Source organism: Spinacia oleracea, chromosome 3 (genome assembly GCF_020520425.1).
Source record: "Spinacia oleracea cultivar Varoflay chromosome 3, BTI_SOV_V1, whole genome shotgun sequence".
NCBI classification, from domain to species: Eukaryota; Viridiplantae; Streptophyta; class Magnoliopsida; order Caryophyllales; family Amaranthaceae; genus Spinacia; species Spinacia oleracea.
Genome location: NC_079489.1, coordinates 117,121,079 through 117,192,658, shown reverse-complemented (window position 1 = coordinate 117,192,658; position 71,580 = coordinate 117,121,079). Strand labels below are relative to the sequence as shown.

The 71,580-nt window shown below is 36.2% G+C and overlaps 4 protein-coding genes and 2 long non-coding RNA genes across 10 annotated transcripts; 2 read left to right on the top strand and 4 right to left on the bottom strand.

Annotated features, from left to right (window-relative positions):
- Nucleotides 1-10,420: 10,420 nt before the first annotated feature.
- Nucleotides 10,421-11,999, bottom strand: LOC130469316 (uncharacterized). Its single transcript, XR_008929773.1, has 3 exons — nt 11,837-11,999; nt 11,404-11,467; nt 10,421-10,694 (listed from the first exon to the last, which is right to left on the bottom strand). It is a non-coding gene; the product is annotated as an uncharacterized lncRNA (long non-coding RNA).
- A 4,293-nt stretch (nt 12,000-16,292) lies between these two features.
- On the bottom strand, nt 16,293-17,643 carry LOC130470016 (uncharacterized). The gene is made up of 2 exons (XM_056839569.1): nt 17,211-17,643; nt 16,293-16,321 (listed from the first exon to the last, which is right to left on the bottom strand). Exons 1-2 carry the CDS (start codon nt 17,641-17,643, stop codon nt 16,293-16,295), a joined length of 462 nt encoding a protein of 153 aa, XP_056695547.1.
- Nucleotides 17,644-18,002: 359 nt separating this feature from the next.
- LOC130469315 (uncharacterized) lies at nt 18,003-19,964 on the bottom strand. Its single transcript, XR_008929772.1, has 3 exons — nt 19,310-19,964; nt 18,877-18,940; nt 18,003-18,167 (listed from the first exon to the last, which is right to left on the bottom strand). It is a non-coding gene; the product is annotated as an uncharacterized lncRNA (long non-coding RNA).
- A 17,806-nt stretch (nt 19,965-37,770) lies between these two features.
- LOC110779945 (peroxisomal nicotinamide adenine dinucleotide carrier) lies at nt 37,771-47,657 on the top strand. Of its 3 annotated transcripts, none has more exons than XM_056840698.1 (12): nt 37,771-37,927; nt 38,894-39,049; nt 39,154-39,267; nt 39,543-39,617; nt 42,229-42,359; nt 42,587-42,641; nt 43,179-43,331; nt 44,069-44,137; nt 44,219-44,326; nt 45,781-45,849; nt 46,757-46,811; nt 47,228-47,657. In XM_056840698.1, the coding sequence occupies exons 2-12, from the start codon at nt 38,969-38,971 to the stop codon at nt 47,416-47,418; spliced, it is 1,101 nt and encodes a 366-aa protein (XP_056696676.1). In that variant the 5' UTR covers nt 37,771-37,927; nt 38,894-38,968; the 3' UTR covers nt 47,419-47,657. The 3 variants fall into 3 exon arrangements, with proteins under 3 accessions (XP_056696676.1, XP_056696677.1, XP_056696678.1); XM_056840699.1 differs by having other exon boundaries at nt 37,780-37,927; nt 38,934-39,049; XM_056840700.1 differs by lacking the exon at nt 37,771-37,927 and having other exon boundaries at nt 38,932-39,049; nt 39,128-39,267.
- A 6,770-nt stretch (nt 47,658-54,427) lies between these two features.
- Nucleotides 54,428-59,016, top strand: LOC110778445 (probable inactive ATP-dependent zinc metalloprotease FTSHI 4, chloroplastic). Its single transcript, XM_021983002.2, has 3 exons — nt 54,428-54,854; nt 55,953-56,208; nt 56,571-59,016. Exons 1-3 carry the CDS (start codon nt 54,549-54,551, stop codon nt 58,613-58,615), a joined length of 2,607 nt encoding a protein of 868 aa, XP_021838694.2. The 5' UTR covers nt 54,428-54,548; the 3' UTR covers nt 58,616-59,016.
- Nucleotides 58,997-63,818, bottom strand: LOC110778446 (pentatricopeptide repeat-containing protein At5g24830). 3 transcript variants are annotated; one of them, XR_008930920.1, is made up of 5 exons: nt 63,553-63,818; nt 63,416-63,470; nt 62,694-62,885; nt 60,268-62,055; nt 58,997-59,470 (listed from the first exon to the last, which is right to left on the bottom strand). XR_008930920.1 is itself a non-coding variant. In XM_056840697.1 (4 exons), exons 1-4 carry the CDS (start codon nt 63,581-63,583, stop codon nt 60,639-60,641), a joined length of 1,695 nt encoding a protein of 564 aa, XP_056696675.1. In that variant the 5' UTR covers nt 63,584-63,818; the 3' UTR covers nt 58,997-60,638. The 3 variants fall into 3 exon arrangements, 1 of the variants encoding a protein (XP_056696675.1); XR_008930921.1 differs by having other exon boundaries at nt 62,694-62,829; XM_056840697.1 differs by having other exon boundaries at nt 58,997-62,055.
- Nucleotides 63,819-71,580: the final 7,762 nt, after the last annotated feature.

The following is a 71,580-nucleotide window of genomic DNA, read 5'->3' as shown; positions in this document are numbered from 1 at the left end:
AAACGAAGAATCTTCTCGGCGTCTTCTTCGACTCGGAAGGTGAGCTTGCCAACTTCACTCCCAATCTTCTCCGCCATGGCCCGAGCCTCACGACTGTACTTGAGGTACAGCTTCTTGACACCCTCAAGTTCGGAAAGCAGCTGCCCGGCCTAATGGTCAAGGATAGGAATATCACGAGCATAAGCTTCTCGGAGCTTCTTCAGTTTCTTCTCCTCGACCAAACTGCATTCCGCAGCAAATGAGGACCAAAAATTGGCCTGAAGATGGAAGGAATGAATAAAGACTCAGTAACAAACGAAGAAGAAGCATAAACGAAGGAAAGGACAAGTACGATACTTACCTCGTTCAAATAGTACTGGGCCATCATGGTGGGATTCCTCTCCTCAGCTCTAGGAACGCGCCACTGAGGGTTGGCCCGAAGCATGTTCTCCCTTGCAGCTTCGGGACCCACCACAGAGACCGCATGAGCCGAAGGGTCCTCCCCCATAACAGAAGGTTTGGCGTACCGAGCCATCGTCACTCGGACCTCCTCAAGGACCCTCTTCAAGGGAACTTCCGAGCAAGGATCAGCGTGAATCAACCTATCCAGAGCCGAAGTGGAAGTGGAGCCCAATGTCTCGCGACGTCTCTTCGTCCCCTTGCCCTGCTCAGACTGGTTCCCCACGAGATCCGTGGAAAGGATATCAGCCTGCTCAACGAACGTAGGATCAGGTACAGCTGCATCAGAACCCGTAAGATCCACCGTTACCTTAGGAGGAGTCTTCGACTCCTCGTGAGGAACATCAACAACTTTCTCCTCCTCGGGAACGATGGGGTCAGTGAAGCCCAAAATAGAGTCGGTCTCAAACCCCTCCATCTCCTTCGTGATATCTTGATCACTGCCCCCGAAGGAGTGGGCGCCTTCAATGGAGAAGGCACAACAGTCTCCTCGGCAAAAGGCTGATCCACGGGTGGCGGCTCCGAAACCACCACACTCTTCAGCTTCTGCCCTGGCAAAGGCATCAGATCCAAAAGACTCTTCGGGGGAGGCATCTCCTTCGAAGCCGCTTCCTACAAAAAGCAAATCATCAGAGGTTAACTTCGGAGAAACAAAAAACGGAAAAAGAAAATCAAACAAGAGACCAGAACCATACCTTCCCCGAAGTTTGAGAAGTCTTTTGTTTCTTCGGATGCAGAGAAGACTTCAGCAAAGTGCTACCCTTTCTCTTCTTCTGCTCCTAAAAAAGAAAAACGAGCATCAGCACCCAAAGGAGAGCAAAGAAGGGAAAGAATAAAACAAAAAAGTAAAGTACCCGGTTCCTAGATAAAGAGATATCTAGCCGAGCCGGGGACGAAACTGAAGGAACGGCACGCGGCGCAACGTCAGTCCCAGAACCCTAAAAAAATGGGCCAGGTCCAAGACGTTAGCCGACGGCCAACCAAAACACAAGCTAAAAGGATGAATGAAACTAAAAAGTAAGAATTCATAACAAATCCGAGGTTGTCTGAAAGGGAGAAGCACAGCCTTCACAGGAACAGCTTCGGGAGACGACGCAGAATCAAACGGATCAGCTCGAACTTCGGCAATCCGACAAACAGCGGCAGGTCACAACACGTAATCCTTCAGGCGAGGATTACGAGGGTTCCCTTTCCCAAACTTATACTCAGGAGCCGAGTCGTGAATGGTCCGCAAATCCATAGAGATACCCAGGACCTCAGGATCGATACCATCAAAACCGTACTCAACAAATGAAATTGTAACCAAGTCAATAAAATAAACAGAAAGAAGAGGAGGCCAAACTCACTGAAACAAGGTCCCAGCCGAAGGAAACCTACCCCTGTCGTATATCCTACTGAGACCGGCTGCAGCAAGAATGTCCTCCCGAAAAATGTAGTTGAGGTTCGGAAGCCAGTTAGCCGGAAGCTTGTAATTGTCTTCCCGGGCCAGAAACCACTGAAGGAGATCGACATAATGCTGATTCCTCCGGTCAGGAGGAGCCACCCCAGTCATATCAGGATCAGGCTTCACGAACCACTTCGGTGGACGATAGAAGTTTGGATGCTTCGGATCCGTGGGGACACGAACAAAGAGCCACTCCGTCTTCTAATTATGGTCGGAGCTGAGGTAAGGATAAGCAGTGATGTAGTTAGGCTCGCCTTTCCTCCGAGACTTCTTGTTCACAATGGTCCACCAACCATACCCATCATCCTGGGAAGCATGGTTGAAAGACAGGTCATGGAGATCCCTAAAAACAGCAATGGAGCAGGGGAAGTTAACAAAGTCGCACACCCATCGGAACCCAATGATATGCCTCATAGATTTGGGAGTAAGTTGGGCCATACTGATGTTGTACGACACCAACAGCTCGGAAATGAATGGATCCAAGGGAAAGCGGAGACCATTCTCCAAATGATGGGTATACACAGCAATGTGACCCTTCGGCGGGTGAGTCACCCGAGGACGCTCCTGATCGGGAAGTTCACACCAATACCCCAAAGCATGCTTGATTCCGTATAGCTCCTCGGCTTTCCGATGATAAGCACCCAGCTTCGCTTCCACCAACCAATCACCGCTCACCGACTTGTCCAACGGGCCGTCGAGTTAAGAGCGCTCATGCAAGATCGGAGCAAGCTTGCCCTCCGGATCCGCCTCAGTCCAATGAACCGGAAACTAGGGATAACACCGACGTTGACGCTCTCCCGAGAAGCCAGCCTTCTTGCCAGAGGCAACACGGTCCGACCTATCAGATCCGCCAGCAGCACCGTCTTTGGAAGAATCCCAACCCTGCGAAGTCTTCTTCACCCTTTCCGAAGGAACACCCCAACTCTTCGAGGGCTTCTTCACCCTTTCCGAAGGGACATCCTCCCTCTCACTGGAAGAACCAACAACGAACTTACTCTTACCCTTGTTCTTTGCCATGGCCGCAAAACCTAAATCTAGGGTTCAGATTAAGGGGTAGAAGAAAGAACGCGAAAAAGAATGAAATTCACAAGAAAGGTACCTTCTTTCGAAGCGGAATTCGCTGACAAAACAAACAAAACAAGTTCCCGTAGATCTGAAAGAGTCGAAAGCTAGAACCGCTGGGAAAGAGAGAGAATTTCTGCAAAAGAAAAAGGAAGTGAAATAAAGTTTGAAGGAAGATGCGCGCCCAATATTTATAGAAAGAAAAAGGGCGCTCGAACTTCCTTCAACCCACGATCTCCACTACTCAAAAACAAGTTCCAACACTTATCATCAATTCGTGAATTCAAACGCCTCCTTTTTTAAAAAGGAGAGGGAACTTTTAGACTTCTGACATTGGAAACCCACCCATTTAATTCTAAATGGACTGGGTATGGGGGGCATGTTGTTTGGCTCCCAATTGAATATCAATTGGGCCACTAAGTCCAAAGCCCAATGGCTCAACACAACAACACCAAACCCACTGTCCACTCAACATGGCTTGTCAGCCACCAACAAGGCCCAAGGCCCAACAGTACTAAATGACCTATGAGCACATTTATTACACAAACACTATAAATAGGCCGCCAAGGCACACACCTCAAGGTACGTCCAATTTATCGCCTTAAGACTACTCTCTAGAGAACTTCTCTCTAGAATCCGAGCATCATTCTTACTTAGGCATCGGAGGGGCTTTCCTCGGAAACACCCCTGAGGCTAGTAACTTTGCTATTGTGCAGGTGAATTCGGACACAACTCATTCAAGCTAGCAAGATCTTCAACACACTCGAAAGGGCCTTCAAGCGAAGCCCATTGTTTTCACTGTTTCAACACCGGAACAACTAGCATCGGTGTTGCTGCTTATTGCTGAAAGGAGGGAAGAAGGTGGTTGCCATGGTGTGGTGTAGGAAAAGAGAAATGGTGGTGCGGGATAAGATGGATAGTAGCTGGCAGCATGACTGAAGGTTCGAGGGTCATAAAAAAACAAAGCCCACATTTTCTTCCTTTCATTTCTTGACAAGTCAACGCAGTTGCTCGATTGTTGAACTTGTGCCCGAAGCTTAAAACACCCGACCACCTACACACATAAAAGCAAAGACAAGGGGAGAATTGAAAATTTTATATAAAGAAAATAAAATAAAACAAAATTAAATAATAATAATAATAATAATAATAATAATAATAATAATAATAAGAATAATAATAATAATAAGAATAATAAGAATAATAAGAATAATAATAATAATAATAATAATAATAATAATAATAATAATAATAATGGAAATAAAAATAAAAAATAGAAAATTAATAACGAAAACTAAAATAATTAAACTATAAAATTATCGAAACAAGAAAATAAATAAATTAGGAAAATAATACTTAAAATTTAACAAAAATAGCTAAAAACGCTAAACTAAGCTATAAATAATCAAAATAAGAAATCAAGTAAAATAAAGACAAAAAATATTAAAAATAGAATAAAACGACTCAAATAATGCCTAAATTACTACCCTATGAGGACATAGATGTCACTCATCAAATGCCCCCAAACATGACCTTTTGCTCGTCCACGAGCAAAACAATGAAACACAAAGGGAAATAGGATAGAAAATTTGAGGAAAAATGAGTTATTAAAAAGCTAATCAAAATAGAAATTAGAAATCAAGAAAGAATATACACTATCTAACTCACTGTCGTAGGAATCACGGTTGCATTTAAGCACATGCAACAAGCCCTTTAAACCCCAAGATCGCCCAAGAGGGCGAGTGAGATTTCGCAAGGGTTTCCAACAAGATTAACTCGTAACTCTTATTAAGCACAATTAATACAATCCGCCCAAAGTCATCTCATCAAGCACGGTTCACCAAACATGGTCAATTCAAACAAACTTTCAAAGCATAGCCATCGTCAAGATGCATCCATGAATTAGGAATATAAGGGATAGACTAATCTAAGGTGCAAGAGAAACACGATCAAAGCATCAAATCATCAATTAGGTTCACTAAGGCATCCAAAAGTAAAAAATTGTTGTCGAATGGATAGATTTGATCACAACCACCTAAATTGCACATTGACTCCCCCAAAATTGACTTTTGCTAAGAGAATCTTGGATTGTAAGATTAAGAGATTTGATTAATGGGTCTAGAGTTTCGATTCTTGAGCCGCAATGACATTCATCATCACTAGGGAAAACTTTACTTAATAAATCTTCAAACTCCCACTCAATCATCTAAACTAACCCACTTTCTCAAGGACTTGTGGTATTTACCACTTATTGACTCTTTTTTTCTCGTTTTGTAAATTTTAATATGCTTACTATGCCTCGTGGGCTCATTGGCGCCACTTATTGACTCGGACTTGACACTTAGGCTTTCGCCTTGTGCGCTCAAGTGCACCACTTATTGGACTCGAAACATTAATAACAATCTTTTTATTTACAATCCGATTAACTCTTAGCATTGGTCTTACCTGGCTAAGGGAATGGAGTGTGCACCAGGGAATTAAAGTAGAAAAGAGCTTCCAAAAGAGAACAAAATAAACTTTTTTCAAACCAAAGCTCACCATTTAGAATTATCGAAAAAATTTTCAAGTAGAAACTCAAGCAACAAAGATTAAGCTATCCTTAATCGCCCTAACTCATGTTAGGTTATGATACATATGACAATACATAAATCATGCGGAAAATCCATAAAGCCAGGAAAGCATATTCTTTACACATAATCATTTAGAATAGTTTAGATGCATACACTTTGTTGCCTGCCCTCCCTAGCCGCGCCCGAACCGAACAAGAACACGTCTTTAGGACTCCAAGTGTCGTCCCTCCGTAGATAGTCCACAGTACGTCCGGATCCGCCTCAAGTTAGACCAACTAGAATCGCCCTTAAGGTAGTATAGATTTTCGGCTAGGTTAGTGCAAGTGTATGGCTGAATTTTTCTTTTAAAAACTTATCCTTTAGAATACTTCAATCGTGTCTGTAAATAATGACCCTAGGCACTTATTTATAGAGGTATGGAAAAGGAACTGGAATCCTATTAGGATACTAATTAATTTAATTAGAATCCTGCTAGGACTCTATTAAATAAACTTTATCTAATAGGTTTAGGATTTAATCTTTTATCGAATCCCGATAGCTTTAGGATTTGCACACGAGCATCGCACGAGCACCGTACACCCGCGCAGGCCTTGCGGCCCACGCTGAGCGCACAGCGCTCGGCCCATGCTGATGTCCGCGCGCGCCCATGGCTTCGGCTGGGCCTGGCTTGCGCTGGGCCTGATCGAGGCTTGGCGTGTGTTGGTGATGCGTGTGGCTTGCTGGGCGATGGCCTGGCTTCGTGCTGGGCCTTCGTCTAGCGAGCCTCGTCCGACGCTAATTCGTACGATACGCTTCTGATTAAATTCCCGATTTCGGAATTCATTTCCGATACGAACAATATTTAATATTTCCGATTCCGGAATTAATTTCCGTTTCGAACAAATATTTAATATTTCCGTTTCCGGAATTATTTTCCGATTCCGATAATAATTTCCGATTCTGACAATATTTCCGTTTCCGGCAATATTCCCGATTCCGGCAATATTTCCATTTCCGATAATATTTTCCGATACGTACCATGTTTCCGTTTCCGGCAACATCTACGACTTGGATAATATTTATATTTCCGATACGATCCATATTTCCGTTTCCAGCAATATCATCGTTTCCGGAGTATTCACTTGCTTGTGACGATCTCAGCTCCCACTGAAACCAAGATCCGTTGATTCCGAATATCCATAGATAGAGTATTTAATGCCATTAAATACTTGATCCGTTTACGTACTATTTGTGTGACCCTACGGGTTCAGTCAAGAGTAAGTTGTGGATTAATATCATTAATTCCACTTGAATTGAAGCGGCCTCTAGCTAGGCATTCAGCTCACTTGATCTCACTGAATTATTAACTTGTTAATTAATACTGAACCGCATTTATTAGACTTAACATTGAATGCATACTTGGACCAAGGGCATTATTTCCTTTAGTCTCCCACTTGTCCTTAGGGACAAGTGTGCATTTCCTAATTCCTTTGTCACTCGATGCTTGCTCTTGAACATAAGGTAAGAGTTGTCATCCTTATTATGTCCAGAGGTGTTTCTCGGTTTCAGAGTTCAACTGATCAAATACTCAGATAATCATAGCCTATGATTCATCCGAGCATAGCCATGCATTTCACAGTTTCTAGCTCTCCGAGTGGCCTTGTACAACTTTTAAGCATCTCATCCCGATTTATGAGAGGACAATCCCAATCTTGCGATCTTGAGATTAGACTTCGTTTGATAGGTGATTACCTGAGCGTTGCCTTTATAGCCTCCTTTTACGGTGCGACGGTTGGTCAACGTCAAAGTAACCAGTTCTCAAACAAGTAATCTCAAATCACTCAAGTATTGAGGATTTAGTGTCTAATAATTTTAATGAAATTTACTTATGACAGATTTTCATCTCTTACAGTAAAGTTTCATAGGTCTGTCCGATACTAGTCTTCCCAAAGTAAGTATCTATGCAAATGATTATGACATTGCCATGTTCACATAGTTCAAGAAACAGAACTACTAGTCATCTTGCATTCTAGTCGTCTAACGTTTTCTATGCGTCCAATTTTATAGAAAACTCCGACCAGGTTTCATCTCTTACAGTAAAGTTTCATAGGTCTGTCCGATACTAGTCTTCCCAAAGTAAGTATCTATGCAAATGATTATGACATTGCCATGTTCACATAGTTCAAGAAACAGAACTACTAGTCATCTCGCATTCTAGTCGTCTAACGTTATCTATGCGTCCAATTTTATAGAAAACTCCGACCAGGGACCATTTTCAACTTTTGACATTCAAGTTCACTTGATAGACATTTCTTAGTCACAGGACTGGTCCTGACAGTCTATCTTGAATATATCGTCAAATTTGAAGGGACTCATCATTTAATACTAAACCAAGATTAAATGGAATATGAAAATACATTTCATATATGATAAATGTTCAACCCTAATGTTTTAGAACCATGGGCCTCAAACCCATCTTTAAAACAGTTCATGGAATTCAAAGCTATGCTTGATTTCCAGTGCTACAATGTGAGTGTTGCTTCTCACTTGTTGCATAGGTTTAGTTATCATGCTTTGCCAATCTTAATATCCTTTTCATCGAATAATATTTGAGATATGATGATAAGATCTTTTGAGTTTGTTTATTATGTGATCTAGTCTTTCTTACTTTGATAGTGGTTCTACGCATTTTGCAATGAAGAACCATTAAGTTAGCAGACATGTGATCCACACAAGTTCAGTGAAGAACTCTTTAACTTAAACAACCCTGTTTCATTGCTTCTTAGGCAATAATTACTTTTACTTCAACTATTTAGGTTGCTAGTGATGCTTTGTTTGGATTTACTTATCCAAGCAGTTCACAGATATGTGGAAGGCTTTCCATATGTATCTCAGAACATAGAAATTAATATTTAATTTCCCACGCAACAACTCATGGTCTCCAATCCATGTTGCCATTTCAAAACACAATGCTCTATAGCTCGTCCTTGTTAATGGTTAACTTCAAAGGGATCTTTCTTGATCCTTTGCCAGTGTTTATGCGTGTAGCATCAATATTTAGCATATCTTTATTTCCTTGAATCAAGAACTAATCCTATGTACCATTTCAAGCATTATTTGGATCCACAAATCCTATGACATGCCATGTACATAGTTTTCTTCCAACATTTGATTGAGGAATACGTTTTGTCATCCAATTGCCATATGTACCAATATGCAATCATTGCTTGAATTATAGACTTAAGCATTATGATTTTGCATGAGGCTTCAACACAATCCACATCGTGAATTTTCTTGTAACCTTTAGCAACTAATCTAGCTTTGTGTTGTGAACACAATTCCATGTTTGATGGTTTTTATCCTTAAAACCAATTTGCAACCAATAGGTGTTAACCCATTCTTGCAAATCAACAAAATTTCAATTTTGTCATCAAAACATTGGTTATGTTTTATGGCCTTTAACCATCTAAAACATTTGAGTCTATATATGGCCTTTAACCATTTTAGGGAATCTAGGTTTCGTCAGAGCTTTCTTACAAGTCACAAACTTATTAATCTACATGATAATAGTTTGACTGCAAGTTGTAGGTTTCTTTACTATCTAATAGAAGAATCGCATAGCTTCAGTGACCTGAACTCCATGCCTACTAGGGTATAGAACATCGATCAAACAATAGAATATCAATAGCCACTTGAAAGTCCTTTGAATATTCTGTTCTCCTTGAAGCACTTGTAAAGTCTTTTAAGAGATGTCTATTCTTTAAAAGCCACTTCTAAAGTCCTTAAAGAATACATGTTCGGATTTTCTAAAGAACTTCGAAAAGCCTCCGGAATGTCCGTTTATGTTTGTTGTTCGCCTCGAAGACTTTCGAGGTTTATTTTCTCCCACTTGTCATTTTGGAAACGAATCTCCAAAAGGACATTATTTCGAGCAAACAAACATTATGTTCTCAAAAATTCGTGGTAGAAACAATACCCTTGTGTCTCATTTGAATAAATCACAATGAAACAGATATCTAAACTTGGGCCTTAGTTTGTTGAATAACAAACAATAAGCTCCCACTGAGTTTTGCAACTCTCTAGATATATTTTATGAAAAGTTATTCTGAAATTACTTTTCAATAGCTTTGACGAATTTGGTTTAGTTTGGTGGTAGTTGAGCATTATAGGAAAAGTCTTTATGATTCATCATTAATCGAATCAAGTACTAATTGACTTCGATTATTCCACCTAAGATATGCCATATCTTATGGACCTAGATTGTGAAATTACAACACACAATCATTGATGATCATATTTGGTCTCAAGTAATCATCAACATGATCTAACCTAGATCTTTATGATTTCTTGCCAAGTGGATTTTTATACTTCTGAATCTTTGAACTAGCCAAACAGATTCAACTTATATCACATTTAAGTAAATAAACCTATATTCACTCAAATCCATGTGAAATAATAAAGTCATAAAATCTTTCTTTAGCTTTGAACTCTATTGTCTAGGCGTTCTAACAATAGTTCATATCTTTTGTTACTTTCAACAAGTAAGACTAGTTGTTTTAAATTGATCTAGAAATCAATCAACTTTCAAAAGTCCATCAAAATAGAGCTTTTGAATGTTAACTTGTTGATATGGTCTAAGCAACAATGCTAAAGTTTAGTGGAACTCAAATCAAGAGATTGATTTGAACCTAGTAAAGTTTTATTGTTAAAGAGTTGTTTGTTTTTAATCAAGCATATTGACTCAACCCGTAAATGACCATTTCATTCAAATAAACAAACAAACATTGTTTTTGTTCTTCTGAATGTGAGTCTTTCTGTGTTTGAAAATAGAAATTTAGGTATGCTGATTATGGAACAAAATAGCCATTAAGTTCCAGCCTTTGAAGGGACTTAAAACAAACTAGATGTAACGCCCCGACCTCTAATTCAATTATTAAAGCATAATTAGCAGCGGAATTAACCTAATTGGTCAGGGCATTACCTGCCGTAACTTCCTTTTTGGAAATTACAAGGCAAACATCAATCATAAGCCATTAAATACTCCAAAATATATATAATAATCCTTTATATTATCAAAATAAAAGTACATAACTTACTAAAAGTCTTTAATTAAAACTATTAAAACTTTAAGCATAAACTAGGTGAATATTATTAACGTGAAATTCCTCGCCACTACTCGTGTCCATCGTCCCCATCAGTACCTAAAACAGAAAACGAAACGGTGAGCCGAAGACTCAGTAACAACTACCCTAGCAACGTAAATTCATTTCAACTCATTTTATTTAATAACACAGGGAGAATAGAAATAAGTAAAACATTTAATAAAACATCATATTTAATTCATTTATAAACTTTGCAATTTAACATGCTAGTTGTCGGCAAGTACGAACCGTGAAGGAATTCTCCACTGGGCCTGGGCCCTGAGCCTGGGCTCATCATCGTAACATGGGCCTGGGCCCTGAGCCTGGGCTCATAAACCATGGGAGCCTGGGCTCGTAATCCATGGGTGGACAGGTGTCCGTGGTGCATGCATGACCGATAGATAGGAAGATGGTAGTTTATATACCGCCAGACAAACCAGGTCTTTCACTTTCATTTTATCATGTTTTATGTAATTTTACCAAGCCTGGGCTTGTATTTCAATTCGAAATAACATAACTCATTTAGCTCATAAAACATCATTTTGATCCTGGGATCAATAAACATATCATTTCTTTCAAAGCATTTCATAAACATAATTTTATGAGAAAACTTAATCAAATCATATTATAATAAACAATCCAAACAAATCATATTTCATCCCACAATCCATAAAACACATCGAAACATTTAATTCTTAAATTCAATCATAACGTCATGATTTCATAATACTTTTATAAGGGGATTGCGGGTACTAGCAATAGCCGTTACCTCACTTCCGCGATTTGCTAAGGGTTTTCGTTGGTTCGTTCGTCCTGAGCTCCGAGTCCAGTTTCTTTCAAAATGGGAATTTACTGAATTAGTACTAGATCGATGAATAATCTAAAATCAATAGTTTAGAAATAAATTTATAAGTTATGAATAAATAATGAATTTTAATAAAAATATAATTTCGAAATTTATTGAAAATATTATTAATCGAAATTTCAATCGAAATATATATATTTATATTCATAAACCGATTTTCATTTGAATTTCATTATTGTTAAATAAAGCCTTTAATTTATTTTAGTAAAATCGATAATTAAACCTGAAAAATAATAACAATCTATTAGTAAATAATTTCATCATAGAAATTTATTAAAACATGGAACTAAATAAATTCGAAAATCTGAAAATCTGAAATAATAAGAGAGTTCCTTACCCAAAAGCCCAAATAAGATGGCCCAATTTAATTGTGGGTTTTTAAAGGAGAGTAAAACCAAAGAAAACCAAAATTTGGTTTTGGTTTTCTGGGAGCAGGGTGCGGAACAGGGGAGGGGAGAAGGGATGCACGAGGAGGAGGAGAAAGAGGAGGGAGGAAGGGAGGTTGGATGGGGTGGCTCGACGACGAGGGCGACGGTGATGGCTGTGGTTTGGTGGTGGCGGAGCGGCGAGGGGGCGAGAAAATGAAGCGCGAAGTGGGCGAAACAGGGGAAAATTCGAGGGTGTTTCAAGGTGGTTTCGGGCGGTGGCTCGCCGGAATTGATGGTGGAGGTGGTTGGCGAGGTGGTGAGGGTGACTGGAGTTGGTGGTGTGTGGTGTGGTGTTGGTGCGCCGGGGCGAGGGAGGAGGAAGCAGGGGAAGGGGCAGGGGATGCGCGCGGGGGAAAGGAAGAGGGAGAGGGAAGGAGGTGGTGCGTGCGGTGGTGCCGCGGGGCGAAGGTGGTTAGGGTGGTTTGCTGTGCTGGACGGAGGTGGCAGTGGTGGTAGCCGGTGGTTGCGGTGGTGTTTGCGGTGGTTCGAAATTACAGGAAGGAGAGGGGAGTGAAATTGAAGTTTTTGATCTTGATTTTTGGTTGAGGGAATCAGTTCTGATGGCTGGGTTTGTAAAGGAAGAAGAAGAGAAAGAGAACTTGAAGTTTGCCATTTACGTGGCTCAATTTCAGGGAGGGGAAGAAGGAGAGGAGAAGTCAACTTCTCCCTCTTCTGGTTCACGTGAAAAACAGGAAAAAGGAGAAGGAAAAATGGAGTTTTGTTCTTTAGGGCATTTCGGTCATTTCACAAGATTAGGCTAAAATTTCTGAAATTTGTTGCTATTTTTGGAAGCTACTAAAAATGGAAATGTTTAGTTAAAATAATTCTTAATAAAAAATGTCGTTAACGAAAAATAAATAAATTTTCGTTTATAAATTTATCGTTCAAAATAATTCGTAAAAACGATTAAAATAACGAAATTCGATTATTCGTAATTTAATTAAAAACGAAATTAAGTTGATAAATATTTTTTTTTAATTTTAATAAATCGAGTTTAAAATTTCGGGGTATTACATCCTTACCCCCTTAGAAAAAGTTTCGTCCTCGAAACTGGAGCTCAGTCGAACTAGCCATTCATAGAATCATATAATCCATACTTAATCGTTCTATTCTCTAGACAAACATGGCGGAATAATATTATAACATAATCATTCAAATAGTATATTAAAATTCATACATCTTATCGTTTCTAAACGAATAACTGGGGATATTTCGCTCTCATTTGCGCTTCGACTTCCCATGTAGCTTCAGATGTCAAGTGGTTAGCCCACAAGACTTTAACCATTGGAATTACTTTGCTTCTAAGTTGTTTCTCTCTTCGTTCTAGAATTTCAATTGGTTTCTCCTCGTAAGTCAAATCGTTTCGCAACATCAAGGGTTCATGCGTAATCACATGGCTAGGATCAGGAACATATTTTCTTAACATCGACACGTGGAACACATTATGCACTTTTTCCAAGTCGGTTGGTAAAGCTAGTCGATATGCTACTGCACCTATTCTTTCTAATATCTCATATGGCCCGATGTATCTTGGGCTCAACTTTCCTGTTTGACCAAATCTCATTATTCCTTTTGTTGGCGAAATTTTCAAGAACACGTGATCTCCAACCTCAAACTCTAGTGGTCTTCTTCGTTGGTCGGCATAACTCTTTTGCCTACTTTGTGCTGCCATCATTCTTGATTGGATTAAACGAATCTTGTCAGTAGTTTCTTGAATCAATTCTGGTCCTATAACACGTGCTTCATCGATATCACTCCAACATAATGGTGTACGACATTTCCTTCCATAAAGTGCTTCGTAAGGTGCCATACCAATAGTGGCCTGATAACTGTTGTTGTACGAAAATTCAACCATAGGTAGAAACTTCTCCCAGGTTCCCTGAAAATCCAAAATACATGCTCTCAACATATCCTCGACAATTTGATTGGTACGCTCTGTTTGTCCATCAGTCGTTGGGTGAAATGCGGTACTGAAGTTAAGTTTCGTCCCAAGAGTTTTCTGCAATTCTTTCCAGTAGGTTGATTGATACCTCGTATCACGATCAGAAACAATCGAACTAGGCACTCCATGCAATCGCACAATAGTGTTCACATATAGCTCGGCCAGTTGATCTAAACTCGAATTACTCTTCATTGCTAAGAAATGTGCTGACTTCGTTAATCGGTCAACAATAACCCAAATAGCATTCATTCCCTTGGTTGATCTTGGTAAACCTATGATAAAATCCATTGAAACTGAATCCCATTTCCATTCCGGCACATCCAGAGGTTGCAACAAACCTGCTGGTCTTTGATGCTCGATCTTGATTCTCTGACATGTCAAACATTTAGCCACATATTCTGCCACTTCTTGCTTCATGTTGCTCCACCAATACACTTGCCTTAAATCCTTATACATCTTATTTCCTCCAGGGTGAATCGAGTATGGTGAACTATGAGCTTCTTCTAAAATTCTCTTTTTCAACTTTTCATCATTAGGCACGCATAATCTTCCCTGAAACCTTATCGTGCCATCTTCTTGGATGACAAAACCAGGTGACTTCCCGTTTTCCACTTCACTCCTTATTCTTTCTAATTGCAAGTCCTTACATTGTGCTTCCTTAATCTCATCAATCAAAGTTGGTTTCATTACTAACACATTCAAGCAAGCATCTCCTTTGATAAACTTAATTTCCATCTTTTGTAGATCATCTCGGTTGACTCGGGAAAAAGTTAGGATAGAATTTAGGTGAGACTTCCGACTTAATGCATCTGCAACAACGTTAGCCTTTCCGGGATGATATTGAATATCAAGGTCATAATCTTTAAGAAGTTCTAACCACCTACGTTGCCTCATATTGAGTTCTTTTTGGGTGAAAATATACTTAAGACTCTTATGGTCGGTGAAAATTTGACACGAAACTCCATACAAATAATGTCTCCAAATCTTAAGGGCGAAAACAACAGCTGCAAGTTCAAGGTCATGGGTAGGGTAGTTTTGTTCATGGACTTTGAGTTGGCGTGAAGCATAAGCTATAACTTTTCCGTTTTGCATCAAGACACATCCTAACCCATTCTTGGAAGCATCACTATAGATTACAAATCCGTCGGTTCCAGATGGAAGGGTAAGAATAGGGGCGGTGGTGAGACGTTTCTTAAGTTCTTGAAATGCACATTCACAATCATCATTCCACACGAATTTGGTATTCTTTCTAACTAATCGGGTTATGGGCAAGGCAACCTTAGAAAAATCTTGAACGAATCTTCGATAGTATCCAGCTAAACCCATAAAACTCCGTACTTCGGGTACATTAGTTGGTCTAGGCCATTCCACAATTGCTTTTATTTTCTCAGGATCAACAGATACACCTTTCTCAGAGATAATATGTCCTAAAAATGATATTTCCTTAAGCCAGAATTCACATTTCGACAACTTAGCATATAACTGGTTTTCAATCAACATATCTAACACTTTTCTCAGATGCTCTTCGTGTTCCTCATTACTCTTAGAATATATCAAAATATCATCAATGAAAACAACTACAAACTTATCAAGGTATGGTTTAAAAATACGGTTCATCAAATCCATAAATACAGCTGGCGCATTGGTTAATCCAAAAGGCATCACAACAAACTCATAGTGACCATATCTGGTTCTAAAGGCTGTCTTTGGAATATCCTCGGGTTTAATTCGAAGTTGATGGTAACCTGACCTCAAATCAATCTTAGAAAACACTTTTGCACCTCGAAGTTGGTCAAACAAATCATCAATACGGGGTAAGGGATACTTATTCTTAATGGTAGTCTTGTTTAACTCTCGATAATCTATGCATAGCCTCATAGTTCCGTCCTTTTTCTTCACAAACAAGACAGGGGCTCCCCAAGGTGAAACACTAGGTCGAATATACCCTTTTTCAAGTAACTCATCTAATTGTTTCTTTAATTCTTGTAACTCAGCTGGTGCCATTCTATATGGTGCCTTAGAAATAGGGGTGGATCCCGGAATTAATTCAATGCTGAAATCTAATTCTCTTGGTGGGGGCATACTAGGTATTTCTTCTGGAAAAACATGTGGGTACTCACAAACAACAGGTATGTCGGTAATGGAAGGTCCAGAGGTATTTAAGTCAATAACACTACACAGATAACCAGATAAACCACTCTCAATCATTTTATGTGCTCTCAAAGCATGGACAATTTGAATCGTTGGTTTTCTTACTAACTTATGGAATGAAACTCTATCTCCATCTGGCGTTATAAGGGTCACACTTTGCCTCGAACAATTAAGGTTAGCTTCGTACTTAGTCAACCAATTCATTCCCAAGATTACATCAAATTCAGATAGGTCAAAAACTATTAAGTCTGCTAGAAACTCTACTTTCTCTATTATGATAGGGCAATCCTTATACAAGGTCCTACATTTCACAATTTCTCCACTTGGAAGGGAAACACTCATAGCATGAAAGTCACAACATGGTTTCAAATTTAAATACTTTGCAAACAATGGAGAAATAAAGGAATGTGAAGCTCCAGAATCAAAAAGAACATGGGCTGCTAAAGAATGGATAGAGAAAGTACCGGTGATAACATTATCATTCTCATCTGCCTCATCCTGTCTCATCACAAAAACTCTTCCAGCTGGCGGTGGTCGGGGTGGGTTGCGGTTTGAACCTCCTGTGTTGTTGTTGTTCCGACCACGATCGTTGTTAGTTGAAACTGGTCCTCTCAAGGTTGGGGTTACCTGCTTCGGACAATCTCTGATGTAATGATCATGGCTCCCACATCGAAAACAAGTGTTCGATCCTACACGGCATTCACTCTCGATGTGGCCTCTTCTCCCACATTTGGCACATTCTTGCGCCATATTATTCTGGTTTCCACGATAACCTTGTCCTTTGTTTCCAACATCGTTCCTCCTTTGGTTTCCCTGATAGCCTTGGTTAGGCTTCTTTGCTCCTCCTTGACTCTGGTTTTCATTTCTCCTTTTATACCCAACATTCTTCGCTTCTCGAAGCAGTACCACTCTCTCTACATTAGCTGCGATATCAACCATATCCTGGTATGAAGTAAACCTCTGAGTGGACAACCTATCCTGGTACTTAAGGTGCAGGCCTCGCTCGAAACGGTTCATCCTGGACTGCTCTGTCGTCACCAGGTCTGGTGCAAACCTTGACAACTCCATGAACTTATTTGCGTATTCCAACACGCTCATTTTTCCTTGTTGCAAGTGTAGAAATTCATCTTCTTTTTGTTTCCTCAGGGATGGTGGGTAAAACTTGTCTCTCATTAACTTTTGTAGCTCGTTCCAACCAAATCCAGACCCATTCTTTCGTTCCTTGTTAACTTTCCACCATAATCCTGCTTGACCCGTCAAGTAGAACACTGCGAAATCAACTCTCCATTTCTCAGGGCATTGCAGGGTTTCAAACAACTGATCAATGCGACTTATCCAATCCTCGAACTCAACTGGATCGGGCTTGCCATCATAGGACGGTGGGTTAAGCGACGAAAAGTTCTTGAACATCGTTGCGCTCTCGTTCCCACTAACATCTTTCTTTTTCCGAGAATCATGGACTAATTCGGCCAACATTGCACTCACATTTTCCAATCGTTCCATCCTTTCCTCATGGCCATTAACATGGACATACTCCTCGTGAGTAATGTCGTTATCATCGTGAACATGATGCTCGTTGCGAGCTCCGTTGGTAACATCGTTGATAGCATCAATGGTCGACATTCTGCATAACATATCTTATCAGATTGAAACGAAATAATAATATAAAATAAACCCTTTGATCCCGTTCCTACACTCACACTCATATTCATTTTAACTTAGCAAGATTTTAGAACATTCTTTTTAACTCATTCCTTAAAATTCTTCACTTAAAGCCTAATGAATTCTATTCGTGCCAAAACCCGTAAGGCTTAGCACTTATGGTCCAGAACCTTTGCTCTGATACCAAACTGTAACGCCCCGACCTCTAATTCAATTATTAAAGCATAATTAGCAGCGGAATTAACCTAATTGGTCAGGGCATTACCTGCCGTAACTTCCTTTTTGGAAATTACAAGGCAAACATTAATCATAAGCCATTAAATACTCCAAAATATATATAATAATCCTTTATATTATCAAAATAAAAGTACATAACTTACTAAAAGTCTTTAATTAAAACTATTAAAACTTTAAGCATAAACTAGGTGAATATTATTAACGTGAAATTCCTCGCCACTACTCGTGTCCATCGTCCCCATCAGTACCTAAAACAGAAAACGAAACGGTGAGCCGAAGACTCAGTAACAACTACCCTAGCAACGTAAATTCATTTCAACTCATTTTATTTAATAACACAGGGAGAATAGAAATAAGTAAAACATTTAATAAAACATCATATTTAATTCATTTATAAACTTTGCAATTTAACATGCTAGTTGTCGGCAAGTACGAACCGTGAAGGAATTCTCCACTGGGCCTGGGCCCTGAGCCTGGGCTCATCATCGTAACATGGGCCTGGGCCCTGAGCCTGGGCTCATAAACCATGGGAGCCTGGGCTCGTAATCCATGGGTGGACAGGTGTCCGTGGTGCATGCATGACCGATAGATAGGAAGATGGTAGTTTATATACCGCCAGACAAACCAGGTCTTTCACTTTCATTTTATCATGTTTTATGTAATTTTACCAAGCCTGGGCTTGTATTTCAATTCGAAATAACATAACTCATTTAGCTCATAAAACATCATTTTGATCCTGGGATCAATAAACATATCATTTCTTTCAAAGCATTTCATAAACATAATTTTATGAGAAAACTTAATCAAATCATATTATAATAAACAATCCAAACAAATCATATTTCATCCCACAATCCATAAAACACATCGAAACATTTAATTCTTAAATTCAATCATAACGTCATGATTTCATAATACTTTTATAAGGGGATTGCGGGTACTAGCAATAGCCGTTACCTCACTTCCGCGATTTGCTAAGGGTTTTCGTTGGTTCGTTCGTCCTGAGCTCCGAGTCCAGTTTCTTTCAAAATGGGAATTTACTGAATTAGTACTAGATCGATGAATAATCTAAAATCAATAGTTTAGAAATAAATTTATAAGTTATGAATAAATAATGAATTTTAATAAAAATATAATTTCTAAATTTATTGAAAATATTATTAATCGAAATTTCAATCGAAATATATATATTTATATTCATAAACCGATTTTCATTTGAATTTCATTATTGTTAAATAAAGCCTTTAATTTATTTTAGTAAAATCGATAATTAAACCTGAAAAATAATAACAATCTATTATTAAATAATTTCATCATAGAAATTTATTAAAACATGGAACTAAATAAATTCGAAAATCTGAAAATCTGAAATAATAAGAGAGTTCCTTACCCAAAAGCCCAAATAAGATGGCCCAATTTAATTGTGGGTTTTTAAAGGAGAGTAAAACCAAAGAAAACCAAAATTTGGTTTTGGTTTTCTGGGAGCAGGGTGCGGGACAGGGGAGGGGAGAAGGGATGCACGAGGAGGAGGAGAAAGAGGAGGGAGGAAGGGAGGTTGGCTGGGGTGGCTCGACGACGAGGGCGACGGTGATGGCTGTGGTTTGGTGGTGGCGGAGCGGCGAGGGGGCGAGAAAATGAAGCGCGAAGTGGGCGAAACAGGGGAAAATTCGAGGGTGTTTCAAGGTGGTTTCGGGCGGTGGCTCGCCGGAATTGATGGTGGAGGTGGTTGGCGAGGTGGTGAGGGTGACTGGAGTTGGTGGTGTGTGGTGTGGTGTTGGTGCGGCGGGGCGAGGGAGGAGGAAGCAGGGGAAGGGGCAGGGGATGCGCGCGGGGGAAAGGAAGAGGGAGAGGGAAGGAGGTGGTGCGTGCGGTGGTGCCGCGGGGCGAAGGTGGTTAGGGTGGTTTGCTGTGCTGGACGGAGGTGGCAGTGGTGGTAGCCGGTGGTTGCGGTGGTGTTTGCGGTGGTTCGAAATTACAGGAAGGAGAAGGGAGTGAAATTGAAGTTTTTGATCTTGATTTTTGGTTGAGGGAATCAGTTCTGATGGCTGGGTTTGTAAAGGAAGAAGAAGAGAAAGAGAACTTGAAGTTTGCCATTTACGTGGCTCAATTTCAGGGAGGGGAAGAAGGAGAGGAGAAGTCAACTTCTCCCTCTTCTGGTTCACGTGAAAAACAGGAAAAAGGAGAAGGAAAAATGGAGTTTTGTTCTTTAGGGCATTTCGGTCATTTCACAAGATTAGGCTAAAATTTCTGAAATTTGTTGCTATTTTTGGAAGCTACTAAAAATGGAAATGTTTAGTTAAAATAATTCTTAATAAAAAATGTCGTTAACGAAAAATAAATAAATTTTCGTTTATAAATTTATCGTTCAAAATAATTCGTAAAAACGATTAAAATAACGAAATTCGATTATTCGTAATTTAATTAAAAACGAAATTAAGTTGATAAATATTTTTTTTTAATTTTAATAAATCGAGTTTAAAATTTCGGGGTATTACACTAGATGACCCTACAACTAATGTAGCATTGCCATGCTTCATTTCCCACTTGTAGGTCATTAGTGTAGCCTAGCTTCCATTGTTTGAGTTATTACCGAAGTAAGAACCTCAAGCGGTATATGATACCAAGGAAGTTTGATTTCTAGGTCACTTCTCTTTAAACATAAACTTATAGGTAGAAACGGAATCGTAAATTCCTTTCATTTGTTCCTTTGTTTTCCTATTTCTTGTACCCTTTCTTATAGTCTTAAGAATTGAATTCTTTAGTGTTGACTTTTATACTTTGTTAGACATGTCCAATGTCACTCCAACAAGGTTTTTACCATTTAATTTATGTTGAATATTTTGTTTCAACTAGATGATTCTTACCAGAAGCTTCTAAAGTTCTCTAAGCATCGATCTATTCGAATGTCTAGGGACTAGACTCATTCGAGAATTAAATGGACAAAGATATTAGGTTGTTAACCATTGGTATAGCTGAGCGTTTTAAACTCAATGCTTTATGATCTCAAAACTACAGTGTATTTTGAATTCACAAGCACCAATTGGTTTGCCATTCGATTTTGATATTCGAAAACAACCATAAAAGTCGATATAAGAAACGTACATTTTAAATTGCTCACTTTCTCTCATTTCCGTGAATCGTTCTTGGATTCACTACCAATCGAGGAAATTTACTGTTACCTTTCTAAAAGGATTTATTGCAGTGCAAGATATTTAATTATAAACAATAATTAAAACATACATTGAAGCATGCAAAGTCTCAACATTTATCATGAGTAATAACTTGAAAATTAAAGCAATCATGCAATTTAAACAAGTCATTAGCATTTTATTCGAATTTATTGTTCCGGCAGGTGTGAATAAAATGATTCCAAGACCCTAAAACCATTAAATAATTAAGCACAGTTTGTCGACTCAATCCTAAAACATTTTAGGTAAGCAAAAACCTTTTGCTAATAGTCTAGAAACTACTCTTGGTTGATAGGTACGTCTAAGAACTTATTAGGTAAACCTATCGATTTTGCCACGACATAAAAGGACTCCTTACTTATATCGTTGAGTTTCACCAAAACTAACATGTACTCACAATTATTTGTGTACCTTGCCCCTTTAGGACCAATAAGTAACACCTTGCTGAGCGAAAACTATTACTAGATTGATGTAAAGGATATCCAAGCAAGTGTATATTTTGGCATGGCACCTTTTAACTCAATTTTTAAGTTTGGAACTTAAGGCTCTTACTATGTTGGTTAGATTTTAAGTGAACTAAAATCCTTAATCATGCAACATAATCAAGCCACAATCTCATGCATAATTAAGACATATTTAAAGCAATAAATAACTTAAAGCATGCATAAGATAAATGTGATCTAGTATGGCCCGACTTCATCTTGAAGCTTCAACTTCAAAGTCCGTCTCGAAAATCTCCATGGGAGGCACCATTTTCTTCAAATAGGATAAGCTATAATTAAACTAATTACAACTATTTGATGGTACGCAGACCATATTTGAATTGAAAAACAATTTTGGTACTTTAGGCCAATTACATTCAAATTAATGGTACACAGACCATATTTTCTATCCTATTTGGGCCATACTAGTCACTTCATAATCTGCAAAACAGTACATATACAATATATACCATTCACCCATTCATTATCATGAATGGCCCACATAGATGGTTAGTAAAACACGTTATGCATCACATAAATATTTGCAGCAATTAATCAAGGGCACCAATAATCTACAAATTATTCATTCCTTATTAATTCTAATCAAGTTGTTTTAAGCTTAAGGATTTGTAGACCTAATCAAGAATTTATGACTAAAAGGGCTCCCACTTAAACCAATAAATTCATATGCTTTACTAATTTTATAAAAATGTATTTCTAGTCTAACCGGAAACATACAAATTTAATTAAAATTTAAAGCTCATATAAATTTATAATTGAGTCCACATATTTAATTTATTTTCAGTCGTATTTAAATTAATTCATGATTTTAATTTTAGTAAAATAATTAGAATAAATGAAATTTATTATAATTATAATATTCAAAATTAAAATCCAAGAAAATAATTTAAATTATTAATTTTAAAATTAATTCAAATTACATAAACTGAAAATTTCAAATTAAAATTTTAAAACGATCTAATCGTAACACAAGGTACGCAACATCACCACGCAACGCACAGCCATAGGCCACACGCACGCAGCCATCGCTGGCCATGTGCGCGCAGCCTATGTGCTGCGTCGCATCTGCTGCTGCTCACCATCGCAAGGCATCATCGAAGCACGCTCGCTGCTCACCATCGCTGGGCGCGCGCCAGCGCTCGTCGCACGCGAGCCAGCGCTCGCTGCGCGCGAGGCTTCGATGCAGGCGTAGCGCTCGTCGCACGCGAGCTAGCGCTCGCTGCGCGCGAGGCTTCGGTCGCTGCGCGAGGCAGTGCGCGTTGCACGCGACTGCTCGCTGCCTTGTTCCTCACCCTTGCCCACTCGCCCATCGCACATAGCACACGACACAAGGCAGGGCTGCTGCCTTGTGCTCGTGCACCATAGCCTTGCTCATTGCATTCGTACCGCATGGGCGACGAGCTCCCTTGCTCGTCGTCGCATGCCCGCACTATACAACACCCCTTAAGGGTAACACGTAGCGTCCATTGCTTTGTGCGTGCAAGTTATATGAGCGAATCGCATAAAAATTAAAAATTTTATTTTCAAAATTAATGACAAATTAATAAATCATATTAATTTCATAATTTTAGGGCGAAAAATCGAAAATTTATTAATTAATGGCAATTTAGTTAAAAAGGACCTTTTATAACCCAAATTTTGCGAGAAAGGACCTTATATAATTTTTTTTGTGAAATCACACCTTAATGTAAATTTTTTTTGCGAGAAAGGACCTTATATAATTTTTTTTTGTGAAATCACACCCTAATGTAATTTTTTTTTGCGAAAGACAACCAAAAGTAAATTTCCGGCATTGACTGAGCTTTTTCGGCCATTGACTTGCACGTGAGAAGCACGTGTGACTTGATTTTGCTAATCACACCCAATTTTCCTCCAAAATTCTAAGCTTTAAAACCTAAAGTTGAAAAAAAAAATCGAAATAAAATCAAGTTTGAAAATTCAAGACTCGGGAAAATCAATGTCTTTAGCCAACGTAAGCCACACGTGCTGCTCACGTTGCAAGTCAATGGCCGGAAAAGCTCAGTCAATGCCGGAAACTTTCCTTAGGTCCTTTCTCGCAAAAAAAATTACTTTAAGGTGTGTTTTCACAAAAAATTTATATAAGGTCCTTTCTTGCAACATTTGAGTTATAAAAGGTCCTTTTTGGCAAATTTGCCTTAATTAATTGATTTCCGATTAACATGGATTCAAATCTAGGTCATAAAAATTTAAAATTTAACACAAATTTACAATTTTTATGGTGGTTTTTAATCATAGGTATCTAATTAAATTATTAATTAATTATGAAAATCAAATTAATTCTAAATTATTCCAATTTTCAACAAATTAATCATAATTACAAATTAGATTGCATAATTAACAAGGCTAGGCATTCAAACTTGTTAAACATATACAGTAGGTTAATAAAAAATTCAAGATTTAACAACAAGAATCGCAAATATTTAATTTAACATCTTAAATTTACAAAATTTTGCGTTCGAAAAACTAAAACCTCCGAAAAGTCATAGTTAGGCTTCGAATTTGAGAATACTGGGTTCGGCCGAAAAAAATTCTTTTTGTCAAAATTTTAGAATGCCTTTTACATGTGGAATTGACACAAAAATCACTCGATTTGGATGAGTAACGAAGAAACTGCCGAAAAACTGCGTACGTATAATTAAATAAACGCAATTTGCAATTAATTAACAATTACGAAAATTAATCACCCCTTTTAATTCTTGCAAATTTTTAATATTTAACCATGTTTATGAAATTTAGATTATGAAAATAATAAGAGGCTCGTGATACCACTGTTAGGTTATGATACATATGATAATACATAAATCATGCGGAAAAACCATAAAGCCAGTAAAGCATATTATTTACACATAATCATTTAGCATAGTTTAGATGCATACACTTTGTTGCGTGCCCTCCCTAGCTGCGCCCGAACCGAACAAGAACAAGTCTTTAGGACTCCAAGTGTCGTCCCTCCGTAGATAGTCCACAGTACGTCCGGATCCGCCTCAAGTTAGACCAACTAGAATTGCCCTTAAGGTAGTATAGATTTTCGGCTAGGTTAGTGCAAGTGTATGGTTGAATTTTTCTTTCAAAAACTTACCCTTTAGAATACTTCAATCGTGTCTGTAAATAATGACCCTAGGCACTTATTTATAGAGGTATGGAAGAGGAAATGGAATCCTATTAGGATACTAATTAATTTAATTAGAATCCTGCTAGGACTCTATTAAATAAACTTTATCTAATAGGTTTAGGATTTAATCTTTTATCGAATCCCGATAGCTTTAGGATTTGCACACGAGCATCGCACGAGCACCGTACACCCGCGCAGGCCTTGCGGCCCACGCTGAGCGCACAGCGCTCGGCCCATGCTGCTGTCCGCGCGCGCCCATGGCTTCGGCTGGGCCTGGCTTGCGCTGGGCCTGGTCGAGGCTTGGCGTGTGTTGGTGATGCGTGTGGCTTGCTGGGCGATGGCCTGGCTTCGTGCTGGGCCTTCGTCTAGCGAGCCTCGTCCGACGCTAATTCGTACGATACGCTTCTGATTAAATTCCCGATTTCGGAATTCATTTCCGATATGAACAATATTTAATATTTCCGATTCCGGAATTAATTTCCGTTTCGAACAAATATTTAATATTTCCGTTTCCGGAATTATTTTCCGATTCCGATAATATTTCCGATTCTGACAATATTTCCGTTTCCGGCAATATTTCCGATTCCGGCAATATTTCCATTTCCGATAATATTTTCCCATACGTACCATGTTTCCGTTTCCGGCAACATCTACGACTTGGATAATATTTATATTTCCGATACGATCCATATTTCCGTTTCCGGCAATATCATCGTTTCTGGAGTATTCACTTGCTTGTGACAATCTCAGCTCCCACTGAAACCAAGATCCGTCGATTCCGAATATCCATAGATAGAGTATTTAATGGCATTAAATACTTGATCCGTTTGCGTACTATTTGTGTGACCTTACGGGTTCAGTCAAGAGTAAGCTGTGGATTAATATCATTAATTCCACTTGAACTGAAGCGGCCTCTAGCTAGGCATTCAGCTCACTTGATCTCACTGAATTATTAACTTGTTAATTAATACTGAACCGCATTTATTAGACTTAACATTGAATGCATACTTGGACCAAGGGCATTATTTCCTTCAACTCACACATGCAAATATCAAACGGAAATACGTCTACTCAATTATCCAAATAACAAGCAAGGGAATCCACATTAAAAATCATCAAGATTCTTCCTTGGGACGAGCAAATCCTTTTTAGTGCTTTTATTCAATCACTTGAGACTTTTTTTTGGATTTTTTTTTTACTATTTAACAAAAAAAATTGAAAGAAAAGATAAATAAAATGAAAGAAATAAAGAAATTTTTTTGATTTTGACTTTATATAAAAAAATGAAAAGAAACTCCCCCAAGCTAGAATTAAGCATTGTCCTCAATGCTTGAAACAAACACTCAAGAGAAGGGAGGGGGGGGGGAGAAAACACGCATTCAACCAATATACATAGTTTCGCAAATCACAACACATTAGAGAAAGAGAAATGGAGTCAACCAAATCAACATTTTCAATGATCCAACCTCAAGCCTCAACAAGTCATATGCCAATCAACCCATGGAGTAATGAAAAGAGGAAGAGGAAGGACACTACCAGATAGTGGGTGGGTGTAAATACCCACAAATGACCCAATTTCTCCATTTGTAGTCAACTTTCTCCAAAATCGTGCTTTTCTTTCCTTATGCTATCGAAAATGAGCCCTTATTCCACTTAAGTACCTAAAACAAGATCAAGAATTGAAAAGAGAAATAAGTAAAATTCAAATGAAATAAGAAAATGAAAGAATTAAAACACGGGTTACTTCCCGAGAAAGGCTTGTTTAAGGTCTCAAGCATGACCTTTCTAGTAAATACCAAGTCAATGATCGCAAGAGTTTATCATATGCACTAGCACACATTTCATTAGATAAATCATACGCAATGACAATATGCGATTCATGCATAGAGTATGATAGAACTCAATGCCAATGAGGAGAAGGATGCCTAAAAGAAGAAGGATCAAAAGAAAAAAACAAGAAATTAAGAAAAAGAAGGATCAAAATAAGGAAACGAAAAAGGAATAGGCAAACTCTCCTCAAAAACTCTTTTTGGTTGGCAAATTTACATTTACGCTCAATTAGAATCGATTTGGACACTTGGAAACAAAATGGAGCAAAGGGCTTTTCATCACCATCATCGAAGCATTCATTCAAGGAGGAATGAGTGGGAATGTAATCCCCAATACTCAATTGCTCAATATCATGCATCATAGGTGGCAAGTTAGCCTCAAATTCATCTCTTCTACATGAAGCATCCCGAATGGATTCATTTAGAAGGCTAGAGACTTCACTCATTCCTTTTACAAAAGATTGAGATGCAACCTCAAATTCCATAATGGAAGAATCCATTTTAAGTTCTTCTTGGCAATCTAAGTGAGCTATAAAAATACGAAACTCGGACAATGAAATGACCGACTTGGATTGCAAAGCATTAAGGAACTCATTATGAAGAAGCTCATGGTGGAGAGACGTGAAATCATCAAGTGTATACGATTCATCATTTTGAGGGATAGAGATAGTTGCCAAATATTTGCAAAAATTTTCAAAAATAAGAAGAAAACAACACAAAGTAAAAGACTATGCACAATGACCTAGACTCGTCAAACTAACACAAACTAATGCAAATCGTAGTCCCCAGTAACGACGCCATTTTAAGTGACATAAATTTCACTCATTACTATTCCATGAGGATTATATGATGTGTATTGATTGTGAATCATGTGAGCTTAAAGTGTTGAGAATTCATGTTTGATGTGTGAACATGCATGTTGGGAATTATTATTGAATCTATGTAATCTACGTGAACGAGCATGTTATGGATTGTTAATGCTTTATGAAGCTTTGTGAACAGTTATTTTGTGATCTTTAATAATCGCTGAATTATGTCAAGCATGTTGTTCAATTTGATATGCATGTATGAGTGTTTCGCATGCAAGTTATGTTTATGCTATTGTATAGAGTGTCTAGCATACTTTGAGCCAAGCGTTTATGCCTCAGTGCATTATTTATTCTATCGCCGTGTAGAATATGTTAGGGAAGTCTATGTGAATTGAACTAAGGACTATTCGTGCTATGGGCACACCCCGCTTGTTAACAGGCAATGTCGGGTTATCTCAAACAGTGTTTTGAGAAGGAACAATGGGAGTAATATCACTTGAGTCTTATGTTTGATCACAAGTACTAAAGGATTAAAATGAAGTGTTTATGTTTGACTGCTTGCTTTGTTGTTGAGTCTTGAGTCGCCTTGTACATAAAATATTAATTAACGTAAAGTGCAACTCAGAATGAGCTTCAAAACTCTTGGAACGTATATACCTTGAGTATGAACAATGGGGGGGAGTCTTGCCGGAAAACTTGTACTCCTTGAATGACACAAGACGTAGTTTCATTCTTCTTTTTATGCTTTTATGCACTAGAATTCCTGTCGGTATGGCCCGACTATCGGTAGGAGTCTGACTTATTATTATTTGATGTATGGTTGGCTCCCATCATCCTTTTCTTTCCTTTTGAGGATACTTTATTTTACCCGTTCGAAGCTACTTCTTAATTAAATTGTGAGTCAAGAGTTGTGTCAAGTGTCGAGTCTTGTCTCCATGTTTACTGGTTTAAAAAATGGCTTTTGCATGTGGATTATTAATTCGTTGAGTGAAGCATTTTAGGATAGAATATTATTCTAGCTTGTTCGTACTCAGCTTTTGCTGACTTCGTGCTTTATGTCTTTCGCTCATGGCCTTCTCCTTAATGACCCTATGATGATCCATCATTGCATTTGCGTTGTTGGGGAGTAGATCTTAATAAAACAGGTTTGTGGAGATAACTTGCGGGAGAAGTTCTCATGGGGATTATGTTTGAGAGTTCATTTCTACTTCCGTACTTTATAAACTCTACTTTTATTTTTAGTCATGACTATAGTATGGTTTTGAATCTTAGTTAATGGATTTTCTAAACTATTTAATGTTTGGTTTTGGGCCTTAATGGTTCCAAGTTGTTTTATGACCATTAACTATTTATTGTGTTTGAAAGTTAGTTAAATTCCACTGCGTAATTCTGGTAAATAGCCTTAGCCGTTATCACGGTGGCGGTAATATCTTGGTAATTCCTTTGTTTTAAGTTGGAAAATGTTTTATAAAAAGCAAGGAATTATTAGGGTGTTACAAAGTGCTAATCATGAGCCTAAGGCTGCTTTCTAGTAATTTATACTACAAAGTGGTATTTGCACAGCTCTAGTTTGAGAGTTGCTTTGCATTAATTAATAATGCAAGGTGGTAATTCCTTAAACTACGATTTTTTTTTTTAAAAAAGACTACTTGTTGCGAAACTTTAGAATTTTTGAAAATTATTTTCCTAAAGTCAAAATGCTATTTTGAGTACTCAATATTTTGAAAATTCAAATACCAATTATTTTAAGTTATTCAAATTTAATTTGAAATTTCGGATTTTAATTATTTTTAATTAATTGGGAATTTATTCGAAATTCATTCGAATTATTTTCGAATTTTCTTTTCTTTTTCTCGGAATTTCCGAATTTTCAAAAAAATAAAAAAAAATAAAAAAAATCATCCGAATTATTTATTTATTTAAATATTTTAAGAAAAATTCGAATAAAGCTAATTAAATTATTCGATTATTTATTTTAATTTTCGATCTTAATTTTAATAATTTCTCTTATATTTGAAGTTATTTATTTAATTAATTTTGAAAATTGTTATTCTTTTTCAAGTGAGAAAAGGGTAGATTGAGAAGGGCATTTAATTTAAGTGTGCATTTAATTAAATGTTATGTGAGGAGCATTTGTTATGCATTATGTATTCAAGTGCGATTATGTTTTGTTTTGCTTTATGTGATTAATTGCATCATAATTCATGATTAAACACGTAATTGCGCGTTAATTATGTGAACTATTCTTTGGGGGAATTGTTTTATTGTTGGGAACGCGCTAGTAAGACTTTAAGTTGTGTGTTTCAGGTGAGAAAATGTTTATTTCAAAGTTCGCCGACCTAGGAACTCTAGAGAAGTTAGATTGTGAGACTCACACATCTATGTGAAGAAAATTGAGTTTGCATGCAACTATTTCGCCTCAACCAAGCATTTGTATGATCTAAGGAATAAAGATGTTATGGCTAAGATGGTGATTCATTTCTTACCTCATAGAAACTCATATATAGAGATTAAGAATCGCTTCCATGATATGCATTCTGAGAGTGGTGTTCCTAATTACTTCAAGTATGGTACTCCTGATGGTAGATGGAAGTACGACATGGAGGTTATGAATACTATTATAGAGCTCGCAGAGCAATTCTTTTAAGATGGTAGAATGGTAGAGAGTGTTTATCATATGGAGCATGATAGTGATGTGGAGAACCCCACAAATGAGGATATGGATGGAGATATTAATGAGGACAGTGATGATGATGTTGTTGAGATTGAAGATCCTAATCCCACTATTCCTGAATCAACAATTGAGATTTCTAATGACACTGAAGTTGAGTCTGAAGACAATGAAGAGGTCGATAGTAGTCTACAATAGAATAATAATGAAGATACGGAGTATGAGTCTGACCTTGAAGAAGACTTTGATGATCCTAATGATCAAGACTTCACTCCGGAGTACTACAATGAAAGGAATGATCGTCCAGATGACTCTAGCATTTAAACTTATGTAATATCTTAGTTATTTTTCGTTCTAACAATCAATAAAGTATAAAAGCTACTCTTTTATGGTTTAGATTACCTATTATTTACGGATTATAGTAGCACAATAAACAAAGGATGTATGATTCTTACATTGTGGCAATAAAAAGTATTTAAATTCTTTTCGTTATCCTTAAGTTCTAAGTTATGCTTAAATTGAGTGGTTGTCGCAAAGGGATTTACTACTATTTCTTCAATGAAATCCTACTTGTATGGTGGTAAAATATCCTACCACTTGAATTTATGATACGAACGATAATGGGAATGGGCCAAGGGGTGGCGCCACTTTCCCCATGTTCGAAATTATGTGTGAACTTATGTGTCGTTGTTCTGACTTGTTTGGTACTTTAGTAATGTCATGACCAACCTATTCATTAAAGTTAGTCTTTTCTTTTACTCAGGAGACAAAATATGGCTACCCGAGTGATTGTCGAAGTGGTTAGGCAATTAGCTGAAGTGGTGCAGAACTTAGCACAGAATAGAAATAACCAAGGGCTTGATCCAGCTGGTGAAATGTTTAAGAAGGTGGCCCAAAGTAAGCCTCCTTTGTACCAAGGGGAAATTGGCCAAGTGTACTTGAGAGCTGGTTAAGAGAGTTTGATAAGCTTGTAGTAGCTGTGAACTGTCCTGAGAACCTTAGGGTAAATAGTGTTGTTTATTACCTTAGGGGAGAAGTCAATCTGTGGTGGAAAAGGTCTGAAGAAACCTTGAGAGCTTATATAAGAGTCAGAATGAGCTTCAAAACTCTTGGAACGTATATACATTGAGTATGAACAATGGGGGGAGTCTTGCAGGAAAACTTGTACTCCTTGAATGATACAAGACGTTATTTCATTCTTCTTTTTATGCTTTTATGCACTGGAATTCCTGTCGGTATGGCCCGATTGTCGGTAGGAGTCAGACTTATTATTATTTGGTGTATGGTTGGCTCCCATCACCATTTTCTTTCCTTTTGAGGATACTTTATTTTACCATTTCGAAGCTACTTCTTAATTAAACTATGAGTCAAGAGTTGTGTCAAGTGTCGAGTCTTGTCTCCATGTTTACTGGTTTATTAAATGGCTTTTGTATGTGGATTATTAATTCGTTGAGTGAAGCATGCTAGGATAGAATGTTATTCTAGCTTGTTTGTACTCAGCTTTTGCTGACTTCGTGCTTTATGTCTTTCGATAATGGCCTTCGCCTTAATGACCCTATGATGATCCATCATTGCATTTGCGTTGTTGGGGAGTTGATCTTAATAAAACAGGTTTGTAGAGATAACTTGCGGGAGAAATTATCATGGGGATTATGTTTGAGAGTTCATTTCTACTTCGGTACTTTATAAACTCTACTTTTATTTTTAGTCATGATTATAGTATGGTTTTGAATTTTAGTTAATGGGTTTTCTAAACTATTTAATGTTTGGTTTTGGGCCTTAATGGTTCTGAGTTGTTTTATGACAATGCACCACCCATTAAGGGTAACACTTAACTTCCATTGCTTCGTGCGTGCAAGATTGTGAACGATTCATAAAAATCAAAACTTTTATATTTATATTTAACCACAAATTAATAACCAATACTAATTTCATTAAATTTGGGCGAAAAAACAAAAATTTATTATTCAAATTAATTTTCGGTTACATGATTTCTTAGGGATTAAAATCTAGGTCATAAAATTATAAAAAATTTCAACTTTAACAGGTTTTATAGTGGTTTTTAATCATAGGATCCTAATTAAATTATCAATTAATTATGAATTTCAAAACAAATTCTAAATTATTTGAAATTCAACAAATTAATTATAATTACAAATTAGGTTGTATAATTTACAAAATTAGACAATAAAATTGTTAAACATATACAGTAGTTCAATCATAAATTCAAGATTTACATACAAGATTCGCAAATATTTAATTTAACATCATAAAAATTACAAATTTTGCATTCGAAAAACTAAAATCTCCGTAAAATCATAGTTAGGCTTCGAATTTGGGAATTCTGGGTTCGGCGACAAATCTTTGATTTTTGTCAAAATTTCAAAACGTCTTTTACATGCGAAATTCACTATAAAAACATAAGATTTCGACCATTATTGATAAAACTGTCGAAAATCCTACGAACATAAAATCAAATGATCGCACGAATTTGCAATTAATTACAATCACGAAATTAATCACCCCTTTAATTCATTGCAAATTTATAAAATTTAATCCATGTTAACTATAATTGATTATGGATTTAATTAGAGGCTCGTGATACCACTGTAAGGTTATGAATAATACAAACAATTTAATTCATGCGAAAAAATCATAAAGCCAGGAATCCAAATTAATTGTCACGTAGTCAATTAGCATAATTTAGGTTACATTCAATGTGATGCGTGCCTTCCCTAGCTGCTCCCGAACCGAATAAGAACAAGTCTTTAGAGCTCCAAATGTCGCCCCTCCGTAAAAAGTCAACAGCACGTTCGGATCCGCCTTAGGTTCAACCAACTAGGATATTACTTAAGGTTTTATGCACTCGGGTTAGGCTATAAACTATGCTCTCTCTTGAACACAATATATGTAAAGAATATGTTTTGATGTATATAAATTATGAGGGCTAGCCTTATATTTATATGGTAGGAAATAAGGAATTTGAGTCTGACTAGGAAAAGAGTTACTAACCCTACTGGGATTAAAATTCTTAACCAATTAGAATTGTAGCAATAATTAAACTCTTAATTAATCCAATTCTAGTAAGACTAGGAAAACTAATACTTAATGCCAAAGATTACTTGGAAACTAAGTAATCGGACTTTTCTTGGAGCCCAAGACGAAGCAACCAACACAGCCACAATGGGCCACGCTAGCGCACGTGCTTGCCTAGGCCCAAACGCAACCGTAGCTGGCCCAAGGGCCTAGCGCGCTGCAGTTTAGCCTTGGCGGGATGCTACTGCCTTTGCTTGCTCGTGTGCCTTGGCTTGCTCGCGGCCCACAGCGCTCCAGACCCATCGCCTATGGCTGGGCGCTGGCGCTAGGCTTCGTGCTCAGTGCTATGCGCTCGGCCTCGTGCTTGTCGAGCGATGGGCCGGCTCGCTTGCCGCCTTGTCGCTCGTCGAGCTTCCGATTCGTTTTCCGATTCCGGAATCTATTTCCATTTCGAACAAATATTTACGTTTCCGTTAACATTTCCGATTCCGGAAATAATTTCCTATTCCGATAATATTTCCGATTCCGGTAATATTTCCGTTTCTGGCAATATTTCCAATTCCGGCAATATTTCTATTTCCGATAATATTTTTCGATACGAGCCATGTTTCCGTTTCCGGCAACATCTACGACTCGGATAATATTTTATATTTCCGTCATGAACCATATTTTCGTTTCCGACAATATCTTCATTTCCGGAATATTCGTTACTTTGCCTTTTGACGATTTCAGCTCCCATTGGAACCGAGATTCGTCATTTTCGAATGATCATAAATAGAGTACCTAATGAATAATATATTCACTTAAATACTTGATCCGTTCACGTACTATTTGTGTGACCCTACGGGTTCAGTCAAGAGTAAGTTGTGGATTAATATTTTTAATTCCACTTGAACTGAAGCGGTCTCTAGCTAGCCATTCAGTTCATTTGATCTCACTGAATTATTAACTTGTTAATTAATACCGAACCGCATTTATTAGACTTAGCATTAAATGCAAACTTGGACCAAGGACATTATTTCCTTCACAAACCTGAGACCTTGATTGAGGAGTAAGAGCAGTGGCGGATTATCAGGGGAGGCCATATGGGGCCTGGTCCCTGGTACCGGCCCAATAAAAAAAAGTAAGTGAAGGCTGATTTTAGCCCAGGTAAAGAATGGGACAAAGTCCAACTTACAAATAAACAATTTTTTGCTTTTTCCCAAACACAAATCACACTCCTCCCGTCCACCGTGAATCAATGATGATTCATATGCCATGACCCACTTTTGACTTTCCTATTTTTTTCTAATATTTCCAAATTCTGAAACTACCTAGAATCCTAGTCTTCCCTTCCCTTTCCTTTTCCTTTTTTTGTTAGTTACTCGTACTTTTCTTAATTTCTGCCATTGTTGCAAACTTGTTCATTTCCAGCCAAAAACACTTTCCTTAAAAATCATATCTACTTTATTCTTTTTTAATTTTCCTCTGTTTGTATACATGTTTATATATGGAAAAAATTATAGGATTATGGAATATGACATTATTATATAATTTTGGTAATATTTTAGTCAAATCGTCATGTCAATAATAGAAAATATTCTTACTCAGTCAAATTATCATATTAAGTATATCAAATATTTTGGTCAAATCATCATGTTAAACATATAAAATATACAATAAGTAGTAGGGTGGAACTTGTTTATTATATTGTTAAAATGGGTATGTTCGAGATTTATTAATTACGCAATAGATTTAAGGGATAAATATTTCGGTTAAATATTTTATTAATAAGATGGTCAAATAATAATTTTCAAATATCCGTGCGTGCACGGGACTTAATCTAATTCAGTATAAGATTGTGATACTTATTATTTCTAAGGCTTATGTTTCTTGTTTTACCTACTATATTTTTTGTTTAAAATATTTTAAATATTACCCTAGTGTATACTTTTATTTATATCATGTTCAGTTTTCATCGGCCCCTGAAAGAAAATCTTTCAAGATCCGCCATTGAGTAAGAGGTCATTAACCACTCATGTCAACCTCGGTCAATTAGTACAGTTAAGGACGAGTCATGGCCTTACCTCATGGTTTGGATCAAAGTTAGCTTAGAAATTTTAGCATCCATAAGTTGGAAGTTCAACTTGATAGCATAGCTTGCGTCCATAATTTGAGAAGCAACCAAATGATGAGAGGAGATTGTGCACGTGATCTTGAATATTGTCTTTTGATGCTTAACGAAGTTGATTGGGAAGTGTTGGTAGTTCATGTGTATCGTGAGAGAAATATGGCGATGTAGTAGCTTTGTTAATCATGGCACGGGCACGATGGGTAGGGCCGCACATAAACTCTCTTTTTTGTAAGTGCTTAACAACAAAAATCTTAAAATTAGTAAGAGAGCTCGATAGCACGATAGGATCCAGCCCGTCACGAAACGTGAGACGACCTATTCATGATCTTCGTTTATAAAGAGAGACACGAGCCTGACACAAATTTTTCTTGGGTTGTTCTAGTTACGAGGCACGACCCAAGAAGTAGGCCTACATGGCTAGCACACATCCAACTTCATCAAAGAGACCTTTCATTTTAAGGCCAAGGGTTTACTTATAAGGCTAAGGGTTTACTAGCGCCATGTGATTTTATTGTTGAAATCTTACTGAAAAGATGATTTTGGCTTTTACACATCGCGTGCATTTAAATCTAAGTAACTCTTATTTTTTTGCCATGGCTCTCTCTCTCTCTCTCTCTCTCTCTCTTTAGGGTTTATTTATTGTTGAAATCTTATTGAAAATATGATTTCGGCTTTTACACATCACGTGCATTTAAATCTAAGTAATGCTTATTGTTAATGCTTATATGTGACCAGCTACACCATTAACTTGATGGTGTGCCGTGTTCACACTTATAAATAAACCCATCGCGTTTAAAGCACATCGCGTTGGTTAACCGAACATAAAAGTAACACCATCGTAGAAAATAAATTAAGTAACATCAGTCTATACAATGAACCTCTAATATAAAACCGCAATAAAACAAGAAAATTAATAGCGAATACAATGTATAAGTAATTAACACCGACCAACATAGAAAGTCAAGTAACACCAGTTTATACAAGGAACCTATGGCATGAGTTCAATAAACTACAGTAAAACTAGAAAAGTAACAACGAATACAATGTATAAATAACACCAACGTAGAAAGTCAAGTAACACCAATCAATAACCTTCTCCAAAGTAGTTGCGCGCACGCGTCAAATCATTAAATCGATGGTGTGGCTGGTCACACAGAAGACGCGATGTTAACAATATTCATTTTCCCGTGACTTTTTAGGACTACCAATAATATTTCAATGCATTTTATATTTCCAATATTTTCTCTTTTAAAAAGAGAGTAAAACTTTGAAAATGTTTTTGAAAACGGTAAGTCTATTAACAATTTTATGCTCAAATTCAAAAGCTATATATTCTTTAAAATCATACAGAGTAAAAACAACCATTGATATACAAGTATTTTATAACTTTATATTTATACGTAATCATGGTTAATCATCAAAGAATAATCATTGTAATATTAACTTTATTTAATATTAATAGATTGTTCGTTTTATACTTGAATATATTTCAGAAAAGATAATTTTTTTTACGGCCCATCCCATATAAAAATTATGGATCCGTCGCTGATTATGGATACAACAGATTTATAGACCTCCTTGTCGAAAAAGGTTGTAAATTACAGCGATATAAAATAAGGTGTACAAAATGTTTGATACACTAAGATCGTAGTTATGGTGAAAGGAAATTTTTATTTGATTCTATTGTTATGTATTTGTTAGATTCAAATCTTTATGTAGGTGTCGTGTGACTTTTTATCGATGAGTTAGGACTGTTAATTTTGGACTTAGTTTCAATTCCTCCAGTTCAGTTCAGTATAAGTTCTATTCAGTCAGTTTCATTCAGTTCAGTTCAAAAGAATGACATTTGTTCATCTTCGTCTTTAATAATTTATTTTATTATTATGTTTATTATTATAATGTTAAAAATTACTATTATTGTATTGCAATGTACGTTCATCTTTATATTATTATTGTTATTGTTTAATATTTATTATAATTTTAGTTATTGTTTTCTAATTTTTAATTATTATTTGTTATGTACTGACTCCGTCTCTTTTTGTTCTTTACGTTTTCATTTTTGGGTGTCCCAAAATGTTCTTTACATTTCCTTTTACATTATCACATAAATGATTAACATTCTATTAAAATTTGTGTCTAATTATTATTTTAACCAATTATATTCATTGAGTCATTTAATCTCTCACACTTTTCAATTGGGACATTAAAATTTTCTCATTTTCCCAATATTAGAATTTTGATAAAAGTGAAAATATTATAAATAAACGTAATTTGTCTTGTTTAATTTAAAAAAAAAAAGAATCTCAATGCACATTAATTAGTCGTTAAAACGCATGCAAAACACCAAACGTAAAGAACAAAAAGAGACGAATAAATTACTTATTTATTATTTACTATATATACATTCAGTTTCATTCAATTCACTTCAGTTCATTTTATTTCACCTCTGTTCATTTCAGTTCAGTTTAGCAAAAAAACTAAAAAAATAAAATGAAGAACTATATTTGATCATTTAAAAAAAGAGAAAAAAGAAAGAAGATGATTTTGGCTTTTGGAAAAGGCCCTATTTGGTTCATTATTAGTAAAGGAAAAGGAGGGTTTTTATTTTTTTTCTCCCACGATATTCTTTGCCTGTGGCGGATGTTATCCAGTAGTAATTTAGTGTTGACGATATTCTCTGGCGAAAAATAATAGTGACGCACGTACTGCTGCTTCCAAAACCTATGGTAATTTTCTCCTATCCCCTTAATACCTGATTTATTTTTGGTGCGTTGATTTTTCCTTGATCTTTCTGTAATTGATTTCAGTAGAATTTCAAATTTTGGTAGAATTAATTCCCAATTTCATTTCTCATCGCTGTTGGGTTTCCCTAAATTTAATGGAAAAAAGGATGATAGTATGAATACTTTTGTTTTTGGTTGATTAACTGATTTTCAGAAAACTCAGATATCTCAGAGATTTTAGATAATTATTAGTGAAATTTTAAGAAATTATAAGTGAAATTTTAAGAAATTATTTGGTATTTCTGTGGAAATTAGGAATTGCGGAGTACAGTCCAAAGTTAGAAACTGGGGACATGGGATGATTTGCAAAACTATCAATTGTAGTCTTTACTAGTGTTACCTAATACTCTAATCCCCACGCCCAGCGTATTGAAAAAGGCGAATTATAACAAAAATGGAAAATCTTGGGTCCAATTCAACAAATTAGGTAGAGAATTGCATATTGTACCGAATCAAATATTCTCGTATTAGGGTTCTATTTGGTTTGGCGGAAAACGGTTTGAGTAAAAATTGATTTTCCAAGGAAAAAGCAAAATTACAAATTAGTTTTCCTTTATTTAGTTCCTTACAAGAAAACTCAGAGAAAAGGAAAATAAGAGTAGATGGGAAGAGAGAAAAGGGAGGTAAGGAGGAAAAGTGGAAAGCTAAAAGGGGTTTTCCTTACTTTTAAATGGAGAATGTTTTCCACTCATAGAAGAAATGTTAGAAAATTGTTTACACCCTTTGCCAAAATTAATAAAGGAAAATGAGTGAAAAGGGGAAAATTATTTTCCACCGAAAACATTTTACACCAAACCAAACACTCCCTAGGCAAATCTTGTAGTTACTGATAAATTGTTAGAAGTTTAAGTAGAGTTTGGTAATTTGCTGTGCGGGGATTAACTACTGATAGTTGCTACTCTTATTCAGATTTGTAATTCATCCTAATCCAGTTTTCTGGATAAAGCGGTGCCTATTCTGCTGATGCACTGATCAGGAGAAGGCATGTCGAGCGCTGTAGCGAATGGACTTGCAGGAGCAGGAGGTGGTTTAATTGCTCAGATTTTAACATACCCTCTTCAAACGGTATAAAATATGGTGTAACTTTTTTTCCTAAGTTTTTAGTGTACAATATGTACTTATAATCTAATTAAGAGCAAGTAGAATTTGTTGTGCCTATGTTATTGTAGGTTAACACACGCCAGCAAACTGAGAGAATTGTCAAGAAAGGGCTTGATGGTGGCCATGAAACCTCTTCCTCTGGAAATCGGCGTCCTGGAGGCACACTTGTTCAAATGATCCAGGTTAGTTCTATTTCACTTAACTGGAAAAATATTTTTCTCACAATTTGAATGTCCAATTTTATGATATGTTTCGTTGGAAAAATGAATTAGTTGTCACCCCCGTACTCACTTGATGCACATATTTATTTATTTGATTTCTCATTATCAGTCAATGTTCATGAACATAATTTTTGAGGTTGTCTTGATTCCTTAATTTAATGCCTTTATTGTTTCCCAAAAGCCTTTAATTTTGTGTGAATGACTTCCATCCTGATTCTTTTCTTTTAAATGTTCAGGTTATTAAAACCGAGGGTTGGGGTGGACTTTACAGTGGTCTGAAGCCTTCTCTGTTTGGAACTATTGCTTCACAGGTCAGTCTATGTTCTTTGTTATTCTAATTTCCACCACAAGGAATCAATCTTCATTAAAATGTACACCTAAATCATTAGAAAAAATCCATTATGCAGAAAACTGAAACAAAATATGTAGTACTCCATATCTCTTTTCAAAAGATGACCGGCTTCGTTGACATGTTGAAAGATAGTTATTTGAATGAGACACATCACACATGGCTCGACTCCACCTTGTTGACCAATAGGGTATATTAGTATTTTTGACATAACAAATTAGGGAAATGGAAAACTATATGATATTTCCGTTTTAGGAAAATGGTGTAGCTATTTCTAAATGGAGGAAGTATTACACCTGAATATGATGGTGTCCTTTAAAAACAAATGGAATAAGACAATCTTTGTGGATAATCGCGGTCGATAGACTTTTGATTCATGTAGCCGATCTCGTCCTCTTGGGAACAAGTCTATGATTTATCTGTTGTTGTTGTTGATAACAAGCAAGATTATTTGTTGTACTCGAAAGATTCGAGGTAATCATTTTTGGTTACTTACTCCAAACTTCTTCATTTCCCTAAACTCGGTTTCCTTTTACTTGCAACACACCTCTTTGGCGCGCAATTTAAGAAAGAGATATAGATGGCAAATGGGTAAATTGCATAGATAAAAAATGCGGTATCGGTCACGGTCGCGGGATCGGTCGCGGAGTCTCGGTAACGGAAATGATGCGTTAGTCGCGGACCGTGTCGCGGTTGTCGCGTAGGAATTTGAAATTTAAAAAGAAGCCCCATGTCAGCCCCATTCACTACCTACCCTAGTTCCCCTCCCCTAAACCATACACGTGACATAATTAAAATGAATTCCTTTGTCTACCTTCTCTCTCCTCTCTTGTTTTAGATTTGAAAATGGAGTTCTCTACTCTATTTCAATGGAGTTTCTCCATTTCTTTCCTTTTTCCCTTTCTTTTTGTCGAAAACATGGGGAATTCGGCTGAAAACCGAGTAGATGTGAGGTTTATAATGTTTAATGCGGACAAAATTCGTTCGGATCGGTTGTACCGGCCGAGATCTCGCCGTTTTTAAAAACACCTTTACAACTCAGGATATCTCGTATCGCCAGCCTCCAAAACCTTGTTAACTCGGGCGATACGAGTTAACTCGGGCTAGTTTTTACACCATGGTAAATTGTTAAAAAAAATACCATTGTAAAGAGGAAAGGTTCAGGATATACTTCCTTAAAAAGCGTGCCAAAGAGGTGTGTTTCAAAAGATGACCAGTTTCAGTAACATGTAGTAAGATAGTAATTTGAATGAGACACATGACTTGACTCCACCCTCTTAAGGGCATATCATGATATAAAATTTTGCTATAAGTAAGCTTCTTAGAAAGGTTTACCCTGGGTAGAGACACCCCTACAGGTTCTGATACCATATCGGGTAAAAGCCCAATCATAGCTGAATGAAAACAAAAGAAAGAAAAACTTACCTCAATGAAGAATTCAATTAATAACTGTGCAATGAAAACAACTGTTTTTCCTTTGAAGGAAATAAGTCAACTTAAAAAGTAACTGTTCAGTTACCTTGATATGGTTAATAATATTGGTATGGGTACCAAACTGACAGATATTGGTTTGTTTGCTGTTAAAAACCATATTCTATCAGGTTCTTGTCAATTTTAACCTATCCATCTTTTCACAAATACACCTAGGACAGAGAATTTGAAGGTAGATCGTGATGATCCTTGTATCAGGATTCAGGACACCACCTTTTGGGGGTGATCTATTGAGGATTCTTTGGTTTGTCGAGCACTGGGAATGTTCATCATGGATGTCTTAGCTAATACGCACTACTTTCATAATACTAGCTATGATACATATAGGAAAACAGATTCCTCGGCAATTAATGATTTCTTCTTTACCATTAAAGAATGGCGTGAATTGGAAGGCCTAATTCTAATAGATAGCTAATGCTATGGAGCATGTATACCCTTACTAGAGTACTTGAGAAAGTCAAACCTTTAATATCAGAAGTTCTGAGATCTTGAATCTTTTTCATTATTTTATAAAATTACCGATTAACAAGCTTACCAAATAGGAAGATGGGAAGCTAAAATGATATTTCCGTTTAGGTAAATGGTGCAACTCTTTCAAAACGGTGGAAGTGTTACACCTGTATATGATGATGAAATCTTTTATGTGCCTGCGATACCTTTAGCAGACAATGGGAGGAAGACGATCTTTATGGATGACCACAATAGATAGACTCTTGATTCATGTATCCGACCACGTCCTTTTGGGAATAAGGCTATGATTTTGTTGTCCTTGTTGTTGATAATAGACAAAACTATCATTTTTGGTTACTCAATCTCCCTTAGTGAGTTTTTAACTTTATACCTTATGTTAGAACTGGGCCACTGGGGTGTTCAATTGTGTTTCAAGTTCATATGAAATGCGGTTTTTCTTTGAAATAGCAAGTCTCTAGATGTCTGATATGCAGTAATGCTGTTTTCTGGGGTTTAGTAAGTAAGAAATATATTAAAAAGTCACTAAGGATGTTTCACCTTTCCAACAATCTATTATGTGCTTGATTGTTTTTCTTGAATATTAACTATTTCTATTTACTTTTCATCCCTAGGGTGTTTATTATTACTTCTACCAAGTTTTCAAGAACAAGGCTGAGTCAATAGCCACTGCACGCAAGGTCAAAGGGCTAGGTGATGGAAATGTTGGAATGATTTCGTGGCTTGCTGTTGCAGCGATGGCAGGGTAAAACGTTTTGGAAGCATTAGATCTTTGTAATTTCGGCACACTAGTTGTAGTTGCTTATGCGCCAGTTCTTTTCTAGTTTCCCTCTGCAAAGTATCTACCAAAACTGAGTTCTGTCTCTGAGAAATGAGCTGAAATCATTTCAGGAAATTCCGTTCTGTTGATTTCGTTATGTGTTTTCTTTATGCGTTATCTGTTTATAACTTTATATCATATCCAAATTGCAGATCCTTGAATGTTTTGCTGACAATTCCAATGTGGGTACTCGTCACTCGCATGCAGGTGCTTTAAGATTTCCCCTTTAAATAACATTTATGCATGAGAAATTGTATAACTGTCTTTTATTGGTCCCAGCTTCGTATGGTTAGAGGAAATCTTGTATTCTTGTCAGTTAGCATACATATTTAGAAAAGTTTCAACCAGGCTGCATTTTCTTTCTTTCTCTTGGGGGGTGGAGATGAGGGGCATTAAATCTTTAATACTACGGATTATATCAGAAAATTTGTGTTTAATTAGTTGAAATAAGGATTTTAATATGGGTTGTGAAGGAAAAAGATTAACCCTTTAATATGGAGTATGAGATAAACAAAAATCAAATCGGGCTTTCAACTTTCTTCATATCACTTATTCGGCTAGCATAATGGGAACTTTCCAGGATGAAAATGGTAGATAGCTGTATTCAATTATTCATTCCTGCATCACCTGTACCCTTTCTGAGATTGAATTTTGGTTCTGCTACACACTTGGAATGGGAGAGTGTGCAGCATATACTTCAGAGTTCGTTATTTATCTAATATCTTGCAGCGTCTTTGTTTATAGACACAAACCCAAGCAGAAAGAAACATAATGGAGAGAAAGAGGGACGCCCTTTTGAGGGAAGCTTCTGAAAACAGTGCGGCAGCGTCTACATTGCCCGAGAAGTTGGCTGAACTCGAATCGTCAAAACCGAAACCATATGGAACATTGCAAGCTGTAAGTATGTTCTTTCTTCCAATAGGTTGCCAAATTTCCCCATGTAAGTGACGTTTCTATTACTGATGAATGATGATGAGGCCAACCATTGATGCGTTAGTAAATGTCTTACTGAACTTTCAGATTCACTGCATGATCATCCATTTTGTCTGTGTGCATACTTTATTTTTGATCATACTTGCTTGCCTATTGTTGGACATGATCTATTGATCATATTTAATTTCTTATCACATGGCAAAAATGCAAGATAGTTTCCTGCAAAAATACGCAGGTCCGCAAATTAATTTTTTCCCGTATTAACATGTTGGTGGACATAAAAGGAGAATGAATTTAATGTTTTCCATGTGGTGTTTGGCTATATATACTTGTGAAAAAAACTGAGTAGGTTTATTAGAGACAGAATTTGTTTTCATATAGGTGTGACCCCATTCATCATTCAAGACTCCAGTAAATAGCCTTGACTGACTTCTGACTTTACTTTTAATTTGAGAGTCCCCCAACCTGAACCTGTGTGCTACCCCTGGGTTTTGAGTATTGCAATGTCCTATTTAGGAAATGTCTTTTACGTAAAAAATTTAGTTGTTGTGCACTCTTTCATTTTTTTTGGATGGTTGTTTGATTGTTATAGATTTCATGTATGTCCTCCTTTGAGTGATTCTTCATCAACAGCTAATTGACTTGTTGCTTCTCTGTTTCTTTTTCTTTTTGGTGTTGGGGGGTATTTAAACTTCTGACAGGCAGCTGAGGTTTACAGTGAAGCAGGAATTAGAGGATTTTGGAAGGGCATTATTCCTACCCTGATAATGGTTAGTTTCTCATAGATCCATGAGAAATAAAAATGAAAAGAATTTTTTGACTTTTGAGTAACAGTAATGAACAATCATCAGGTTTGCAACCCATCAATCCAGTTCATGATTTATGAGACTTCACTAAGGTCTCTCAAAGAAAAGCGGGCAACTAACAAGCATGGAGTGAAGCAAATAACGGCTTTGGAGGTAAGATAACTTTCTTGCAATCTCGGAATTCAAGACCATCACACCTTGTAATCTTTGTCCAAGATCAAGATGTACTAGTGTTGTCCTTTATGGCCAATCAAACAGTGAATCTCTGTTAAAAGTTACAAATTTGCTAGATAAAATTCTTGCTAGTGGTAAAAAACAACCTTCCTTGGACTCAGGGGCGGACCCAGAAATTTATAAATGGGGGTCCAAAAAAAAATTTATGATTTGCTTTCTAATTTTTCATAATTGCTCTTTATAGAGGGTTAAAGATGAGAGGTAAGTACTCGGAATATTAAAAACGCCATAATAAAATATGTGGAGGATTTATGAACTTTAATTTTGGATTTTCATAGCAATAAAACTCAACACCTAGTCCAAATTGCAAACAATAACTTGGCGCGATTTCAGTTTAAAATGAAAAAACGAGTTTTTCAAACTTCAAATGAGATTTACTTTATTACAATAATTACCACTAGAAGTATATCTTAAGAAAAATACAAAATATCTTTGAAGAAAAAATAACATTACTATTTTACTGTGTTTTTATAAAAGTAAAATCATGAACCATTGTAGAAAAAAAAGCGATGAAGAAAAAAAAATAAACATAAAGAAATTAGATGATCAACAAAGGGGACAAAGTAAACGACAAAAAAATAAATGAAAAAATCCATTTAACTTCACTTAATAGGATTTGAACCCTGGTCACGTGGGTAAAATAGTATTCAAGCAACCATTATGCTTCAAGTACATTTCATTATTATAAATGTAAGTTAGTTATACATAACTTAACTATTTCAACTGTAATTAATTCCCCCAATATCAATTTTACAGTTTTTTTTCAAAAATAATGGGGGTCCCCTTGGACCCCTCTAGGGGTACATAGGTCCGCCCCTGCTTGGACTACGAATTGAAGCCAAAGTAGCTAGCATGATTTCCTTTGCAAACCTACTCTTAAGCCAAGGAGACAGTTGAATGGCTAGGGGGAGGGGGGTCGGGTCGGGTTTCATGACCTATCTGCATACGAAGATAATAAATAAAAGGAAAGGAAGATAAGTCTCATTAGTCATCTAATAGCCTCTCTCATAGTCAACTGTCCTGTAAGCAAGGATTTGCCTATTGATCTCATCCGAGTTGGGACTGCTCCAATGTTATGTGAGATGCTACACAGCTAGACGAAGCAACCCAACCTAAGTTGCTTGAAATGGAAGAATAACCGAACTTCTGGTAGCCATAAAGTCGAGTTGGACTGACCACACTAGTCCTTTATATATTGCGAGACAGGTTGCAGCACATAGCCGTATTCCAGTTCCTAATGCAACTTTTCCCTCCAAGTCTTCTATGTTTTGGTTTTGATAATTTTTGGTTGCTCTCTGTTGATATTTCTACCTCATTATTGGTTGAAATGTTGAGAAATTGAATTGACTGTTCTAGACATCTTATATGAACAGGTTTTCTTTCTTGGCGCTGTGGCTAAACTCGGTGCAACAGTTGCAACATATCCGTTGTTGGTTGTCAAGGTATTTTGGTTGTTAAAATTTTGAACATCTTGCTGAGTGCCCTACATATGAAAATATTTATTAACAAACAACAGCCACTAAAATGTAGTTTTCTTTTCTCTAGCCTAGCTTATGTTTTCTTGAGGACCGAAAGTTCATACATTCTACATCATCATACTGTATGCGTAAACTAGCTAAAATTAGAGGCATAAACTTTTCAAACTGTTTATTTGGCTCTGCCATTGGTTTAAAAGAAAATAACGATCTCCTATGACGATTCATGTTAGCCGACCCCAAATCATTTTGGGACTAAGGCTTCTACCTGTTGCAACACGTTCCTCCCTTGGCAAAAGAAAATATATTAACTTAAAAGGAAGAAGAGACACCCAATAATCAAAAGGTCTTGCATGCACAATGTGTACAATAAATCTATTGTACACCAACATAACTTTTAACCAGTTTTCTCTAACTTTTACACACTTTTCTCTAACTTTTATATTATTAAAAAAAGTTATTAGATAAACATCTTAAAGTGTTAAATGCTTAATTTTATACATTATTAGTGATTTTGAAGAAATATTTTTTTATTAAAATGAAAAAATTTATCACTAAAAAATAGATAACTTTTACATATATAAGGGTAACTTTAAGCATTTTACGTCAACTTTAACTTCGATGTACAATATTTATCGTACACCCCATGTAAATAAGAATTTGTGATAGCGTCTTCCCTAAACAAATGGTTGTTGCAAATCTTGTAATAAAAGAAAAACTAACTATATGTACGGGGTAAAATTTTCATGTTGTTTGTGAGCACTCTTTTGCTATATTATGATTCCGAATAAATTTCATTGGAGAAGACACTTTATACATTTTAAACTTTTGAAAATTAGTCAACTAATGTGTGAAATTTGGAATAATTTTGCAGTCAAGGCTGCAGGCAAAACAAGATATTGGCAGTAATGTCTCATTGAGATACTCAGGTGTGTTAGATATGCTTACTAGCCTTGAGGCTTCACATAGAAATTTAAAGCATGATATTGTCATATTTGTGTGACGTTTATTTTCTTAAACTGTTTTATCCCTTTAAACAGCTGTTCTCATAATTGTGTGACATCACATTTCTTAAATTATTTTATCCCTTCGTACTGCTGTTTGCTTTATGCAAATCCTCAAGTTTACTCTCTCAATTTGATTGACAATGTCACTCTATTCATTTTATTATTCTGTTCCAAATTCTTTTTGATTCTGGGACCATAGTATTATTAGCTGATGTTCAACTTTCGCAGACATTTATCCAGTGTCTTCAACCTCTGACATACAGTTCTTGTTTCTTCAATAGTAGATAATAACACTTGATTGATTCTGAAGATGTTCTTGTAAATCTTTTGGTTAACAGGTACGCTGGATGCAATTGTAAAAATGATCCGATATGAAGGAATATTTGGATTTTACAAAGGGATGAGCACAAAGATAGTGCAAAGTGTTTTTGCTGCGTCTGTACTTTTCATGGTGAAGGAAGAGCTTGTCAAGTATTTTACGATTCTGGCATATAAGAGTCGCAAGATCAGACTCAATGCATTAAGATGATGATGATGTCACTGGCAGTCTGGTTAAACCTTTTCTTCTGGACATCAGAACTATTAGAAACTTCAAAAACAGATACCAAGTATTCTTTTATCCTTATTATAATGTACATAACTTGAAATTCTTTGATCATTACTCTTTAGGTTTACTAGCTTTGATAGGCGATAGCGAGCAAATTAAATACTCTGTATTACTACAGTGATACCCATTTTAAGACTGAGGACATCTTTTCTGCGCCTGAATCCTGTATTCGAGTACGGAGTATTTGAATTTACGTGGAACTGTTAATTGACAAGTTAGAGCATCTCTAATGGTAAGCTAATTTGCTTGTTATGCCACATAAGATTTCAAGCTATTTTATTGTCTAGCTAATTTATGCTTTAATGGCTAGCAAATAACTTGTTATTTAAATTGGTCCTATTTGTTCCACTTGTCAATTATTTATTTGGCAAATTTGAGTGCTAGTTGTCAAGTAAATTAGCTTAAAGCTAATTTATTATCTTCACTCCAATGGTCTAGCTATTAGCTTGAAACTTTTATAAATTTCAAGCTTGTCCTTAGCTACAATCATTGGAGATGCTCTTATAGACTTGATGTTAAAAAGGTTCTAGTTCTAAATCATCAACTTTGGGATGATACAATGAATATTTGAATAGGCATACGGCATACAATGAATATTATTCCCTCCACCCCATATTTATAGTCCAGTTTGATTAAAAACACGGATTTTAAGAAAAGTGAGACGCCCATTTAGAAAAATAGGACTATAAATATAGGACAAAGGGAGTAGGTGTCAATTGCTCAAGATTTACTGATCATGCTTTGTTTATCCATGGCCCAATGCGAACTCGGCGTTGATTTGACAATTGACATCTTAAGGTGTGGAGTTGAGCATAGCTAAATTGGACCTAAACGGCTAGCTCGAATACGCGATTAGGAATGAAGTAAATAAATTACAAAAGGTCTTGCATACACAAAGTGTACAATAAATTTATTGTATACCAACATAACTTTTACCTAATTTTCTTTAACTTTTACCCAATTTTCTCTAACTTTTCTATTATTAAAATAAAGTTGATAGATAAACAATTCAAATGGTTAAATGATTAAATGATTAATACTATACATTATTATTGATTTTGAAGAAATTATTTTATTAAAATGAAAAATTTTATAACTAAAAAATAGATAACTTTTACATATATAATGGTAACGTTTAAGCATTTTACGATAACTATAACTTCGGTGTACAATATTTATCGTACATCCAATGTAAATAAGAATTTGTGAATAAATTATGGTCCTAATGACTCAAAAGAATCTCAAAGTGTTACTAAAAAAATTATATAAATGAATACATCATTATTTGAAATAGTTTATGTTCAACTTTTAATTTAAAAACTAATAGTTTATCATTATTTAGAAACTAATGTTCATGTTAATGTGATACTAAATTATCAATTGCTTTTCATAATTTGGAGTTGGTAAAATGATTCATTTTAAAGTGTTATAATGTTTATTCTGATTTTGTAAATTTATAATTATATATTTATTGTGATAAAAATATGTTTATACGTGTTTATTTCATGAATTATTTTCTGAACAATCACCTATTTTTCTCGGTTATGTTTAATATTAGAAACTCACTGTTCAGTTTTAGAAGTTCATTGTCCGTATCATGTTCGATATCCTATTTAAAATTTCAATGTTCATTTTAAAATACAACGAAGAGGAGTGAATGATGAAGTACATTAAATAAGAAGCGGAGGAGAGAAAATGGAGGAAAAGTTGGTGAATTCAATTCAATATGTTTGCATTAGAATAAATGGAGAAGAAGAAAAATATTAATAAGTGTTCATATTTTTTACTTGTTTATTTTTTGAAAGACAAATTTCCTCCTTAATTGTAGTGCAGTAGTGAAACTCCGGAAATTGGATCCTATATAGGTGCGCGTACGATGCTCACCGACTCACCGTGCACTTGGTCCAAAGTGGCAAGAAAAAGAAACAAAACACGTGCCTGATATTAAATTTCGGCCGCGAAAGAATATAGGCATTTAACAAAAGAACATAGACATTTAACAAAAGAACATACTATTAAGAAAGCATATTAAGAAATTCAAAAGAACATATAACTACTATTGGCTATTTTATGGGTTTTTTTAGTCTTTTTAATAATAACAAAATTAAAATTTATCTTTCAAAATTGGCTTTCACTTCCATTTGACTATATGATTACTTTCTTTTTTGATAGAGTAGACTATAACTTTGGAAAACATGTCACTTAAAGAACGTATATATCAAGCAACTCAAAAGAACATACTCCGTAGGACGGTAGGAGTATATTATTTCATGAGCACCTTAGAAGGATGGGTCGCAACCAAAAAAAATGTAATTTTACTTTGGCAAATTTGCCAAAAATAACCTTTTATAACCCATTTTGTGCGAGGCACAACCTTTTAGTATTTTTTGCGAAGATAGACCTTAAAGTTAAAAAAAAAAACTTGCGAGAGACAACTATTTTGCCTTTTTTGGTGTTGACTACTCATTTCCGGCCTTTGACTCGCCGGTTTTGCTAACTTCACCCCTTTTCCCAGAAGGAAACGCCAGTAGAGAGAGAAGGTGACAAAGTGGAGAGAGAAATCACCATTTCTTTACAAAAAAATACAATTTCTTTTTTAAAAAAAGTACAATTTCTTTTTAAAAAATATCATTGTGCCATTTTTTGGTTCATTACTACGTTTTTTCGTGTCCATAGTCAATCAAAAAAGTAAATATAAAAATATTATTTTCAAAAAAAAGTTGACAGCAATTTTTTTTGTCTTTTTCCTCTTTTGTCGACTAACTGTGTTATGTATATACTCATTTATAACTGATAGCTACATGGATTTCCTCGTACTTTTCTACCCCCAGATTTTTGGCTGCATACCTATGCATGCAGAGCTGGGTGCATATGAGCTTTTATAGACATCGTGAAACAGTTGAAATTGAACATGATGATAAAAAAAAATGAACATGAAAAAAATATCCTTCTTCATACTTGTTTTTTGAGAAATAATAATTTAGACTAATTAAGTAATATTAATTAATATATCAGAAACTCTAGTACGTCCGCACAAATTTAATAACTACGCTACATTTCGGTAGAAAATTATCATCGGAAAATAAACAAATAAAAAATATGAAAATTGATGAATATTTTTATTCTTCTATATTCCTCTTTCCTCTAGGTTTCTTTCTCTCTAATCAGCAACTTTTCTCCATCTTAATAGTTCTTATTTGCCCCTCCTCGTCGATAAATTTTCTACCATGATTTGCAAACGGATTGGGCTAACCAACTTCTCCTCCACTTCTTCGACTCTGTCTTTTTTCCTCCTTGTTAAATTCTGAAAATTGAACATAGAACCTTTATTAAATAAAAATGAACTTGACAGGATATCAAACATAGTATGAACATTAAATTTCTAAAACTGAACATTGAGTTTTAAAAATTGAACATAACCAAGAATAATATGTGATTTTTTTAGAAACTAAAAAAAATAACCTATTATTGATTTAAACACATTTACTCCAGAATCGAGTATTAAATATTTTAACAGTAATTTAAATTTACAACCCCTGAAATCGAACATATATATCCTTATATATGAACATGAAACTTAAGAAACTGAACATCACACAAAATTATTGAACATATATTAGTTTTATAAGTTGAATTTAGTTGAACATGATTTTATATAAGTTGAACATAAGACTTTAAAAACTGAACATCACACAAAAGTATTGAATATATATTAGTTTTATAAGTTAAAATTAGTTGAACATGATTTTGTATAAGTTGAACATAAGACTTGAGAAACCGAACATCACACAAAAGTATTGAACATTTATTAGTTTAGAGTTAAATTTAGTTGCACGTGATTTTGTATAAGTTGGACATAAGACTTGAGAAACTGAACATCACACAGAACATGATATCAAACATAGCATGAACATTATATTTCTAAAATTGAACATTGGGCTTTTAAAATTGAACATAACCAAGAATAATAGGTGATTCTTTTAGAAACTAATTATGTAAGTAGATTCGGGAAATAAACTTGTATGAAAACATTTTCATCACAATTGATTTAAACATATACTCCAGAATCAAGTATTAAATATTTTAACAGTAATTTAAATTTAGAAACCCAGAAATCGAACATATATATCCTTATGTATGAATGTTATGACTTGAGAAACTGAACATCACATAAAGTGTTGAAGATATCACAGTTTTATAAGTTAAATTTAGAACATAATTCTTTAAAAGTTGAACATGAGTCTTGAGAAACTGAACATCACACAAAAGTAATATATCATAATTTTATAAGTTGAATATAATTTTGTATAAGTTGAACATATAATTTGAGACACTGAACATCACACAAAAAGTGTTCTTATTTATGAACATATCATAGTTTTATAAGCTGAATTTAGTTGAACATGATTCTTTATAAGTTGAACATGAGACTTGAGAAAGTGAACATCACCAAAAAAAATGTTCTTATTTGTGAATATCATCTTTTATAATTAAATTAAACATCATCTTTTATAGGTTGAACATGATGAATTATAAACTGAACATAACAATAGAATTTTTAGTAATGAATAATGAACATCTGCTGATTACTGTTGTTGTTTGTCTTTTAGTTGAACATGACTCTGTATAAGTAGAACATAACAATTTGAGAAGCTGAACATCACACAAAGTGTTGAAGATATCATAGTTTTATAGGTTAAATTTAACTATACATAATTCTTTTTAAGTTGAACATGAGTCTTGAGAAACTGAACATCACACGATACTGAACATATAGTCATATACTCCGTATTAGTTTAATAAGTTAAATTTAGTTGAACATGATTTTGTATAATGTGAACTGAGAAACTGAACATCACACAAAAATATTGAACGTTATATTAGTTTTATAAGTTAAATTTAATTGAACATAATTTTGTATAATTTGAACATAAGACTTGAAAAACTGAACATCACACAAAACTCGTTCACAAAAATTAACCTCTCTCATCCACCATAAGGGCAGGGAAACACTTATAAATATATAGCAGATACATTGATTATAACTTTCATCTCTATCATTACAGAGAATATCTACCAATCACCAAAATGATTAATAAAATAAGAAACCAAGGCTAATGACAAAAAATTAAAACATTAGATTGCATAAATAACCAACAAGAAATGAACACATCTGGAAGTCGAACCTGGTATCACTAAGATACGAAATCGAATCACCTCTATCAGATGAGCTAGGTCCAGAACTTTGTCCCCAAGTCGCCAAACTTTTGTAATTTTGACATTTTAACCTAACATTTCATTGAATATGTATGGTTAACAAATGCAAGCAAATCGGCAATTTGTGATGGATACAAAATGTAATCAATTACTCCAAAAAGAAACGAAATAACAAAGAGAATCATAGTATTATGTATTTTTCAATTCGATCAGGAAATCGCTGATCAATTGTAAGAACACAAATTGAAAAGTCAAAACACATAGAGAGAGAACCATAGAGGACATTCAAAAGTGAGATTCGATCTCCGGAAGTGGATTATTTTGATTCGACAGAGGCACGATTGCTTGCGCTGTAGATTCCACCATTGTTGACGAGCTTCAGCGCTTATCGAAGAGAGCAGAGAGGAACAAAACACCGACTATGGAGGTAATCGCTGGGAGAAATCGCCGAGAAAATCAATTGTTGCTGGTGATATTATGATGAGGAGGTGGTGGTGGTGGTGGCGTCGTCGGTGAATCGCCATGACGTTAAAAAATGGAGAGAGAAAATGGTGAGAGATTGAGAATGGGGTTTGATCAGAGAGAAAATGGCGAGGGACGAGGTTAGAGGAGATATAAAAATAGATATGTTATAATAAGCATGTGCAGGTGTTGTTTTTAGCTCATATGCAGCTATCTTTAGCTGCATAGGTATGCAGCTATTAATTATTACTTTTCTACCTAACCCCTTGAAACAAAAAACAAGCAAAAAAACCTAAAAAAACACTCATAATAAGCTAGTATTCTGAGATTTTTCTTTTGTTTTTTGGTGTTTTGTTTTTGCTTGTTTTAGGGTTTAAGGGAAAAATTGGAGGGAAAATGGGTGAAGTTAGCAAAATCGGAGAGTCAAAGGCCGAAAATGAGTAGTCAACGCCAAAAAATGCAAAATTATTGTCTCTCCCAAGTTTTTTTCTTTAAGATTTTTCTTCGCAATAGTTTTTGGGTGTTGCTAAATGCAGAAAATAATATCTTTGTACAAAACATAAAATGACAAAGCTGCCCCAAATCAGTAAAATAAGTCATTGCTCCTCAACCGTTTTACGAGATATGGTCGACCATGTATGTTGTTATAAGCAGTGCTAACAAATCAATAGTCCCATTATCCAGTTTTGCTGCTCATAAGTAATTGGTCATATTTGATGACAATCAACAATCCAACCAAATATTTTAATCTTATTCGTAGTTAATCAATTAATTTTATCAAACTTAGCTTTTTCCTCCATAATCAAGATTAAGAAATTATCTTAGTTGATATCTAATCTGGATTTGACTGACGATGTTTGTGAAGTTTGTTTGTGCTTCTTTAAACGAAAATAGAATAATTGTACTTCTGAGACTCAATGAATGAATAAATTTTTATGGAGTAAAGCCAAAGATGATTTAAAGCTGCAAAAATGGAGGTTGAATAGTACATAATTGGAGATAAAGAAGGACCGAAGGAGATAAACAAAATAGGGATTTCTTTTAATAAAAAGTACGGGTAGAATAGGCATTTTCAAATTTTGTATTAAGAAATTATTTTCTGCATTTAAAAGCTATGTAGTTCTTGAGAAGGTTATTTCTCACATAATAAACGGGTTAAAAAACATTGTTTTTGACGAATTTGCTTTTTACTTTTGAGGATTAAGCATGTGAAATTATAGAAATACCCCCGACTCTAAAAGGGAAGGGAAGGGAAGAGAAGAGAAAACCCCTTGAATTCAGAGTGTGCTTCTCACTTCCTCAGTCCTCCCAAAACCCCTGAAAATGAGATAGTTTCTCTCTAATCTCATCCGATGCATTAGAAGAACAAGAAGATGATGACGACAACTACCAACAATCTCTCCACACAATTTAATTTTAATTCCTTCAACAAAACCCCAATTTTATTCACCCCCCAAAACCCCATTAAATCTTCTCCCTTTTCTTGTTGCACTAAGTTGAGAATACCTTCAAAATCTCCCAATATTTGCTCTATTAATTCCATTATTCGTCTCTCTCAACCCAGAAAAACGCTCAAATTCAAAACCCATTGCGAATCCAACTCTACTTTAAAATCAACTGGAGATAAACTAGCAGATGAAGTTGAAGAAGAAGACGCTGAGGCAGCTCAGCTTTTTCAGGTTCATCCCTTTTCTCTTTTCTTTCTAGTTTTAGTAATAACGATGAAATGTTTGTAAAAATTAGTATCTTCATTAAGATAATGCTGACAGTGTGTGATTAGTGGATGTATAAAGTCTTTTAATTGTTGGAAGAATGGGAAATTTTCCAATAGCTTGGTTGTTGTAGGAAGCTGATAAAATTGTTTGAATGTTGGGAGATGGATATGTTCTGCAATGAAAAGGTTGAATTGGATGTTATTGGCTTAGTGAACGCTTGTTTGTTTTCGAGACCGATATTCATGTTGAGTAATTAACTTTTTAGGTACTATTCAAATTTCAAGGAGACTTTTAGTGGTATTTGAGTTTAGATGCTATGTTATTATGCAATGGTCAATGCTCGGCCCTTGAAAACTCGTGAGCTTGCACAAATATATAGATTAAATAAAAGAATGTTGAGCTATGATTATGAGTATCAATATAAATTAGCAAATTAGTGAAGTATTAGAATCTCAAAAGTCAAAATGCTGGGTATATGAATAGCATAGATTGAAAAGAAAGGCGGAAATAAGAATATTTTAGCTTGAAAGAAAATCTTCTTTGTTGGAGTTCATAATGAGGTTGAGTTACGAGCCGAGCTTTGCCTGAAATTTCTAAGCTTGATTCTCTAGTTTAAGTTGGTGTGAGCTGAGACAAGCTACCACAAACTCGGGCTCACTTTCACTGCGGAATATTGAAACAAAAAGGCTATGTTACTTGAACTATCCTGTCCAAAAAAAAAATGTTACTTGAACAGTTGAATAACTTGTTGTGGTCTGAGATACAGTTAGGGTTGTTAGATAATTTGATATGGCTATGGCCTTTGATCCACCTCTATTGTGGGAAAAAAGTGTCTTGAAAGCGAAGTGGGACATGTCAAAAAAGTTCCCTATATCCTGTTCTTGTAGCTGCAAAACTATTTTGCTTTTAAGTTTAATGATCTTTCTTAGGGAATTGGAAGTAACAACTACTGAATTAATTTCTTAGGGTAGCACTTGTAACTTGTAAGTGAAACTGTACTTTGTAAGTTCTACCTACGCATATTGCTTTACTAAGATGATCACGCAACCTCTGCAATTTCAGAAACTGAGGGATGCAGAAAGAGAAAGGGTAAAGAAGCAGGAGGAGTTTGAAAACAAAGCAAATGTACAGCTGGAGAGGCAGCTTGTAATGGCCTCTGAATGGAGTAGGACCTTGTTGACTATGCGTGGGAAGTTGAAAGGAACTGAGTGGGATCCTGAGAATTCACACAGAATTGATTATAGTGATTTTTTGAAGCTCTTAAACTCAAAAAACGTCAAATACATGGAATACTCAAATTTTGGTCAGAGTGTATCAGGTTAGAAAAATATTTCTCTTTTGTATTCATTTGCATTTTTTACCCTTCATCCTCTGCCTCCCCCCCCCCCCCCCCCCCCTCCGGCTTTCCTTTTTTTTTTCTTTAGCTTGGTGGGTTAATTGGTGATTGGTAGGTTGCACCAGAAGTCTGAAGTACTTAGAAAAATGCAGTGAGTTTTTATTTATTTTAGGGGATATAATGATCATGTTCTAAAAAGGCTGATTATTATTGTTATTGTACTTTACTAGTCATATTTTATAATTTTAGATACATCCTCCTCCCCTTAAAAATGAAAGTTTATGCTCATATTGTGTTGCTAGAATTTCATCACTTACTTGGTTGCTCATGGGTTAACCATGCAGTGATATTGCCTTACTACAAAGATGGAATGTTACGAGGCTCGGAAGAAAACTCGAAAAAGGAAGTTATCTATAAGCGCCACATAGTTGACCGGATGCCGATTGATTGTTGGAATGATGTTTGGCATAAGTTGAATCAGCAATTGGTGAATGTTGATGTGATTAATGTAAACTCAGTGCCTGCAGAAGTCTATTCTTCTGTTGCAACAGCTGTCATATGGTCAATGAGGCTAGCCCTTTCCATTATGGTGTATCTATGGATTGATAGTGTTACAAGGCCAATTTATGCCAAGCTAATCCCTTGTGATTTGGGAAAACCCAGCAAAAAGGTGAGACTACCCCTTAAGCGTCGTGCATTAGGATCATTGGGGAAGAGTCGAGCAAAATTCATATCTGCAGAAGAAAGAACAGGAGTGACATTTGATGATTTTGCCGGCCAAGAGTATATAAAACGGGAATTGCAAGAGATTGTACGGATCCTAAAAAATGAAGACGAGTTTCAGAATAAAGGCATTTACTGCCCTAAGGGTGTGTTACTTCATGGCCCCCCGGGAACTGGTAAAACACTATTAGCTAAAGCTATTGCTGGGGAAGCAGGGCTACCCTTCTTTGCTGCCAATGGAACTGATTTTGTAGAGATGTTTGTTGGTGTAGCAGCATCTCGGGTGAAGGACCTCTTTGCTAGTGCTAGGTCATTTGCTCCTTCTATCATTTTTATTGATGAGATAGATGCTATAGGTAGCAAGCGTGGTGGCCCTGATATTGGAGGTGGTGGGGCCGAGAGAGAACAAGGTCTTCTTCAAATTTTAACTGAAATGGATGGTTTTAAAGTTTCCACATCACAGGTGTTGGTCATTGGAGCAACCAATCGATTAGATATTCTTGATCCTGCTCTATTGAGGAAGGGAAGATTTGACAAGATTGTAAGAGTTGGTCTTCCCTCCAAAGATGGCAGGTTGGCTATATTGAAGGTACATGCAAGGAACAAGTTTTTCCGTTCTGAAGAAGAAAAAGAAGTTCTCCTACAGGAAATTGCTGAGCTGACTGAGGATTTTACTGGAGCAGAGCTACAGAATATTCTCAATGAAGCTGGAATATTGACTGCTAGGAAAGATCAAGATTATATTAGTAGAGAAGAACTACTGGAGGCCTTGAAAAGACAACAGGGTACATTTGAAACTGGAATTGAAGATACAAAGGAAATTCCAGAGGATCTGAAGGTGAGATTAGCATATAGGGAAGCAGCTATTGCTGTCCTTGCTTGTTATTTCCCTGACCCTTACCGTCCTTTTGTTGAGACCAACATTAAGTCAGTCCAAAGCCAGCCTAGTATGCGTTATGCTGAAGTTTCTGGAAGAGTTTTCTTGAAAAAATCAGATTATGTAAACTCCATTGTTCGAGCTTGTGCTCCCAGGGTTATTGAAGAAGAGATCTTCGGGATAGAAAATTTGTGCTGGATTTCATCCAAAGCTAATCTTGAAGCATCAAGATTAGCTGAATTTTTGATTTTGCAAACCGGGATGACGGCTTTTGGAAAAGCATATTATAGAAATCAACGTGATCTTGTACCCAATCTTGCTCCCAAACTCGAAGCTCTTAGAGAGGAATACATGCAATATTCTATAGAAAAATGTTCATCAGTTTTGAGGGAACATTGTGCTGCTGTGGAGACAATTACAGATGAACTCCTTGAAAAGGGAGAGATTAATGCCGCGAAAATATGGGAGATTTATGAAACGTCTCCTCGAATATCTCAACCAGCTGTTGAACCTGTTGATGAGTATGGTGCTTTGGTTTATGCTGGAAGATGGGGTGTACATGGTATCAGTTGTCCAGGAAGGGTTACCTTTGCACCCGGTAATGTGGGATATTCAACCTTTGGGGCACCTCGTCCGTTGGAAACCCAAGTTATTAGTGATGAAACTTGGAAGCTAGTAGATGATATATGGGATACAAGGGTTGAGGAGATGAGAGATGAAGTTACAAAGGAGGTTGAAGAAGAAGAAATAGAGAGGCCAGCACTCTTGATGGCCTCCCATTTCCTATGATATTCATGAATATTCATTGGCAACTTCTTATTATGGCTTTGAATTGAGATCATCAAGCTTACTGTTCGATATGTTTGCTCGTTCACTGCAGAATTTGATAGGAATTAACGGGATATTAGGTACCAAAGTCAGGTCCTTCTAGATATACAGTTCAGGTCTCTTGATGAAGAAGTCTGCATATCAGAGCATGTTTAGGCACTCGGATGGATTTATTTATTCTTTAGCAGCTTTTGCTAGTAACCCTTGATGTTTATTTGGGTGTGGTGAACTGTGTAAAGCAAGTTGTATGTTGCACTTTTTTTTAATTGTATCATGAATTTGTTGTCAAGGGGAAGAAGAAAGAATAAAACACAAGTTTTTTTTTTTTTTTTTTGAGGGAAATAAAACACAAGTTTAATACACACTTTTATTGAATAACATGCACCATAAAAACAATGGAGGAAACACTCCCTCTTTTCTAGCCACAGTTGTCATAATTACATCTTGGCCAACTTTTAACTTTTGTCAAGCTAAGTAAAACTATACATCAATGTCGCTCCCTATTTTCAACCTATATTTAGGGCTTGTTTGGTTGACAAAAGAATTTAATTCCCATAGGAAGTTTTTTCCTAGGAATTCCAACTTCCACCATTTTTAGGTGTCAACCAAACAAGTGAACACCCCTTAGTATTACACAACCACCACCAGTGAAAGCATCTGAGTGCATTAAGTCTACTCATGTGCCACTTATCTGCTGGACTGGTCAAAGCCTTCACAAGCCTTTACTTCACTATCTTTGTGCTCATCCCTGGGTGAAATCCAGTAATCCTTCGTATGTATGTATCATTTGGACTAGCATCCAAATATTAAATGTACCTGATTATCAAAAATTCAAAAAAAAAATTCTTAAGAACACCTGTTCTAGATACCTCATTTAGGAGATGTAAATCAGAAGAGTTCGGAGCACAATTAGTGTAAATGTACCTGATTAACATGGAAATTTTAAAATAATACGCAAGACCACAAAATTTTAACAAAAAGATAAACATTAATAATGCCAAACACCCAAACAAGGGGTTGGATATCCATTATTGATTATACATTCGCTTTTACCATGCACACGGTACATCCATGCTAATTATTATGCTCATGGACTCATTTCTCTTTAAAACTCTCCCAAATGAACAAACAATTACCCTTAGTTGTACGGTACGTGACCAAGAGATACTTGACACAATGAGACTTCCCTTGCCCAGACTAATACCATACAAAATCTATTGCAAATTTTCTTCCTAACCAATTTAAGCTCCAGCCAAAAGCTTCTGAATATGACCAACTTTGTCAATCTAAATAGTAGGACACGATGAAAAATTTAAAGAGCTAAGGGTTAGTTCGGTATTACATCCAGTTTTTGGTTTTTTAGTTTTGAAAGTCATATGATTTAGATTGAATTATGAACAAAAAAGTAATCATACCTAAAATAATCATATTGATTTTGAAAACTGACAACAAAAAACTGGAAACTACTTTTTGTGGTTTTCATATTTTGGTTTTTAGTTTTGTAAAAAACAGAAAACTGGAAACAAAAAACTGGAAACAAAAAATGATACAAAACGGGATCTAAGCTAATCACTGACACAAAGCAAAGAGAAGGTAGATGCTCAGAGACATACCTCATAACAGAACACCACAGACTTCTCAGCTGCAACAATAAACAGCTGCAACCACTGTCAGCACTCTCGCACAGAGTAAGTAGTAACTCGTAAGTGACAAGTGCTTGACAACATTGGGATTTGATGATGTGTATTTGGCTTACAAAGCGATATGCTTTCATCAGTGGATCATTCACTCCCATCTGCTCAAATCAAATTGCACCCTAATCTTCAAGTTTGAAAGGTCACCATCAAAGGCTAAAGCCATCTCGATTCTCAAGTCAAAATAGTCTAAGATGATAATGCATCATTTACCCATTTTTAAAAGTTTCCTACATATTCCCCAGAGGTATTCAGTACTATCAAGCTCCTGATTCAAGGTATGCTCAATCCTATTCACTCAATAGATTTTCGAGGAGACTAAGTGACTGCATAACCCCTTCAGTTCTGCAGTATCTTTTAACCAAAATGAGACATGGGACATGATCAACTTGGAGGCCAGAACTCCATATCCTGACAAAAATGTCTTCTGCCTCCTTCAGTTGACCCTTCAAGCAATAACCTCTAATCAGTTCTGTATAAGTCACAACATCTGGATGGCACCCTCTCCTAAGCATTTCTTCATGTAACTGAAGTGCAAACTGCATAGACCCAAGATTACAAAAAGCACCCACCAACAAATTGTATGTCACTAGATCAGGAGAAACACCTCTTTGATCCATCTCTCTTTTCAGAGATAGAGCTCCATTGATATTCTTTTCCTTCAACAAGGCATAAATCAATGCATTATAGGTGTATGTATTCGGAGGGACTCCAAAAGAAAGCATCTTCTCTCCGAATAACAATGCATTCTTGGTGTCTCCATATTTTCCATAACCATGGATTATGCTATTCCAAATAGCAGGCTCTGGGACATTGGAAGTATCTAACATACAAATCAATAGTTGTGCTGCCTTTTCAACCTTTCCGTATATACAGAGACCTTGAACAATCATCTTAAAAGTGATACGGTCAGGGGCCACTCCCATATTTAGCATTACACCAAGCATGTTCAGTGCTTCATCAAATGTTCCAATTTTACAAAAGTAACTTATAAAGGTGTTAAAAGTGTATTTACAAGGTTGTATCCCTCTCTTAATCATTTCTCCAAAACAACTAAATGCAAGTTTAATTTCCTGATTCGAGCAAAAACCGTGAATAAGAACATTAAAAGCAATAGTATTCATTTGTATACCCTCTTGCAACATTTTCTTCCAATGATAAAGAGCTCCAGCAATATCCCCATTCTTAAAATGCATATCCATTAGTAAGGTTGACGTAACTAAATCAACATGTGTCCTCCCAGACTCGTCATTTGAAATTCCTGCAAGGAAATTCCTAGCACCTTCCACTAAACCTTCTTTACACAAAGCATGAAGAAGTATATTACGAGTAATCCTGTTTGGCTTAATTCCATACTTAACCATTGAGGAAAATAACGATAAAGCTTTGTCCAAATCACCCTCTGAACAATAACCCTTAATAAACGTGTTAAAAGTTGCACAATTAGGAGAGGGACCTTGTGCTAACATCTCCCTAATAAGACAATCAGCCTTTTCCAAACATCCAGTTTTACAAAATGCATTGACTATGTGATTATGTGTAACCACATCAGGAACATAATGATTTGCGATTAGCTTGCTTCGAAGACAAAGCGCAGCATCTAACTTACCTTCCAAGCACAAAACCCTAATTGAAGCTTCAAGTTCCTCGAAATCAGTGGTTGTGGAGACCTTCGCCAATATAATTTCAGGCATTGACATAGTCTCCCTGCAATATCAATCGTAAACATATTTAATAATCTTGCAACAGTATCACTCTAAATTATATCTTCCTAGACCAGTTTGGTCCATTGACTATTGCACTATATCAAGAAAATCATAACATGATCTTGAAACTCTTAACTACCATCAAATAACGCAATGCTGTGAAAATGAATGTAAACCTCTGTATTTATTATTTACATGTACATATTTAGGGTAGGGATCAACAATGTCAACAAAGAAATTAGTTTTCATACAATGGAAATCACAACTACAGTTCAATGAAAAGGGTAGTCAGCTAGGCTAAAATCCTCTATTCCTCTTCAAAACTGGAAGGAATTTTCTGTGCATTAGATAGCCAAATGGCCCAATAGACATAATCTTACTCAGACAATAGATATACACCGAATTGTTATAGTTCCAGATCAGGTTAGTTTTCAATAAGCAACGGTCGAGGGGCCCACCAAAGATGACCAAACCCCAGAGTCTGATGGAAGTCAGAAAATTATGTTATTCAAGCATCTAAAGTGACTAAACAAGACATATTTAATAGTTTAATACAGGGGGAAAACCCCAAATACAATGATTAGCTCATAAAAAAAATTAAAATAAGAATGACAAAAAAAGGCTGTAACAAAAGGACACCTTATGGTCTTCAAGCGATCCAAGGTGCCTTTTAGAATGCTATCCAACACATTGAAAACTGCTTGAGGTGCTTCTCCCTTGTCAAAGCCGTTGTTATCTGCTGGAGAATCTTGAACCATCTGTTGACAAGAGTCTCCTACATTCATGGCTAGATCTTTAACAAACATGACAACTGCATCATATCCAAATATCCTGTACATATATAATAATGAATTCAAAAGAGTACCACTTAATCAAGGAGTAAAATCCCCCAAATGAAAGCTTCATCTAGAAACTTAGAAACAGTCAGCAAAGGTGGCAATTTCTACCACCAACCAATGAAGAAATACAAGTAGCAGAATCGTAATGACCTAATACTAGTGCACAATCAACGCCTTAAACGGCAGGACTTTTTATCTAAGGTGCGCTGAAAACGGCAATATTTGACATAGTATTAAAATCATGATGCTCCCAAATCCTACAAATTAACCAAAGAGAGAAGCTCGTATGACAAATTGACAGCCTAATTTCAACTCAATTTTCTTGCATTTCTAATCAACAGTGTGGTCACTGAAATTATTTTACTTTGTCATTAATTCAACCTAACATCTCAATTCATAAATACAAATTTCGATAAATACAAAATGCAAGAAATTCAACACAATGCACTTCAATTTGCACTAAAAAGTAAAAAACAGGAAAATAGGAATCGAAGATAGGGCTAGGAAAATGAGAGCGCTTACGAGTGGCGCTGAGACGGTGGGGTGAAGATAGAGCCCAATCTCGCCGCTGCCATAGCTGGAATAGCAGAAAAGTAGCGTAAAAATCAAGATTGAAGAATTGATTATTTGTGAAGAAAGTATCGATTAGAGAGATTTACCGAAGAGAGAGTAATGTGATGCGCAAGCCATGGATTTTGGCAGAACAGCTCTTACTTTTGCAGGATTAATGGTGTTGAGAAATCTTATGATTTTGCCCTAATTGTCAATTTAGGGAGAACAGGACGATGGGAGAGAGAAATGGGCATCAACAATTTGGATTCCAATGCTGATAAATCCCTGGGAATTTAAATTAAGTTGTTTGGTTAACATGGGATTAGAAATCCCTTGAATTTTGATGGAATGATTGACTAATTTACTTCACTTCCCCATGTCTTGTTTAGTTGGAATACCAAATTTACATGAAAGTCAACTTTTTCATTTTTACTTTTGTATGTCAATCAAAGAATTACTCCAATTTTCACTTCTCTCATATGTTGATTAGGCGACAATCAATTAAGCTAATACTAATATGTTGATTTTCAGTAAACCGTCCAAAACAGTTACAAATCAATTAAGCTATTCATCATCAACATTTCTATCAAGGATAATCGGTGAGGATCGTTACCTTGTGAATTAAGGCTTGTGAAGTCCGAAGAAGACCTCAAAGCAAGCTAGCACCTCCCCATGAAGAGAAGATGTAGCAGATTCCGCAACAACATTGTCCAGGACCATGTCGTCATGTGATATAATCTTCCCAATGCCAACTCATTCTTGTTGAGCGAGTACTCTTATACCATGACCCACCTATTAAGATAGGTTGATGAGTTGAAAAATCACTTCTGACAATTGGCGAATTTGTTAGATAGAAAGATCTTTTAAAAATTTAATCAATTGCAGTGCCAATCAAACTTTTAATGAAGCCACCAATTTAACTAACGAAACTGCATGATCAAACATACCACAGTATATGAGAAATAGTCTAAGAAGCCCATATAATTGATAGGTTCATTTTACGACGGGGTGGAGGTAGACTTGATCATCATGAGCCCGACCCGACCTGGAAAATAACGGGTTCGGGCAGAATTTTTAGGCCCAATTTTTGAGATCGAACATGCCATAATTTTAATTTTTTGGGTGGGTTTTGGATAATTCAAAATTGCAATTTTAGTTATAAATTTGGCCCGACCTAAAAATGGCCCGTAAGCCCGTTATTGTTGCCCCAAAATAGTAAACTTTGGGCAGAAAAATTCGGCCCGAAATTTGGCTCGGCTCAGCCGGACCTATTGGACATAATTTTCAAGGCGCGGCCCGGCCTGAATCTGTTCCGGCTCGCAATTTAATCAGGTCTAGGCGGAGAAAAAGAAGAGAGGTAATAATATGACTGGTGAAAATCCATGTCGATTTAGATCGTCTTTGATCACAACATGAGTTGTAGCTAACTCCGTTGAATCACCCCTGGAAACTCGGATGTTCTTGGATAACCATAGGGCCAATAAAGTACTTATGAAGTAGACATTTTATTGGTTCTATTTCCATCATAAAAATGTAGGCATTTTGTTGGTTCTATTTCCACGTTGAAATAGCCAGATGTAAAACAGAAATCACTCCATGAAAGAATGGGTCTAGTTAACTTTTGAGTGAAGGGATCCACCCCTCCAAACTTGTTTTGCAAAGTGACATTATTAGAAAAGACATTCGACATCCTAATCTACATCTCCGCATAAATCCAAGGGACTGCTACGAGAATTCATCTTCTAACGAGATTGGTATTTGTGGCTACACCATTGTGAATGAGTTTTTAGAGAAAAGGGTCCTCTTCGAAAGAATTTGGAGAGAATAAATTTTGAAAAAACTCAGTAGTCATATGGTTTTGAAACAACCATTATCCTCATTCACTTACATAACATATGTGATGTTTTCACTATAAGCTTCCCCGACTTGGAAAAATGCCAAAATAGAAGAAAAAAAACAGTTGATGGATGATCGAACTGTTGTGTTGACATAAGAATGATGAATCCAAGAGGAAAATGAAATTTAGTGAAGAAAATCATACTAAATAAAATTCAAAATTTTTAAAATAAAATAAAAATGACATAGGTCATGTTTGGTTCAATTTATCTATTAATACAAAATAAGTTTATAATCCGTATAAGTTATAAGAAGTATTATACCATTATGAAATAGTCTACCTCTGTACTCAATGCATAATGCACGATATAAATAGTTTACAATGAGAGTTTGTTCTTGAAATATCCAAGGAGGGAAGCGTGATCAAGAAATCGCATAACTCCTTATCAAACATAGATCCCGACCAGACATTCTCTTTGTCCTAGAAACGATGACTAATAATCAAAATAGCAAAGTTGTTATTAAGACCTTAAAATTCCAGCACAAATTGATCATAGATCCACCAAATCACTATGGTGGGATATGTGTTCTATGGAACGACGATAACATTAAAGTGACGAACTCACATCTAACCAATAGATGTGCACACCTTACGGTCTATCATAAACCAACCAATAATACAACTTTGGTCGATCTCCAGGATTTCTTGACCTGCAAGGGAATACGAGAAATCACCCTTATGGGAATATCTCAACATATATTATGATAATATTACCTTGCCTTGGCTCCTAATAGGAGACTTTAATGAACTGTTATCACCAGAAGATAAAGGGGGGGGGGGGGGTAATCCTTTAACCCCGCATCAATGTCAAAGTTCTGAATATCTGATGTCCCATCTCAATGCAGTTGATATCAACAGCCTACAAAAATCTTTCTCCCGGAAGTCAAATAAAGATGAGCTATTGCTCCAACGCCTTGATAGAGCTATTGTAGATAAAAAATTCGCAATACTCTTCCCTCAAGAAACTATAACTTACAGTATCTTCTCGGTTTCAGATCACGCTCCGGTATTATTTGAAACAAAGTCGCCTAATCTTCACCAAAATAAGCTTTTTCGATTCCCATGAACCTTGGATGGTGAATCTCATTCCATTGTTAAAAAACTTTGGAACTCTACAAGAGAAGGATCTTGTTTCTTTAGAAATAAAGAAAGTTAACCTCCAACTAAACAACTCTTAGGGGATGGTCTAAAAAGAAATATAGAAATAATAATTTCAAACTCCAAGTAAATAATCATAAAATCAAAGAAATTGAAATCAAACTTATTCAACAACCTTTTAACTCAATTTACAAAGATCATCTTCAACAAATGACTAAACAACGAGAAAAGCTTTTCCTATTTGGACAAAGCAATTGAAAAAATTTCTTCAAAAAAGAATGTCTTACACAAGGTGATAAAAATACTAATTGTAGCAAGAAATACGATATTCCGTCTCCAAAATGAAGCTAGTATGTGGGAATCGGACCCGTCCAAAGTTTCAAACATGCTGCTAACAGCTTTCAAACACCGTTTTTCTTACGCGACTCCTATTCCACGATCTATTGATCTCACCTTTTTACCAACTTTTATCTCTACACAAGAACAACATCGATCACCTAGTGCGTCCTTTGTCAGATGACGAGATCGAGGATAATTTTTAGGATATGAACCTTGAAAATTCCCTAGGTTAAAATGGCTTTGGCCCTAAATTCTTCCAAACCTATTGTCCCATAGTAGGCAAGGAAGTTATTGCAACAGTGAAAAGATTTTTCTTCCATGGAAAAACTCCCAGGTTCCTCAATCTCACAATCATTCCCCTTATCCCTGATGAGTGGCATTTATGTCACTCCTAAGGTAATATTTTGCTTCTTTTTCTTCTTGTTTTTGTTTTGTTTTTCGTCCTTTACGCTCGTTTTAGTCTCCCTTGTTCTCTCTTTGTTTGGTTGACTCGATTAATCACATTTACCGTCCTTTATCCTTATTCTTTGGCATGCTTTTGCTTTTCACCACTACAAGAAAATGGGGTATATATCGACCAAACTGCTTCGACGCTTTTAAAAATGGTCGATGTGAATATTGGTACGCGGAAATAGGTGATGTAAATACCGGCGGTTTTAACGACTAAATGAATATCCGCCATAGAGAGAGTCGAAATTTACAAGGATAACCATGTGTTACACACGTGTTTATCTTTCATTGCCCGCTAGCTAATTTGAAACACTTTGTAAAAAATATTTTCAATCCCGCTTTACTCACCCACGAAACCCTCAACCTCTCCAACCTCATTCTCAACCGACTCGCCGCCCTCTATTCTTCAACAAAATTCTCAGATTATTGTTGTCCAATCTATCTGCTCCACCAAATACTCTCGTATGCGTTTCACAAGTGATTATAATTTTGCAGATTTGATTTCATAATTTCTGTTCCTGCATTTCTCTCACCTTTTTCTTCAGATTTTCTAGGGTTTTCTCAAGGATCTCAAAATTCCAACTTCAATGGACTGCCGAAAGATAAAGCACGATGTTCGAGTTGTACACTAATAGCGGATTCAAGAAGCACAATTAAGCTAGGTTTGTTCTTATTTTTATCTTTTTTTGCACTTTATATGTTTGCTGGAACTTTTTCTTGGCTAGAGGTCTGAACTTAGAAGTAGGAATCAATTTTGTTTGCATAGATCTTCCTTTTCTCCCATTTTTTCGTCTTTTTCACAATTTAGGGTTTATTCGAAATAGTTAGGGTTATAATCTCAAAATTTTGGTATTTAATTGTTAACTTTCGATTTGGTTTTTTCGCTATTTTTCGGACAAGCTTTGGTTTTCTCTAGTATGACATGAGAAGGGTTAAAATTGGTTATAATTTTTCTTTATTCAGTTATATTTAATTCATTTGTGATTTTTTGAATTTGTCAAAGTATATTCTTGCTTTAATTTGTGTGAAAATGTTTTTGTTATAACAGAATATGAGTATTTGTTTAATATTTTAATTTAATCAATCTTGATTTTATTACCTTGCCTATAGTTTTATGATGTATAACTCATTGTTATTGGTTTAGATGCTAAAATATACTATGTAGTAGATATGAAGTCGAGTGCACTTTGATTCTTTGTTAAAATCAGTTGGGTGTTTGGCCAACCTTGGATGTTCCAATACTTCAGTGTTATGGTGTTACTAATCTAAGATTTTTGTGGCAGTATATTTGGTAGGTGTGTTATACAACGAATTATGTTACTTGGATAGAATTTCTTGCTAGATATTGTAAGCACTTGGGTATCATAGTGAGAACGAATTTGGATATTTCATACGTATTAAACATGGGAAGACGACAATTTTATTAGTACGTCTGCAATTCCTGAGATTATAAAATGATTTTATTCTTTAAGAATGGTTGTTTGATGACTGATCATTGTGCTCCTGCCTTCCTGGCCCCCCCTGTTTTACTGCTAGTGTAGTTTGATAATTGGTATCAAACAGGTAGATCAGTTCTTGTTTAAAAATGAATGTCCTTACAATTGAAAGGTTAAGACAACCTGAGAGCAAGTCAAGCTGGGAACTTCAATGGTCGTCCGAAAGAGACGAAAGCACGATGTTGGATTAGTACACTCTAATGGCTGATTCAAGAAGCACAATTACGGTTTACTCTTACTTTTCTCTTTCTTTATACTTCATATATTTGCTGGATCTTTTTTTTCTTGGCTGGGGTCTGAACTTAGAAGCAGAAATAAATTTGCTGGAAATATGTTTGTGATAGTGGCCCTTGGCTCTTGTAAGCATGCTTTCTGTGATGATGTAAACCCTTTAGCCGGTTGAAACTTGAGCTCTAAGGGTGCAATTTCGTGTCTTTGGGAGCCTTTTAGTATGTAACTCACATTTAAGCTCCTATAAGGTTGAATTTCTAGTTACCTTTTTTATTCATATGTATGTCTGTGGTGTCTGTAAACTTAAAAGTGTACATATTCGAGATTCAATTACCGGTGGAAATAGTTAATAGTCAAAACAATTATTAATGTCTGGTTCATGCGTACTTTTCAATCTACAATCCCGGTTAAGAATCTGTTTACTATACTTGGGGTTTACCTATGTGTTCTTCCTTTATTTCGTGACCAAAATACAAGCAACTGCTTTTAAATACTTGTTTTTGCAAGTCATAAATAAAGAGACATATTTGGAGGTCATGGATGGAGTGCCACCCATATAGAAAAGGAGGGGGTAAGCAAAAACTTGAAAAAGAACTAGTGCCTTCAAACTATCATGATTTAGTTTAACTACAAAATTAAATGTCGGGAAAAGAACTTGAGACCTTGACAAGTATAGACACCTACTTTTGTCCCCATTCCCGAAAGGGAAGGTTCGATGATGAGAACATAAATCTCCACTTGACAACGCATCTCCTATAAAATAACGAATCTCAATTCCCCTTTTTATTTCACCCGAAACCTGCTATTTATAGAAACCTGCTATTTATGGAAACCTGCTAAAAAATAGTAACTGCCGTAATGGGTAGTTGTTAAAAGTGGCAAGTCATAAAAGATAGAAACCTGTCAGAATTAGGTGTTGCACTCCAACATAAATCCTAAATGAGATAGAGGTTATGAGAGAATCCTATTCCTAATATGATTCGAAAATGGGAGTCACGTATTAATTAAACTCATAACGAACCTAGAGTTCGTAAAGGGCCCAGACGCATTCCTTCGTAAATTGATACGCACCAAATAACTCAGATTAAGTATCTTAATGAACTCCGTACTCTAGAGTCCAATCTGACCAAGAATTCTGCCAGACCCTATTTTCAACGCCCAGCCCTGGGCGCCGAAAATACCTGGGACGGATTCTTTTCCTAATCCGTTTCGTATTCAAATTCCTGAAAATCTATCTTTCTACGCCACTCTTTCCTATAAATAGACCCCTAAGGTCGACGTGAAAAGGGGACAACAACACACAATTATATTTCTGAGTATTGACTTTGAACCCCTAAGCCTAAGCCTCACGCTGCGAAATTGATCACGCGTTCTGTCGCAATCGATCCATAAATCGAACAGAACGTATCCTGTCCCATAACTTGAGATTCGTTAAATAAAAGGAGAAATAGCAAAGTCAAAGTGGTTAGTTTTCTGAGAACCGTGACGTACCTCTCAAGGGTGCGTCGTAATGTGTCCCTTTTCTATGATTTAATTGCTTTCCTCGCCCTTTTATGAAATGTTAAAGTAATTAAATCTGATTGTTCTATCACGCCTAAAAAAGATTATGTTTTTGGGAAATTGGATTATCATGCTAGGTCCCTTAATACAATCTAAATCAGATAATCGCGCTCGATCTAGTATTATATGTTGCATATTGTTAAAATCGACTCAGATTAGTTTAATAGTTAACGCATGTCCCATCAATTATTTATGCTGAGCTAGTAAGGATATCCTGCCTCTGGAGTTATCGAAGAGCGAGTACTCCTCTCGGTAGTTACAGTCCCCCGAACCCTCAATCTCTACCCTGCGGGTGTACGTTGAGCGATCCCCACCACCAGGGATCACAAGGGAACCTACAGCCGTCGTGGTCAAACATAATTGCACTTCCTTTATGTCACGATAACCGGGTTTTGTCAGTTTTTCTCATTGTCGTTAAAAACTGAATGGCGACTCCTATATTACTAGTCAATTGGGTGTAAACTCACAGGAAATCCAATTACACTTGATTTGACAAAAAGAAGCGTCACACCCACGAGGGACGAGGTCACGCATTAGCCTCGTGCTTTTTCGACCCCCTCACAGTGGCGACTCCACTGGGGATAGTGAAGGAAATACTCGTGCTTGTAGGTAATCAAAATAGCCGAAGGGTGAAACGATCCTACCCCGCGTTTATTTCCCCATCAAGTTGGGACGACCTGAAAATCAGCATATTAATGTGAACGGGCAGAACCGCATAACGAATCTTGGCTCCCTTGGTGTTTCATCTCGGGAGTTGGGACTAAGGATACCTATCGCCAACCGGGGGGGTGCATACGCTTCGAATGTTGTCCACTCGGCACTTTCGCTAGTAGTACACCCGTCCCAAACCCAATCGCTCGCCCACTAGGTCCCTCTCGCCTGCATGCCCCCTTGGCTTGCACTTGCGGGTTGGCCTTCTGGGACGAAATACGTCTGTTGAAAGCACTACCCCGACCGGGGCATGTGGTGGATCTGCGATAGAAGCGGTACCAAGCCAGGCGCAAATAACTACCCATAGAAGCTTATCATAAACTACATGACATATTATTATTGCCTCATGATGG

Excerpts from the sequence above, each read along its gene's own strand:
- LOC130470016 (XM_056839569.1), bottom strand. The coding sequence starts at position 17,643 with ATGTCGACCATTGATGCTATCAACGATGTTACCAACGGAGCTCGCAAC. Across the intron at positions 16,322-17,210 it reads TGGGTCTGGATTTGGTTGGA|GACCTTGTATAAGGATTGCC; the intron begins ACGAGCTACAAA and ends TGTGAAATGTAG.
- LOC110779945 (XM_056840698.1), top strand. The coding sequence starts at position 38,969 with ATGTCGAGCGCTGTAGCGAATGGACTTGCAGGAGCAGGAGGTGGTTTA. Across the intron at positions 39,618-42,228 it reads TTGGAACTATTGCTTCACAG|GGTGTTTATTATTACTTCTA; the intron begins GTCAGTCTATGT and ends TTTCATCCCTAG. Across the intron at positions 44,327-45,780 it reads AGCAAATAACGGCTTTGGAG|GTTTTCTTTCTTGGCGCTGT; the intron begins GTAAGATAACTT and ends TTATATGAACAG.
- LOC110778445 (XM_021983002.2), top strand. The coding sequence starts at position 54,549 with ATGATGACGACAACTACCAACAATCTCTCCACACAATTTAATTTTAAT. Across the intron at positions 54,855-55,952 it reads AGGCAGCTCAGCTTTTTCAG|AAACTGAGGGATGCAGAAAG; the intron begins GTTCATCCCTTT and ends CTGCAATTTCAG. Across the intron at positions 56,209-56,570 it reads TTTTGGTCAGAGTGTATCAG|TGATATTGCCTTACTACAAA; the intron begins GTTAGAAAAATA and ends TTAACCATGCAG.
- LOC110778446 (XM_056840697.1), bottom strand. The coding sequence starts at position 63,583 with ATGGCTTGCGCATCACATTACTCTCTCTTCG. Across the intron at positions 62,886-63,415 it reads CCACCGTCTCAGCGCCACTC|GATATTTGGATATGATGCAG; the intron begins GTAAGCGCTCTC and ends ATATATGTACAG. Across the intron at positions 62,056-62,693 it reads GATCGCTTGAAGACCATAAG|GGAGACTATGTCAATGCCTG; the intron begins GTGTCCTTTTGT and ends TTGATATTGCAG.